The sequence below is a fragment of the Nicotiana tomentosiformis genome, chromosome 1 (genome assembly GCF_000390325.3).
Source record: "Nicotiana tomentosiformis chromosome 1, ASM39032v3, whole genome shotgun sequence".
Taxonomy (NCBI): Eukaryota; Viridiplantae; Streptophyta; class Magnoliopsida; order Solanales; family Solanaceae; genus Nicotiana; species Nicotiana tomentosiformis.
In genome coordinates this window covers 89,627,894-89,684,312 of record NC_090812.1, presented here as the reverse complement: position 1 = coordinate 89,684,312, position 56,419 = coordinate 89,627,894, and the positions used below count along the sequence as shown (strand labels likewise).

Below are 56,419 nucleotides of genomic sequence, written 5' to 3'. Positions count from 1 at the left end.
CATAACATACTTTCTCTTAATAAAGATTGATAATACTTTTGGCACATAGAAGTACTTTGGAAACTTGTGGTTTAAATTTGCCATGACATTTCTATGATTATAAGAATGTCGTTAAGATAAAATAAAAAAATTTACTTGAGCCAAGGATCTATCGGAAATAACATCTCTACCCTCACAAGGTAAAGGTAGTATGCGTACACTCTATCCTCATCAGACCCTATTTGTGGGATTTATATTGAATTTATTATTGTTATTGATAAAATAAAAAGTTTAATATTAAAAAAATTTAAATATGAAAACGTGTTTATTATTTTAGAACATAGTAAAAATAGAGTTTCATATAAAATAGAACGAAGTAAGTATATTATGAAACAAAGTAAGTTTCATAACACTCGGCACTTAAATCTCATTAGAAATATTATGAAATATCCTTTACCTAGAACAAGCTAGCAAAATTTTCTAAATATTTTGAAGTGTGACGGAGTATAGAATGGTAGAGCAAATTGAGACAATTTGCATCTGTTGAGTATTTGGTTTACTTGTTTCTTCCGTATGTATGGTCTATCAACAACAACAACAAACTCAGTATAATCTTATAAATGAGTTAATCATAATTAGAGTAAGTTATTTCCGAGAACTATACAAATAATTATAATTATAAGCTTTATAGCAACTAATTATAATATTTAATTTAAATCCTTATTTGCTTAATGAAAAAATGTGTTTTTATCTAAATATCAGAAAATAATTAATCATAATTAGAGTAAATTATTTCTTTAATCATGTAAGAGATTGATAGGAATTGTGAAATAAGAGAATAATAGATTAAACAAATTTATACTAGTATTAATTTAACAAACTATTCCTCGTTTAAGAATTATTAAACAATCCGTGTCCTGTTTAAAATTTCCATACTATCGGAATAATAACTATGGTTTTCTTTTTCTACCCATAAAATCCATAACGTCTCTCTGATAAATATTTTCTTTCTATACAAACTCAACGTTTCTATATTATTTTTTTAATAGCCCTACCATCTCTAACGTCTCTCTTTATAAAATCTCCATTTCTACATTTTCTTTAGCTCCATCTTTACTATTCCTCTAACACCAACTTCTCTCTCTCTTTCATATACAAAATCAGAAGCTTATGCTTCAATGGCAACAGCATCAGCATATAGAACGCCATTATTATCTGAATCAAGCAGTATAATAAGCACAAGCAGCAGCAGTGAATCAGAAGAAAGCCCAGCAACTTCCCAAAGATACAATGATTTCCAATTACTAAATCTCCAAATCAAGATTTCAAGAATACCAAACATTCCTTGTACAAATTTTCACTCTTACAAATCCTTAGCTGTTCTTTCAGGCCACGTTGGCACAGTTTCTTGTTTAGCTCTTTGTGGTGAATTCATCCTCAGTGCTTCTCAAGGTAAAGACATAATTGTTTGGCAACAGCCTGATTTAAGACAATTTACTAAATTTGGAACAGGAGATGGTTTTGTTAAAGCACTAGTTACTGTTGGTAATAAAGTTTTTACAGCACATCAAGATAGTAGAATTCGTGTTTGGAAAGTTTCAAGAAGATCTGAGAATGTTTTTAGGCTTATTGATACACTTCCTACTACAAAAGATTATCTTGGAAAATTTATGAAACAGAGTAATTATGTTCAAACTAGAAGACATCACAAGAAATTATGGATTGAACATGCTGACAGTATTTCTTGTTTAGCTGTTTGTAATGGGTACATTTATTCTGGTTCTTGGGATAAGACTTTAAAAGTGTGGAGAATTTCTGATTTGAAGTGTTTGGAATCAATTAAAGCACATGATGATGCTATAAATGGATTGGTTTGTAGTAGTAAAAATGGGGTTGTGTTTTCAGCTTCTGCAGATGGAAAGATTAAAGCTTGGGGTAAAGAAGGGAAAAGTTGTGGGGGTACACATTCACTTAAGGGAATCTTGGAGGGTCATAAAGATGTTTCTTTAAACTCTGTGGTTGTTTCTGAAGATGGGAATTTTGTATATGGAGGGGGGTCAGATGGATATTTGATGGGGTGGGTGGGTAACAAGAATCTTGATAGTTGGAAATTAGTATGTGAAGTAAAAGCACATGGAATGGCAGTATTGTGTATGTGTTTAATGAAAGGGGAATTCTTGTGTAGTGGATCAGCTGATAAGAGTATTTGTATTTGGAAAAGGGAAATAAATGAAGGGTTATTTAGAGTTGGAGTTATAAAAGGACATGAAGGTCCAGTTAAGTGTTTACAAGCTTCACCAGTTAGTGTTGGGGGTGGATTTATGTTGTATAGTGGAAGTCTTGATAAAAGCCTTAGAGTTTGGTGGATTCCAAATTATTCTGATGAGAAAAAGGAGACAACTTTGATTCAAGGTACACACAAATAAGATCCTAAAGTGAATATTTTGCTCAAGTTTTTTGAAGTTTTTGACAGTGAAAGCACTGATGCCCTCTTTTGTTTTTTTACAGTGTGTACAGTGCTTTGAATTGAGTGGTTACTACTTACATTTTACAAGTTCTTTTTGGTAGTTTATACTGTGTATTTGAAAGGGTCCATTTTCTTGTTGTTTTGAGTTTTTAGTGAAAGATTAGATGGAACTTTTTCACAGTTAGTGTTTGTGTGAATTGTGAAGTCTAGGAACATGGAGCAAAGAGTAGAGAAAAATTGTGTTATTTTCATTTTTTGGTTCTTAATCATCATATGTTTTTTCCCCCTACTTCTCTTGAATGCAATTAGGTCAACAGAGTGATACACATGAATAAAATGAGAACATTTCTTTTGTCTATTTAATTCGTCAGCAAATCATCTTATTATCTACTTGTTCAACAACCATCCCTCCCTCATAAATAAATATTACTAATAAATATTTTTTAATTAAAGAACAAGAAGGAAAATAAAGCCAAAGGAATAGGGGGTGAAATGGACTATGGATAAGTAGTTACTCTGCAATCTTTATCTGCTTAAGTGAAAGTTTTGCTCCATCTATTCAGTTCCTACTGAAAATCACATCAATGGAAACATAACAAGCAAAGATCCTAAGCCGTTTGTGCATAAATACCATTCTAATATTTTTAAATATTTGAATATTGTCCAAAGACATATAAGGAGATAAACGGCCTCCCACCCAACTAATGTGGGATACTAAGACTCCCTCGCATGCCTATGACTAGACATCTCCGCCCAACATGAAATAACAATTGGATGAGCCTAGCTCTAATATCATAATATAAAACAAAGAACATTAGGTCAATTCACCCAAAAGCTAGCTCAAGAGGCGAGAATTGACCAGAGTCATATTAGGAGACAAATTACCTTCCACCCAACCGATATGGGACACTAACAGAGTGCTTGCAAATATTAAATTTCAATATTTAAATCTCAAGTAAAGTGAGATATTGAAATTGTTGTTTTTAGTGTGTAGTTCAAGTTAATTATTGATTTTTCACTAACAAATTTTTAACTTTCACAAAAACAAAATTTCAAAAAAAAAAAAAAACTATATCCAAAGACAACTAACTTTTTTCAGCTACTACGACTTTTTAAATAACGGGGATGACCGGGTTTACTAGCGCGTAACTCAGCTATTTCATTTGTTACCTACTACCTCCCACCAACAAAATTACTGGATTACTCTGTCTATCAAGTAACAGAGAATAAAATTTAAACCCTAATCTCCAAAGTTTGCATCAGTTTCATTGGATGCTTTTAAACTTTGACTTTAAATACTTTTATTTTTAATTACACTACAACTCAAATAACCTCCAAATATTTACTAGATGTTGGACCATGAAATATGGGAAGCTGCTTCAAATCATGTGAGATAATAGTATAATACCTACCCCACCATCATTAGACAAATGAATTTTTAGGATGTTCTTTAAGGGCCAATCCTAGATGTTTGTGTAAGTAGGAATGAACCTAAAGTTCTTACTAAATAATAGGGCTCTTTACTCTTTGTCTCTTTTATTAACCTATTCTATTATCAATTAATCTGCATCATGTTGTTATACGTCTTGTCTTTTTCTCTTTTAACCTTATTAATTAATTAAGCTTATAAGACAGGATAATCATGTAGCTATTACAATAAATAAACGTTTATTGGTAAGAGCTTCAAAATTATTGTTCAACTAACCCACCAATTATTATATATGTTTTTGGTAGCATTTACTACATTATTAAGGAGAATTTAAGATAACTAAGAAATTATCATCTCTTCACAATTACAGTATTTGATAAAGTGCTTCTGAGGCTTCCGTCTGGAAAGCAAGATTAAAATCCCGCTTTAGGAACCAAATATCTGTTAGTATCTAATAAATTCATCAAAACAATTTCACGTAAGATTTTAATGCTTTTTTTTTTATAACCAACATGAAGTTTTGCGACTTAAATAATACCCAATGATTTGTTTGAATAGTTGGTCAATCAGTGATGTACACTTTTTAGAACTCTTCTTATCTTAATTAAGCTTGGGTGGGTATGAGAAAGAAAAGGGTCACGCCTAAAAAGTATTGGGGATAGGTAGTTAGACGGGACATGTCATTGCCCCAGCTTACCGAGGGTATGACCCACGATAGAAAGACGTGGAGGTCGAGGATTAGGGTGGTAGGTTGACAGATAGTAGTGTGTTCCTTCTAGGCTTACCAGTAGTACTAGGACTATTTTTGTGTTATCTTATTCATGATTCTTTACTATTACATGTTGTGTCATTCGTGCCCGTTACCTTAACATATTGTTGTTACTATTGTTTGCTACTTTTGCCTTATCTCCGCTATTTCTTGAGCCGAGAGTCTATCGGAAACAACATCTTTATCTTTATAAGGTAGGGGTAACGTCTGTATACACATTCGTCGTCGTTGGTGAAATGGGGGGGGGGGGGGGGGGTGTTGAATTGCATCATGACTTCTTTCAGCTACTCTTGGTTGTATTTATGTCCATGTACTAAGTCACAAGCAAAGACCTGGTAAATTAACTTGACTCAAAAGGTGCAACCACTCTTCATTTGCTTCATGTGTCTGTGCCTTACACTGAAGATTATTTGCTCTGGATTGAAATTTGACTGCAAGTCATTTTCTATAGAAAATATTTATCATATTTGGTTGATGAGTAGAAAACATTTTACAAAAGAAAAAACAAAACAAAATTATTAATAATAATATTACAAATCGAAGAGTGTTTATATAATTTTAAAATTTAAAGATTAATAATAATGTCTTAAGAGTTAGTCGAAGGAATTATGTAATGTCAACAGAAGCATTTAGTGAGGATGAGTTCCTAACAACTCAACCAAGAATCTGATAAATGTCACTTTTTTTCTAACTTTTTAACTTTAGAACTCTTATTGGTATAATTTGCAAGAAATAAATCACTAAGGTAATATGAATGTGATTCTTTCGACCTTTTGGGTTTGAGCTTTGAAAGTAATTTCTTTTTTCTAACAAGAAGCACTTCCTCGAAAGAAGTGGCTCAAATCCGATAAACCGCACCAAACTTATAATTCGAGTCAAATCGGAAAAAACTCGATGTGGTTTGGTTTGATTTAGTTTGGTATTGGGAAAAAAATCCGACCATAATTGGTTTGGTTTGGTTTTAACTAAAAAAAGTCAAACCGAAACCAAACCAACCCGACTACAAAATTATACAATTTTTAAAAATATTTTATACATATAAATATTTATTGTAATATAATTTATAATTTTTTCTTAAACTTTTTCACAGTTTTATCTTTTAACGTATTTTTTTAAATTTGGACTTAACATTTTTGAATAGTAAATAAATTGTATAGCCCATAAATGTATGTAGTAACTCAAAAAAAATTCAAATCAATATTAATGCTAACAAAAGAAATTTAATTCAACACTAAGAATGACGATAGTGTTGGATATCTATTTTTAGTTTTACATTGGTTTATGATGAGAATGCATAACTTAGTGTATCTTTTTCTTTAGTGCTTGGTTATGTAATTAATAGTGCTTATTAGCAATACTTATTTTAGCATGACATATATAGTTTTTTTAGATTATGTTAATTTTCATTATGGCTTATTAATTAGTAATATTTGCTTTATATAATTTTATTATCTTTGTTATTGAATATTTTAGTATAATGCTATGATTTATCTCATATTATTGTGTTATTTTCTTGGAAAATATATTATATAGTTGTATCTTACTAGGACTTAAGAAATATTTGGAGCACAAGTTACATATTTTGTGCTATAAAGACTTTACCAGGAAAAAATTCGAAAATCCGAAAAAAACGAGATTGAAAAACCCGACTTTGTTGGTTTGATTTGGTTTATAGATTTTAAAATCCGACACCATTGATTTGATTTGGTAATTGAAAAATCCGAACCAACCCGACATATTACCCCTAACAACAACTATTTGTGACCATATCCATTTTGAGGCATGCAACAGTTGTTTGATTCCAAAATTACCAATAACCAACAATCTTTGATGGTACAAGCCATTTCTTTTTTCATTTCTTATAGATGCATCACCCTAAATGAGAAATCAAATCGATAATATCTTCTTCTTTTTTCGTATTTTCTTTTTCTTGGGGGAGCTAAAAAGGGTGAGAAGGAGCGGTCTGTGTACTGGACCACGAAAGACCTAAAAAGTTAAAAGTAACACTTCTTTAATTGAACTCAAAGAAAGGAATCCAAACACATTAGGAAGTTACCTAACCAAAACCATAGTTTAATGTTATATCCAAAAGGGGGACCAAGCCCTACTAAAGTTAAGAGTTTTTCGTCCGTAAGACTCATCTTTTAGAAATATTAAGGAATTCTTTTCCCCGTCTTGTGGGCAGGGTTTTGAAAATTGACTCTATTTTCTGTTCGGGAAATTTGCCATGACATAATATCCATTATAACAAATTTGTGGTTCATGACATTTGCCATGACATAATATCCATTATAACAAATTTGTGGATCATGACATTTGCCATGACATAATATCCATTATTAGGCTAAGGATTTCTTGCTATAAATAGAGGAGTTTCTCCTCATTTGTAGACACACCAACAAGACTTGTCTTCAATTCTTGTTTCTTCCTTTCTTCCTTTATTAAGAGTGTTTTGTACGAGAGTTAGTGTTGGGAAGCACTTGTGTGAACCCTTTCTTTGGAGTGATCTTGTGAGGTTATTCTCTTAGGGTATTTGTGATTAATTAGAGTGTTTACTCTAATTTTGTACTCTCTTTTGTACTCTTATTGTTATAGTAAATTGCTCCTCTCCGCTTGTGGACGTAGGTCACTTTGACCGAACCACGTTAAATTTGTGTCTTCTTTATCTACTTTAATTGTCGTTGTTATCAACTTCCATTGTCTTTGTTATTGCCATTATACTGTTGTTTAGCTATATTCCGCACTATCCGGGTTCCCGATCCTAACATAATTTGATTGATTCTTCGTTTTATTTGGCTTGACTAATCCGGATTTGCATTATGTAGAGCTTTAACGGAAACGTTTTCCTATCAGAAATTTGTCAATCCTCAGGGATCAAAGTTCAGAAATCTCATTCATTCCATCTCGATGATGATTAGTTCCTTATTTGGAAAAAAAGAAGAAGAAAGAAAGGTAACTCATTTCAAAAGACAACAATTAAACTTTGAAGGGATGCTACCATCCAGCACTATTTTAATTTAATTTACCAGTTCACCTAAAAATGTATAAGGGACCATCAAAAAGTGCAATTTACGAGAATAATAATACAATGAAACAATATAGAATGCACAGCCTTTTTGACTTCGAATCAATCCCAAATGTAAAGTAAGAAGCTTTAGAAATGCCGAACGAATGTCGCTGTAGACTTAATTTTTGCTTATACGTTTGCTCTTTGACTAGGTAATAGGATTAGTTAAATAATTCTTGTTACTGAATTTAACTTCATCATTATTTAATCTAGTAAGATGCTTTCCCCACTTATATTTTGAAAATAAAATTTGTCTAGTTATATAGACTATGGAGAAAATATTACTGTGTACAAACTTTTTATTTGAAAACCATTGGAAAAGTACAAAAAGTTCATGGTCTAAGAAGAATTGGTACCTCTATATTATTGTTTTAGGTCAAATAAAATGGAACAAAAAAATAATTATTTGAAACAGGGAATTGAAAAAATTGGCTTTGTTTATTTTGTTCTTTTCTGTGTTTTCATTGGAACTTCTAACACAATAACTTATAAATGAAGAAACAAATTACTCCTAAATCCTAATAGAGGTTGTCAAAAATTAGCTACCTTAAACATGACTAAAATTAGGGGTACATGGGTCGGGTTGGTTCGGATTTTCAAATTACCAAACCAAACCAATTGTATCGGGTTATTAAATCTAAATACCATACCAAATCAATAAAATTCGGATTTTTTAATCTCGATTTTTCTCGAATTTTTTGGGGTTTTGGGTTTTTTTTTTTTCATAAAGTCTTCATAGCACAGAACGTAAAATATGTTCTCCTAGTATTTCTTTAATCCTAGTAAGACAAAACTATATAAGTTGTTTTTCAATAAAATGACATAAATATGAGATGAGTCATGACATTGTACTAAAATATTCAACAATAAAGATAATAAAATCTCATAAAATAAATATTGTTAATAAGCCATAACGAAAACAAACATAATTTAAAATTATGACTAATAAGTACTATTATTTACATGACTAACCACTAAAAGAAAAATAAGTTATGTATTTTATCTAAACCATAGAAAAACTAAAAAATAGATATTCAACACTATTTTCATTCATAGTACAATTGGATTGAATGTCTTTTATTAGCATTAGTATTGATTTGATTTTGGTTTAGGATTTATTTGAGTTCGAGTCACCCCAAGAGCAAGGTGGAGTTCTTGGAGGGAGGGAGCCGAGGGTCTATCGGAAACAGCCTCTCTACCCTAGGGTAGGGGTAAGGTCTGCGTACACACTACCCTCCCCAGACCCCACTAGCGGAATTATACTGGCTTGTTGTTGTATTTATTTGAGTTACTAATATTTATGGACTATAAAACTTATTGGAGCATCCAAAAATTATAAGTCCAAGCTTGAAATAATACGTTAAAAGATAAAACTATGAAAAAACTTAAGAAATATTTATAAACTACACTACCATAAATATTTTTATGTATTAAATATATTTAAAACTTCTATACATACAATGTCGGGTTGGTTTGGTTTCGGTTTGACTTTTTTTATTTAAAACCAAACCAAACCAAATATGTCGGTTTTTGTTTTCCAACACCAAACCAAATAAAATCAAACCATAATCAATTTTTTTTCTCGATTTGATTCGGATTATCGGGTTGGTGCAATTTGTCGTTTTCGTTTGTATACCCCTAACTAGAATTGTGTAAGACCAGCTGAGGAAGTTCAATGTGTGTTGGTCAAAGATTCTTTCTGCTCTTTCTTCTTTCCCTTTTCCCACCAGAAGCACTTTTAACCCAAAAAAGACATTTAATACTAGACTAAACAACTTAATCCGACTCAAATTTGTGAAACTTTTCATCTTTGAGCAACTTTGCCCTACGTCAAATCTTTTGGTATAATATTATCCTACCGTTAGGAAATAGTCTCAGTTTTTGTCGTTGGCCCCTAACAGAACTCTAATCTGAGAGCAATTTTAAAATAGTCATGTTGAGGGGTAAATTTGGACATCTTTTTCTCAAAAAATTGAACACGGCGAGTCTACCTATTTCACGCTAGAGCTCTATTGATGGCAAAGGAATACGAGATGACTTGGCAACGGTAAAGACATGAATGAGCCAAAAGAATAACGTACGATAAAATTGAGCAATTTAGAATAGTACATAGGCAAATTCCGGAAAGTTTCTTGCAACTGCTTTTCATAGAATTCATATGCGAGAACTAACCAAATCACAAAGGCTTTAACTGCCCTTCACTGGTTTCTTCATGTGGGTGAAAAGCTTTGACTTAAAAGATACAAAATGAGGTCTGAGTAATCGCATTCTTTTGTTTTGGTAAATATGAGTAAACGCATTCTAGGAACAAGTTCAGTCAATTAAAATAATATAGTTTCCTTGGAAGATATCGCGATTAGGATGACTTCAAAACGTATTTTTAATAATGTTCTTCTGATTTAATGTTTTCGATATTCTAATATATGACGATAAGATAGCAGTATAAATAATGGGCAGCTAAGGTAGAGGAAAAGAGTTAGGTCATTTTGACATGATTGGATAAGAAAAACTGTGCAAAAGTCAAAATTCTTAATTATATATCTATATATATGTTGTAGATAGTGAGAGTGGTTGAGATTGAAAGTAGCTCACAATTTGTTTATGTAATTGGTATAGTAAACAATCAAGTAATATGTGTTCTGTGAAACGTTGACAAACAGTTATAAATGGAGTTTTAATTGTAGTATTATGCCGGTAATATCCAAATAATTTGACTTATTTTGTTGGTGAGATGTAATGACAAAATATATCGAATTAAGATAATCCACCTCTTATAAAAGAACGCCACAACCCTAATACTTCTCACAGAATACTGCAAATAATTCTTCAAATTCCACAGAACGCAGCAAAGATCTAAAACTGCTTCATTAAACTAATCATTCTATGTACCATTTCATTGGACTGATTTCGAAGGATGCTACACTATTTAGTTTAGCATTTAAGTTATATACTCGGCTTTTTTAATTTTCAGACTATTAGTATGTTTTAACCATTTTTTACTTGGTTACCAAATAGTAATATTACCCAATAATTGACATAATTGTGTAAAACAACTTGCTTGCCATCATCAGTAAGTTCTCTTATATGCCATGAAAATATCATTATCAGTATCACATAAGAGTTTCTATCATATCAATGTTAAAGAAATGCTTACCATTGAATGTTTGGACCCACGAAATGAATTGGTGTAATTTGATCATTGGCGAAGATTCAAGGGTTACCTGAGCCGCATTTTTGACATAATCTTGACATGCCAAGGTATTTTCCAGATAGAGCTATGCTTTCTATATAAAAAACCACTGTATAAAGTAAGGAAGACTCGAAAATCGAATATAAAGAAATATCACGACCTCATCCTCATTACAGAATAGTCAATTTTTCCTAATATAATGAATCAAAGATCAAAAAAGGAAGACGAGGAAAGGAACAGCTCCAAACACAACTGGTAACAAAATTTCCATACATTTACCACACGCCCTGGATGCCAATGGATGATGCTTCATTTCCCTGATGGCCATGTAAATGAAAACACAATGCTGACTATCTAACACAATGGAGCACATAGCAGTGCAGATGCCTGAGGTGTGGCAATGTCCAATGACTTAAGAATGTCCTCTGTCCCGCTCGGTTACCTGATTGGATTAAGACGTGTTGCCTATACTTGTTTATAGAATAGAACGTAAGCTTGATCGTGCAGCACTCTATTAATGGTAACAGCAGTAACAGAGGCATCATCAAATCGCAACCACTTCCCACTCTGGTTGCGACAATCGGCAGTATAATGCCCCTTAGAAGCTTCCCTCCCATGATGGGTTATTGTGGAAACAAGTTGATATTGTCGACCCTGCATGTAAAAAAAACAACAAAAAACAAAAGTTTCACCTCATGTCAATCCATGGAAATCATGCCATAGTAGAAGAATGTGTTGCTTCCTAGATAATTCGTACAAAAAGGTGATGATTTTTCATTTTTGGAACACAAGGGGACGTCAATATGCTCTGTTGACAAGGTTTCTGACTTATGATGCATTTCCCCACTTTAGTAAATGACGACACTTAATTCCCCATGTGATTTAGCAGTATGATCTATCCAAGTTTGCTCTATAGATATCTATGACTTCTAAAACCCACAAGGGTGTAATGTATATTCACATTTAACACTTAACTGTTTTAAATGCCTACTATCGTCTTTGCATAGTAGTCGATATATAAAATTAGTTCATTGAAGGTGAGGTATTTAGACTATAAGGGTAAATACCTTTCCCTCCTTCCCATGAGTGAGACTTTTTCAGATAGACCAAACTTTCGATCAATTTAGTCTCAATTACCAAAGATCTTGAAATTGCAATTTGAACAATTGAAATCATTTCTATCTACAATGACCTTCAAAATATTCCTTAAAAAACACTATAAAATCGCAACCAGAATTATAAAATCAAAAATTAAATTGTTTCCCCCTGAATGGGATAGAGAGTTAACAAAGAACTTCATTAAATTTGAATATTACCTCAGTAGTCGAATTAGCAAGCAAATCACGGCTTATCACTAGTTCAGGAGGGAATTGCACCGGTTTAAGCAGTTTAGTACTTCCGTGGCTTCCATAACCGAACCGCTTCAGGTGTAAAATCATCATCTTAGGAAGAGTCTGTATGCTGATGGATTTTCTGGCACTACCTGATCCAAACTGCAAGGAAATAAGCTATGTTAGAGGTCAAAACCCAGCTAGTATCCTGCCTTTGATCAGCGATCACAACAACTACGCCTCAATCCTAAACAAGTTGGGATCGGCCATATGAATCTTCATTTCTTTCTTTAAGCTCAACTTATATCATCATTAATACTAAAATAAAATAAAAGTGAAAAATAAGATAAATATATTATATATTATATAAATAACAACAACAACATACCCAGTGTAATACCACAAGTGGGGTCTAGGGAGAGTAATGTGTACATGGTCTTTATCCCACCTTGTGCAGGTAAAGAGGTTATTTCCGATATACCCTCGGCTCAAGGAAAGCAAAGTCAATAATATAGGAAAGAAATTACGGTAGTGAAGAAGTCATGAAAAAAACAAACCAGTAACAGCAAGATAATACGAAAATCGAAGCAGGAAGAAAAATCAGGTCTTTCATAATAATAATAATAAAAGTTCTCTACCAAGTCTAAAACTCATTCCCAACTAGTAGGTATCACCTATATAGATCTTTCTCTTCCATTATGTCCTATCTTTAGCCAAGTCTGGATTGATTCCAAGGATTTGTAGGTCTTTCGAGACAACTTCCTTCCATGTGATTTTAGGTCTACCGTCCCCTTCCATGTGATTTTAGGTCTACCGTCCCCTTTTGAAACCCTCCTTCACCATACTTCCACACCTTTCATTTTATCCTCAATGCGTGTTACTTGCATCTTCTACCGAATGTGATCATTTTTAATCTGATCAGAGATCACTAAACCAGCAATAACTTGTGAATAATCAACCAAGAGGAAAACGAAGTTAATCCTGATGACAGGTAGAAGGCTGATTCCACTCCTAAAAGTTGGAGGAGAGCAGCTGTGCAACTAAGGCATCAGATCTTATAAGGTTGAAAGATGCAAAGAAAGATATATTTGCAGTTAGAACTTGTTGTCAAAATATGAATGTAGCCGGGAGAACTGGAAAGAAATGGCCATGGAAAATCCTGTAGCAAAATATGATTGAACCTGTAAAACTAGTTTTGGATGGATTATTATGCGTGAAGCTTGTCTAACATAGGAAAATTTGATGTTACCTATGAGGATTGCACAATGAAAATTCACAACACTTGTTTTTTAATTTTCGAGTTGCGAGGGACATATGGTAAAGATTTTTAATAACCATTTTAGGGTTTCAGTTGGTGATGCAAAGAACTTTAAGAGTAGCTTTTTGGAGCTGGCATGGGAAAAAGGCTTCAAAACAACAGCAGAATACATGTCTCACAGTCCCAGTCTTCACTTCCTGGACTCTCTAGAAGGAAAGGAACCTCAGATGATTTAAAGGAAAAATTAATCGTCTTTACAGATTGAAAGGCTTTTTATCAAACAACCTTATACTTTTATTGTAATTTTCCATTTTGTAGGTGACGTACATGAATATTTGGATTTCATAGGCTCCCCAAAAGATATAAGAGGGACAGCTCGACTCCTTACTGTAACTCATAACACTTCCTTAGTGCTAAATTTGTGAATAATACATTATCAAAGTAAAAAACAAAACAGGTTGGTGGCACAAACAAAGTCATCAACAGCAAAGTTTCTTAGGGAACGTGTACACTAGAGGCCTCTGAATTGTGACCCATCTAAGATTCAATGCAGTTTTATGCACTAGGTCAACATATTCAATACTTGACATTAGATACTGGACCATTCCCCAACTAAGAGCAGACAGTAAAAACCATAATGTCCAAAAGGTAGCGGAACAATTTACCTTTCCTACTGTTGTTCTATATTCCTCGAGTGTCTCAGGAGCAGCAAATAGACGGAGAGCATCTTGAATGGTACGAACAGCCTCATGTGAAATATCAAGATGGAGCACGAAAAATGGTTGAACAGTGGCAGAGGCTTTGTTCCCTATTATAAAGTAGATTCAAAATCTTAAACTCAATCCAAATTCAAAAATAGTTGAGACTTGAGAGAACCTCAAAGGTCAGACAAAGTTGTCTTTCCTACGAAAAATAGATAAAAGACATACTAGCATGAGCACAACATCTAGTTGCTTCACAAACGAGCTATTGCATTTATGTCAGATTGGGAGCTTGTAATATAGCAAATTTACAGTTTCTGAAACTAACAGATAATACTGTAGGCTGGTTGCTGGGAAAAAGATAATTTCCTATGATACAGCCAGAAATCACCTTCCTCTGTCGCATTCTATGCGTCCTTTGACAAATTTACAATAAAGGCAGAATTATTTTTTTGGTCATGCAAATAGAAAGTTAATGATCAATCTATAGGTCATGCGCAATCTTTCTGCTAAAATAAAATCATGAAAAGTAGCAAACAAGAAATTTCTGGGATTTAGAGAGAAACCGAAGCTTCTTACCACTTCTCAAAAGCTGCTTAATTTTGTGTAAAACCTTTTTGTGTCTCAGAGGGGATATTTAACTTAAACTGAACAGTTATCACAGTTGGACCAGGATTCACATGGGCAATCCAAAATGAGAAAATTTATAGAAATAATCAATTCCCAATTCTTAGATTTGACTAGTCCTTTTTTCAAAATCAGGTAATACCCCTAGATTTGACTAGTCTTATGCTCTTCATAAGCAGCAGATGATCTTTATATAATAAGCAAATCTCAATACTTATAAAAAGCACACTACCTCTTGCTTTAACAACACTCCGCAACTGCCCTCCAAAAATTGCACTTAATTTTGAAGGAACAAAGTCCTGAGTTCTTGTGACTGCAGATTTGTTCTTTGGGCCAACAGTTTCCCATCCCTCATCTTCTTCTGACGAAACAAGTAATGAATTTTTCCCACTTGAATCTGATTGCCCTTCAAGCTTTAGTAATTCACCATGCATTTGATCCATTACAAAACTCAGAAACTCCTGCGCATCTTCTTGTCTGGAAAATTGTTAATAAAGGGAGTTTTGAGATACTTTACAAAGAGTTGACACATTTCTCCAATTTACACTAATCTAGAAATGGTAACCTCAAGGTCTGTCACAACAAGTACATTGAAGAAAACCCCAGAAAGAAGACATCTATAACTACTAAACAAGTGTAAATAAGTACAGACCTTGGCCTGCCGGAAATGGCTTTAGGCACATCAGGAGTAAATTTCTTCAGAACTGCTTCAAATATTGCTGGGCTGAAGGGCGTACCGACTTCAATACTGGTGGCATCTTTCTTCATTAAATTCGTAGAACCAGGTACAGTAAACTGAGAAAGAAACCCCACAAATGCAGCTAATATTGGATATTCAACCTTGGAAATACTGTGTATCCTTGGACTTAGTAAAAGCTCAACAAATGGTGAACATGACAAAAGAGCTTGTAATGTAGCATTAAGGAAGCATAAGTTCCCTGGGTTGATTAAACCCCGAGGTAGCAAGCCTGCAACATCAAGAGGGCCACCAGATACCTCCAGAGGGGCCTGTCCTGAATATGCGCGTTTTGCTGAAATGTTAGTGGGCCCATTCGAATTTCCTTTACTTAATAGTGCACCACCATCTCGTCCAGCTGTACTAGACAACTTGTTAATGCTTTTACACTCATCTTCCGACACACATAAATTACTAAACTCGATATTGTGTACCATTGCAGATCCTTCATGTCCATTGGCAAAGTAATCGTTCTGGACATCTCCATTCTGTTTGATTTCTCTGAGTAAGTTATCTGTCTTTGGTTTCTCATGCCCATCTTTCTGCTCCTTGAGAGTAGTAGAGGAATCTGAGCCTACTTTCTCTTTGGAAGAACCAGGTTGAGAATTGAATATATTGCTGAAACTTCCAAAAGATAATTCAGGCACCAATTTTGAGGAATTAACTAGCACCTTTTCTTCCACGTGCTTATTCCCATCACAACCAGATGGAGGGTTCAGCAATGACTTTGTTTCATCTTCAGTAAATGAACCAAATAAAAATACCTGTAACACCAAGACAAAGGAAACAATGTTGGCTCGAGGGAAAAAAAAGGTAGAATCACAGGTAGTCAGTAATTCCTGCAAATAACTAAAGTATCACAGAACATGTTGCACAACTGTCGAGTAAATCTACAGAAGCTTAAGAAGATAGACTGCAATTTAGTCATTTTCCATCTCCATCATACCACCATACCAATTACTTTATCAAATATCCCCCCATCATTCAGACACATCTAAAGCTCTTAACTATTCATACAAAGTTAACATGTCCAAACCACACTTAACACAATCCGAATTAGCCTTCACAAGACTTGTGTAACCACTAATGTATTGACTTAATGCACCTAGCTAAATGCAGGATATCACTGCTCAAACCACTTCTTCTATTAGGATCAACGAATGTCTATTTAACATTGTATAGAAGGTTAGCTTAGTTAGTTATTTGTTTAAAGTTGTGCCCAAAAAAATTTGTTGACTTGATTATTAACTTGAATTCTTGTAAGACTTTATTCCATGTCTTAGTAATATAAAAGTGATCAAGTAAAAATAGAACAGGCAGGAATGAACCCTGGTCTTTCATACTACATGGTAAATAGAATATACCAGCGAAACGCAAGTCGCCACAGTAATTGGTCACTACCACAAGCCTGAGATATCCCCAAGTGATCTTATGTAACTTAGCACTGGACCACTTCCTACTAGACAAGTATCCATAAAGCCAAGCATGTGGAGAAAAAGGGAAATTTTTGCGACTCTTTTACTTTGCAGCAAGAAGCCATTCAACCATTAACTAAAATCTTTCTCTAACAGCATATCCATCTGACAGAAAAATAGATTTCTTTTTCACTTCCTAGGTCATCCACAACAACCACATACCATTAAAACCAGACTAGCAATCAATAACATTTTTAAAAAAAATCCGCAACTCAAAGAACATATTCCCAAAAAATAATGCAAACCGTCACAAACAAATTGCTTACAGCCAATAATAACCAGACAATGACACGCCTATGAACCATCCCAAACTTCTAAAGAATTGATTTTTATCCATAACTCAAAATAACCAAACATCATAATTCCACTCAATCACCATATATCAGAAACAAAGTGCAGTCTTTACCTTACTCAGTCATCCACAATATGACGGCCACAAACCACAATATTACAACCACAACTCAAAAACCAATTTTGTCCATAATTCAGAACATTCTAGAATTACCAAAATACCACCAAAAGCAAAAGAGAAACATCAAGAATAAACAATACGCACCTTAGAATCACTCATGCTGTGCAGAAAAATGTAGGCTGAAACTCAAAAACCACTAAAGTAGACAACTTTATAGGGAACTTATGAAAAATCAGCCTTGTTGCTGCAGACATGAAATAGGAAGAAACAAAGAAGGAGAAACAGAGCATTTAATATTAGCTGAAGTGGATCCGATTATGAACGGGAGAAGCATCGAACAATTCTAACAAACGCAGAATTATGAGACCAACAAGGACAAGGATTGGAATATATAGGGATTTTTGGGACTATTGGGATTTTGGAGTGTGTTGTTTTTCGTCTGTCCGACTGTCCCTAGTTTTGTGTGTGTGTGAAACTGTGAATGTTTTTTAGGTCAGTGGCTTAGGTTGTAGGTTTCTTTTTGGGGGAAAAGAGGGTGCCGATCTCCTAATATACGTCCGCTTTTTATACTGAGCAAATTCCAGTTTCTGTATACAGTATATATATACCGACCTCGAATTTTTAGTTATTACACACACTTGGTGCGCTATGACTTTCTTCAAAATTCTGTGGGTCATTTGGTTTAGAATTTAAATTATGTAAAAATTGGTAATGCAAGAATTTATAATGAATTTATTAGTATTGTATTTGGTTATTTTATTAAATATTATTACACATTAACAAAATAAAGTATTGGTTATTACATAAAAGATTATTTTTATCATTTAGTTGTTTTAGTCATGTATTAGTAATCCTCATATTTTTACATCACATTTTATCCTCCATAAAATAAAATTACATTATCGCATAATTTACTGAGTAATAGTTACGCGTAAAAAGTAAATGAAACTAATAAACATTACACGAATAATGTTGGATTTTACGTGGGAAGAGAGAATTAACCAAACATTGTATTAACAACGTTAACTTTTAATTGGCGACTCTTTTTTCCACTTCTCCCAACTAAAAGTCAAATGCTTGAACTATTGCCAACTGAACTTCAAAGGTTACAATTTCTGGTTATGTCAATAGTTGTGCATCTCTTAGATTAGATAATATTTCACTTATTAGCATATACGCGGTTCGTAACTCTAAATTTTAACTTCTCTTGTCCCTAAAAAGAAGATATTTTCCAAGACCAAGATTTCAAAAAAAAAAAAAGGACTTGTTGCAATAATAAAGCTTCTCTATTAAAAAGAATAAAGTTTGTTCTTGTTGCATGTTTTCACAATGAAAACTTCATACGCTTTCTTTTTTGCAATCCATAATTCCAATCCAAGAAAAAGTAATAATACATCCATATTCAGATGAAAACCCCTGAAAATATTTCTATTTGGTATATTAACATGCATCCAACTTATCGAGTGTTCACTTACCTTTTTATTTTATCTTTGAAAAGGTTTAATTGAGTCCATCCAAGTTATAAGGATTTCCTTGCTGAAAACTTAAAAGTCCATCAACCCCACAATACAGTGTTTGCTTTCACAATTACTTTTATATTTCAGCAGCTAACTAAATTTAGCTAACAGAGAAAATGAAGTAGTATATCCTACCAAAGCTTTGACATTAACTCACCTACACAATACATGTACATTACCATGACAAACATATATTCCTCCCACCATCTACAATATCAAGCACTGTATAAGATCCTGAAAGAAGCCCGACGATGCAATGAATCCCACAGCACTCTTTCTTCGTTATTGATGTCAAATAAAAAGTAGTAATTAAATATGATATTTAGCTACATCAAGAAAAAGCTGTAATTTATACACATCCTTGGTCCACCATACCATTGGCAATCGTTAGGAAAGCAGAGATCACTGCTCCATGGACCAACGCCCTGCAAATATCACAACAACCTATTGAATTGAGCTAGCACGTTTGAACAAGATAATATCCACACGAGCAACGTCTATCACAAAAAAACAAAAGGATAATCAAACATTTCAAGGGAAAAAAACAACAATTTTGTTAAGAAAAGAACTGAAGAGCATTTTAGAAAGAATATTTCATGCTTTATGTAGAAAGAAAAAACAAAAACACAAAAAGACATTATTCATAATAACAAAGCACAGGAACAATTTCCTTCAAACTTTTCAATATAATTGTTGTAAGCGCAACAACAACCCATTAATATCCCATAAGTGGGGTCTGGAAAGGGTAGTGTGTACGCAGACCTTACCCCTACCCCGAGGGAGTAGAGAGGTTGTTTCCGATAGACCCTCGGCTCAAGAAGTCGGAAAGAGACAATTGTTGTAAGCGCCTATTTACTAAATCCATAAGAATGCACATAAAGCCCACTTTTTTGTGGTGTTAGTTTTAGGCAAAAACTTACTCTGGACTTTCCTTTTGATAACCAAAATCTGTTGCCGCTTTTAGGGCTCTCTGGTATGTCTGTTTCATAGCCTCCTGCAGCAAGCAAGAGATCCATCCTCACTGTTACTAGGGATGACATTTGCATTAAAATGGAAAACAGACAAAAGAAACACCTGCAACTATACAAAACCTCATCTAGAGACAACTAGTGTTGGTTTACAGAATATTTACGGACAACAAGCATATGATAAAATGCTACATGAAGATGATTAACAAGAGGATATTCTTTCACAACTGACTCCAGCACACGTTAATTTTTGTTGGCTAGAGCACGAGTAGGAAAAGCATAATAATTTGCTTTGATTGGCACTTGCTCCAACTAAATATATTTGAATTATCAGAAACAAACTGATGAGTTTTATCATAATGACACTTCTAACCCTCTAAGCCCCCGCACCCCCCACACACACACAAAAAAAAAAAAAACTCCAGTTCTGCATCAAGATTTAAGTGCTGACCTGTAATTTAGACTCAAAATCCTCTGGAGACCAGTTTAAATTACACTCTTTCAGCTCAAGTTCCCCTGCAACAACCTGTGATTGATAGTTAGAAATTTTATCCAACCAAGAAAATGGACACAATGAAGTTGCAGAAATGTCAGTCCACAACAGAAGAAAATATGGGAAACCTCGCCGTGTTATTATGAGCATCTCAAGATATAAAACATATGGCGATACAAATTGGTGCTTCATGCTTGTTGCACTAACTTTCAGCTAAACTTCTGTCTAACGCAAGCTTCACAAAATTACTTCACAAGCTCTATCTCATAATAGGGATGTCAAAAATGAGACACCACAAAGGAAAAGTTAATCAAGTAAAAAGAAGACGGTGGGAGAAATTGGACATAAATCTTTTGTCAAGCATTAAATAGTACATCAGAAGTGTGAGATGCCCTCGCAGGAAGCCAGTTAACTGCAGGACAGACTCCAAAATCATTTCTTGTGTAAAAGTAAAATTGGGATCGAATGAAGAGAATGTTGCTTCCTTCTCTCATTCCCATCATGAGTTGAACAAAATTGAACCATTTTCTTCACAGTTACCAAGACTTTCATCCTTAACTTTCTAATATAATCCATCAACAAGTCGAAATAAGAGTTTGAAATTACCTACTTTAGCATTATATCTTACCCACATTGGAAGACCCAAGTCAGTATTACCGTCACATAGAAGCATAAGCTTACTTTGAACTAAAGCAAAAAAAGATAGTAGAAATACATAATGACTTCCGACGCAAATTCAGGTAGTGTTTGCTACTTTTCGACAAATGAGTTACTTATAATGAACATGCTAGTGAGGAAAGTAGATCCTACCCCTCCTACACCAGCAGCCATAGAAGGAGCAACTAGGACGTTAGCCTTTCTCAAAACATCAACTGCCTCAGCGGTACATGGCATAATGGAGCCTAAAAATGAACAGAAATACAGTTAAAAGTGTTAAAAGAAAGACACGCCACTTACCCACTCACTATATGGTTAGGAATCCGGGACAATAATAACAAACAAGTGAGAATGATAACAGGAGGTTGACCAATACCTTCTACAAGTATATGACAACCAGAGTTAACCAAGTTAATGGCGTCAGATTGATTAATTTCATTCTGTGAGGCACATGGGAATGCAACATCACACCTTTCACTCCAAGGCTTAGCTTCATCATAGTACTTTGAGCGAGCATAAGTCTTTGAGTAATCTCTGCAAAAGTACTTGTTAATATGCCATTTATTCAAAACCTCAAAGGTATTTGTCTACACAACTATTGTGGAGAAAAAAACAAACCTTAAGCTTCTCTGTTGAGTTTTGATTTCTCTCAGGAAAGATATCTTTAAGAAATCAAACCCATCTTCATCCACCAGATAACCCTTTGAGTCTGTAAAATCATAATTGGAAAATTTAATAATTTAAGTATCATATTGTACCTGCACCATATTAGTGGCGCAATGAGCTATCACTCTCACCTTCTGGAAGAGAATATCTATAACAAGCATAAACTGAATGCTCAGGAATTCCTAAATGATAAGCTCTAAACCAAGCCATAATGTTCAATTGAAAGAAGGTAGGTCGCAGGCTGTATTGGTTGATATTGGAATACAGATTTTTGAGAGAATACCTCTCAGTTCACCATTCAAGCTGAAAAAGAGTTCAAAAGTAATCAGAAAGTTTACCAGATACGGTGATGGGAACGGCCCCATAAGCAATGAGCTTCTCTAGGACATGCATTGCAATCTTTCCAGAACCACTAACTGCACACCTGAACATAAAGGACGTTATAAGTATTACTTCTGATAACACCAGCAAACAGGGGCGTATGCAGGATTTTATACAAGCGGTGTCGATATTTTAAGAAGTGAACAAATAAACAAATTACTATAACGAGGCAAAGTGGTGGAACTAAGTAGAGGAAAGGGGGTTTAACTGAATCCCCTTTGTTAGAATATTATATTGCATAATTAGGATAAAACGGATATTTTTTGTTATATATAAACAATTGAACTCCCTTGACATTAGAAAAAAATTCTAGTAAAGTAGGAAAGGGGTTCAAAAGTTGCTATAGATCATATGTTTAAATCTCAATTGTGACGTTCTAACAGTAAATATTTGTATGCCAAGATTCCAAATAATAAATCATTAACACTAGTCCCAAAAGATATCTAGAAAATAAATTTAAATTACTTCAGAGGAAAAAAAGAAACTAATGGAGAATCGTTCATATTCTTTCTCAGTATAGCCTCAGGTTGGGGGTGGTGTCATTTTGAGGGTTTTATTTGTCAAAAATGGATTAAGCGCCTATGCGGGGGATCGAACTAGTGACTTCCTACACGGCAAGGAGCCGGCACAACCACCAGACTGAAACAACTTCGTCTCTCAATCAGTGTCATCTTCATATATATGATATGTTTCTCTTCTTTTTTTTTCAATCCTTCTTCAACTATAAATTTGTAAAAAATTTCAGCGAAGCGGTGTCGGGTGACACCGCTTGTAGCAACGTAGATCCACCCCTGCCAGCAAATACCAAGAGCAAACAGCTTTTCTCTCTCTACTTATTGATACCTGCCTTCCTTCTCAAAAAAAAAAAAAAATTATTGATACCTGCCTATGCAAATAGTTTCGAAGCTCATAATATAAACGCCTTGGAGGGGTCAGGCTATAATGACCTAATTACATGCCACCTATATTGTGGGACGGTATAAATATCTACATGCTACCCACTCATGTCTTCTGACAAAGAGATCTCCATGAATTTCTAACAGGCTTGCCATTTTTCAGCTATGCCAATAATGTAGGTGGATGCTCATAGTAGCAAACAGATCCAGTGACATTGCCATTCATGAGGATCAGTAAAAGAAGCCCCAAACATTAGGCTATTTTTCTCTTATATTTCTGATTTCACACATAAGGAGATCCATCAATTGGAAAGGATGGTACCTTAATCCTTTTAGCTCTTTGTTCATGTCTGCAAGCATAAGCTGTGCAAAGAAAACCTAAAGTTTGCAACAGAAATTAGTTGGCAGGAATGAGACAGGTATTTGACAAATTAAACCAACAGAAGAAGAAGAAGAAAGAGACTCCACCAATCCGTAGCCAGTAGCCTCAGTTCGAAGACTAGAGCCTGACCAATTTACTCTAGGTCCTGTAAAACTTCCCTGCACAACGTGGAATGTGTATATTCATAAAATTAAAAAGAAAAGAGAGAGGAGAAAGGAAAGGAGAATACTTATAATCATATGGATGATATACAATACATTCAAAGGTAAAAGGTCGAAAATAAACTTCTTGCTCAAAAGCATTAAATCTGGTGGTTCACCCATGAAGAACTGTTAATTATCTAGTCTTTACATCTCTAACTACACCAAGTGCTTCAGGATTATGCTTCATCAATATGATTGGCACAGCTTTTAAACGGGTGTTACCATGACCCCGTAGTCAGTTAGAGACGTGTGTAAAAACAACAAAAAAGAGCATAAAATGAACAAAGTAATATTTGACAGATGGCAATGTTTTATCTAAAGAGTAGGAACCCCTAAAGGAAAGGACTAAAACCCCTATATATGATTGTTATCAATATCTTGACTTATTACAAGGACAACCAAACAACTTCCATATACATACTTGTAAACAAATACTTACTCGGACCATTTTACATGACAGGGTTTGATTAGAGCAAGGAGTTTAATAAGTTAGATCTACCTGTTTATATCGATCAGTACATCAAATCGTTGTTTGAAAATTCTTATATGTGAATTATCATTGCTGGAAGTGAGTCAAACATTTTGAGACATACCTAAATGGAAAAGTGAATCACAAGAATCGGCACAACAGTAGTAATAATTATATTTGCAAGTGTAAAGGAAGCCCTAAAACCATACAATTGAAAAACTCGCTTAACAGCTTCTCATAACTTGCCCAAACTACCGAAGAAGCTCGAAAAGGATACCAACAAGTGCCTTGTGGTTGTGGACTTACGAGGGAAATGCATGCACATTAGAATTTTCAATTAACTAGCTGATAGAGATGCTCCTCATTAGATCAACAGCAAAGCCAATTAGTGGCTTTTAGTTGAAAATAGCAGAGCCTTCTCCATGAATTATTAGTCCTTCAGCCCAATGAGATCGTAAGAGGGAGACAGGCATACTTTCAGGAATTTATCTTTAGTTTTACAGCTTTGTACATAACATAATGCTAACTTACTAAAAATAAATAAATGACATAATGCTATGTACAGAATCCCCTCTTGTCCTCCTCACTTCATCTTCAACAGAAAATGGCAATAATAACACAGTTCAGAAATCCATCAGATGGCATTCTCTCTTCTTCTACTGTTTCTCTTTTTTGAGTTAAAATATCAAGATCATTTAGCTTAGATTTGTATTCTGCTGTCAACCTATGAAATTCAGCAAATCTCATATAATATGTGAATTATTAGCCTCTTGATTCCCGTAATACGTCGAAGGATGTTAGCTTGTCTGGTCTTGATACAATTCTTATCCATGGTCACATTAGAACAAAAGAAGCGGAAAGAACAGAATAAGATGATCTGAAATATCAGAAAATTAACCATCTTCACCTGTGAATGACCAGCCAGTCGCCGATATTGTCCATGCAGAAAGCCCATTTCCCGAGTACCAACACCCATCTCCTCTGAAGGAAGATCCTACATGATTAGATAATAATCAAACTACAGAAACAAGATATGATTTGACAGGTAATCAAAGTAAAATAGACATAGAAGTTAGTCTTTAGCTACCTTTTCAGGACCCAAATAACGATACAATTCATTCATAAAACTCTGGCAAAATCGCATGACCTACAGTGAAGTAGGCAGGAAGTAGAAGAAAGATTAACGCTTGAAAATAAATTCGTGATTAGAAATCAGCATGGTTAAACATAAACATACCTCACTATCACTTTTGCCTTTGGGATCAAAATCACTTCCACCTGAAGAACCCCCAAGTCGGTAAGGCGACAAGGCATTTTTCAAAGTCTACCAAATGAGAACAAATCAAAAATATTATGAGAAGCAGCAAACTTTCTCAATTGAACTGCACATCATTGCTTGTACTCTTTAGAGAAATTATACACACATTACGAGTGTTTGCATGTAAACTAAGAGAGTAAGATAATTAGCAGAAGATCACCTGTCCAAAGCTAAGAAATTTGGCAATACTCAAGTTCATTGATGGATGGAAACGGAGACCACCCCTGCATGGACCTAGAGTCTGATTAAAATGAACCCGAAACCCACGGTTCACATGCGTCTCACCCCTATCATCAACCCACGGCACTCGAAAAATAATTGTGCGCTCAGGTTCTAATAACCGCTCCATAGTGCTTACATAACTAACATAGGAAAATATTCTCTTATCAGAGTTGTAATAAAAGTTGTAATGATTACTTTTTCATACATATGGTTTATTCTCAAGACAACTTACCTTGAGTTTTTTGAAATGACTCTTTCTAAAGCATGAACCGCTTCTTGAACAGATTGTATGAACTCTAGTTCATGAGGATCCCTTTTTAATGCAGCTTCAATGATCGATCCAGCCGTTTTTGACATAAGAGCTTTTTTAGGAATTTCAACAGCAATGAAAAAGTCAGAAAAGAATCTGTCTCTAGGAACAAAATCCCACATCTACAAGAATTACTTGTGAAATGACAATCTGATACAACAAATTGACTTCAGAGGTTATTGTCTCAGTTTTACAAAGCAGAGCACAAAAGAATTAAGCAAAGATATCCCTGTGATTCTAAAACACTAGTCACAAATTTACAAATTTACAAATTACAACTCTATCCCTCAATATGGAATAGAAGATCAAACCAATTTTCGGCTCACCATCCCCATACTTGAGATCACCCAATTACTTCCAACATAAGAGTCAGTTTAGTATGTCAATTAATTTATTTTCCCACTGACTAGTCATACAAACCCATGCAAGCATACTGGATAAAATTAACCTGTTCTAGAGACTTTTGAACTTCGCAAAAGTGAAAAGCATAATCTTCCAAAGGGATATAACAAGAAAAAGATCCAGGGAAAGACTTAAGTTGGACGATTTACAAGTTTTTGCTTAGATATTAACAAAATAGCTGCTCTTACCACTGACATCAAACTCATATATTTCAATTTAAGTGGGGGTAGGATTGAAATTTATGAACTCTCAAGGAAAAAAGAAGAAGAATTTGAAACCTAATTCACAACAGATACGGTTTCTACATATGGCGGAAAATTAAACTATGTGTACTTGATTACCTTCTAAGGCCATCATCAATATAGAGCAAGAGGAGGTATGAAGGAAAGAGTTATCACGTTCTTGAAAATGGTTGACAAATTAAATAATTACTGCTTTAGAAGTTTCATACTATTTTTAAAATAAAAACAAAAGTGTAAAGGATAAGGTGGAATAGAGCCAACAAAAGAAATTGAAAAGGGAAATTACCTTTAACATATATAGGTTTATCAACAACAATCTTATCTTTGGATGCCATTTGGAGACGAAGAGCTTCTTTGTGAAGTAAACTATTATTATGCTCCTCCAGAGCACTCATCTGCATGTTTCGACTGCCTTCATTTCCATAAGGATTCCTCCTATGCTTCCTACCATATTCTCTGCAAACAGAGCAGAATATCCTTGCTGTGCCATCTTTCACATCAACATATGCCCACTTATATGTATCTGCCCACTCCTCTCTCCATCTTTTAACGACCTTCTTTTTCTTTTTCACTGGTTGAGTCTTCAACAAGTCCTGATTCACACCGGAAGCTTGATGAATCATCATCTGCTTGGTCTCGTCATGCTCTTCGCCCGCAGATTCTTGTGGTGGAACATTAATCAAAGTATTATTACTAAATGAAGGGTCATCATCCCCAGGCCCTATTTCCAAATCAATTTCTTCTCCTATCTCTCTCACTACAAGATGATGCCTCTGAGCCTGATGGATTAAGTTCATGTCATCCATTGTAGAATTCATCCCACCCCCACCAGTTGGAAGTAGCATTCAGCATGACAATTTACACACAGTATGATTCAGTCAGCTCGGCTGTGAACACAATACACACTAATAAATCTACTTGATTAAATTTCAAAATGCTCCAACAGCATTAAGCATAAAAAGTTGAACAGTGAATCACAAATCCAAGAGCATTATGAATTTTCTTCTCTGTGTTCAGGGTCAGAATTCTGGAGCCTAAGTGTGTGCCTACTGTGTATCTCTAATTACTGACACATCACGCTCTGCAGTCCCCAATAGGTAAAATAAGAAAGAAAACAAGGGTACGAGGAAGAAAGAGAAACCAATTAGCTTGAGATTATCAACAACATTTTATAAACCTTCCGCACGACCTACCAACGATATTTTATGAATGCACTAGCAAGTCCTAGAAAGTCAAATACAGAGTAAAATATAATCAAAATTCATTACAGAGCAATCATTATGTACTCTTAATTCATGAAATGGAATTTGTATTGCAGAAATCCCACTTCTAAAAGTTACCTAAAACCTTCTGACTGGAGACAAAGTGTCATCGTGAGTAATATGAGAAACTAAATTAAAATTGGACAGGGAACCATAAGGAGGGAGCAGTTAAATAGAAAATCATCACTTAAATACAATATACTAGATGCCTTATGTTGCTGAAGACAATGCACTACAAACAAAATTGTTTAAGCAGATGCAACATTTTACTCTGAATGTAACTCATCTTAACTCATGTTCTAGAAAAACATTAATAATTATAGGAAAACAGTTATGATCACCATCACTCAACACAGAAGTCACTTGCCAATTATTTTAGTTCTATTACAAGAAAAATTATTTGGTCAATACAAGAAAAATATGGTGTAAGTGGGGAAAAGGCAAGCTCGTCAGAGGTAAATGCGTATCTCCTAACCATAATTTCAAGGCAATTCGAGATGCAAACTTCAACCTATATAAACTTGGACCTAAAACCCTTCGGCGTCATGGGCAGTGGCGGAGCAAAGTGGAGTGAATTGAAAAATTATATGCACAAATAGGACAAAAATGATTTTTTTAGATTATATATAAATTGTTGAATCCTCTTGATATAAGGAAAAAGTTTAGTGATGTGGCGAAGGGGTTTAACAATTGCTTTAGATCACAGGTTCAAATCCTATATGTAACATTCTATTGTTTTTCTGGATCCCCTTTACAGAATTCCTGGTTCTGCCACTGGTCACAGACAATAAATCACACTATAAACCTTCTAGGCCCTCTATTGAAATATCTTTAAGCTTTCTACTAGTCAATTCAGTTTGATTATCTTTTTAAAGAAAAGAAAACGAGAGTCTAAAGCTTCACATGAATGCCATGCATGGAACTTGAATAGCAATTAAATTAAAAAAATACACAATCTATAAGATGTCCACAAAAGATATATTTTTCAGCCACCATCACCAAACACAGATGAAAACTTCCAAATCCAAAATGCAATATTCACAAACGAAAAAAGCAATCATTTGAATAATTGAATTAAAACAGAAATTTTGGGACCACAATTGGGAGTGCCAAACTTCTAAGTCCTTTTGAGCAAAGATTAACAATAAAAAAGATTCTAACTTTTCAAGAACCGCGCTCAAATTGGCTCAATCAGATTCTTGTTTCAAACTCACTGGAGTATAATTCTGAAATCTTCCTCTTCTACAGGAGCTGTTTTGTGCCCCAGCTGCTAGTGGCTAAATGGTAATTCCAACTGTAGAATGCTATAAATGGGTTAAACTGAATTTTTTGAAAGAGAGTCACGGGGTAGTAGACTATAGGGGCTATTGAATTTGCTATAGAGTTGTCAATTTGGCGAGTTCAGTGACTCGCTCTGCATTTGGGATTTTGGGGAAGGAAAGGGGGTAAATATTGAGGAGGACTAATTTGGATTCTTTTTGGGGGAGCAGAAAAGCAATGGCCATGGGCAATTCTTTATATTTTTTTTACTAATTTTTGTTCTATTAATTAATTGATTTTAATGCTTACTCTCTTTTTCAAGCTAATAATAATTGGGTCCACTTTCATAAAATAGAAACTATATACGTATTTCTTTTATCAACAACAAAAATTCATTATCTAGTAATCTACTATTTATTCTATTTGTATTTAAATGATATCAACTTCTTCACGGAATTAGTTGAAGTTTATTAAATTTGATAACATATCTGGTAATCTACTATTTGATGCCTTCCAAGTGATTCACTTACTTAAGCAGTTTAAGTACCCATTCATGTTGTAGATCTTCTAATGAGCTAGTGTTTTATAGAAGTTAATAATATATAGTATGATTTACGAAACGATACAAGCCAATATAACGGCAATAAAATTAAAGTATATTAAGATAATTAACTCACCTCTTGTGCGAACTAAATAAAATACTTAGTTGGTTACCTTAGTATCAAATTATTACTTGCGTGTGACGGCGACAATGTGTAGCCTAGTTGAATAAGTTGAAATCAAACCATTGTATGATACCAATAGTGCTAGTTTTGACCTAATTTATCGTATTGAGATCAGACTATCGTGAGCCAAACTTTCACAATGCAAATGCAATATGACAGGTAGTAATAAGAAAGTTAAAGATTATATAAAATTTGAGAGATAGAGTGTATTTTAATATGAATTGTAAACGCGTAGTTAATATTTATTATGCATAGGTAAAAACATATATGACTATGATAAAATGCTAGCATGATAATGATTTTTAAGTTGTAATAATTTTGCATTTGATTATGTAACTACACATTGAGTTGGTAGATTCACCTCTATTTCCGCTTATGTGTTTAAACAATACATGTGTTACTTTAGGGGTAGAGAGTTGACTTCAAGTTGATAGGTAGTTAGTATGATCCTACAAATATTTTGTGGGTGAGCGCAATGCGCGATTATGATTTTTTTCCCAATAAAGTCATAGTTTAATATATATGTGGGTAAAACTTGAGAAGTCTATTGCACTACTATATGTATGGTAAGCAACCCGAAAGAATGAAAATTGTTTTGTTTTATTTTTCGATATCTCTTAAATATTGGACTACATACATGTCAGCAGGCTTTGGCTGGGTACAAGAAGCAAAGAAGAATCCCCAATTATTACTTATCTCACTCAACTCAACTACATATTTATATCATCTTTTTTCGCTTTTTGTTAATAAATTGCGGAATTATGAAATGACTTCCCTCAAACTATTTAAGTCAATTACGTGGAATCCTGCTTCAATTGTTATCTTCTGTGGAGAGGATACACATGCGACATATTCATCCAAACAACCAGCATATCATATAAATGTTACTATTACATGTTAAGTAAATTAAAAAAGAACTTTATACATGCAGGTAAATGGTAATTAATACCTCTCAAAAGAACTTTATACATGCAGGTAAATGGTAATTAATACCTCTCAAAAGAATTACAAACAGTAAGTAATACACCATCACCACTCAGAGCCTTACCATCTTAACAACCTACTCTATTTGTATGCCGATCCATTTATTAGCCCCCCCCCCCCCCTCTAAAAATGGAATTGTTGCATGAAATGGATAAAAAAGAAAAAGAAAAAGAAAAAAAAGTTGTTGAGATGAAGACTGTTGAGAATAGTTGAAGAAGAAAACTTATAATTTTATCAACAAAAAAAAATACCAAAAATGATACTGCTACAATCTTAACTGTAAGGTCCTTTTCTACTGCCTTCTTCTCAATAACTTCACTACGACATGTTATGTGTCGTACTACTATTGCATCACATACATGAAAGGATAGAATAGAAAGTAGTAGTAAGATCTGCCCGCTTTTATCAAAGTGTCACGAGCCAAATTTTTCAGCGTAGGATGTCGTGATGACACCCAGTTTTAGAGACTAGGTAAGCCTAACATTACTGAAATAATAGCAATATCTAACTAACATCTGTCAATTTCGAAAATAGAAATCTCTATACAAAACTTGCAATCCCAAAATAGGTAGTACAAGTTATAAGCTCTACTGAGATTGCTATAAAGTTTACAAATACAACTGTTTTCAAATAAAGATAAAACAGTGCAAGTATAATATCAGAAGGTGACTCTGAGGCCTGCGAACGAAACAGTAGGTTTACCTTGAGTCTCCACAGCAAGATCTGTATAGCTAGCTAGCAATTGACTGACTCTGAAATACCTGGATCTGCACAAAAAATGTGCAGAAGCGTAGTATGAGTACACCACAGCGGTACCCAGTAAGTATCAAGACTAACCTCAGTGGAATAGTGACGAGGGACAGTCAAGACACCTACTGGAATAGATAACCTGGACAAGTATAAGTGTAGGACTAACAGAGTACGATATCTCTACAAAACTACGCATAGTGACAAGTATAATGCGGTACTTGCAATAAGAAATAGAAACAACAATTAGCAGCGGAACACGACAAGCAACAACACAGTAGGGTAAGCAACTCTGCAAGAATAACCACTTCACACCGGGTTTACCCACTAATCTCCACGAAGTACCAAACCTCAAAATATTCACAATTCACGAGTCCCAATTCCTGAACCCTAATCACTTGGCATCTTGTGTCCTCATTACAACTGATAACTACACGGACAACTCACGTGCCAATAGAGCAATTCTTACATAGAAGGCAAGTAGAAGTGGGTATGTATGAATGATCAATAATATCAGAATTTATCTTCTTAAACCAATAAGGGTGATTAGTTATGTGTATGCTTGTGCAGGTGTTCTATTACAGTTCAGGACAACTAGTAAGAGTAAAAACAATGAATGACACATAAGAACGATCACCACAAAATGTACACGGTATAACTCATACAGGGTAGGCACGCTACTACACAAATATCAACAACAACAATGCCTTCGGGCCATCATAAGCCATCACAATTCAATCCCCGACATAGCCCACCTTGTTTCGCCACATGCGCAATAATAAAGTAAATGCTCGCCTTGTCTCGCCGCATGCGCATAGTAATGTTCCCACCTTGTCTCGCCACATGTGCAAACAGATAGATATAGTCCATCTTGTCACGCCGCATGTGCAACATCAATCGTAATAATTAGCAAAGCGAAAACCTCGTGCAAACACCTGAACAAATCCCTCAACAATATCACGCGCTATAAACACAACAACATAATAGAATAACCTTCACAACATGTGCCCACATTCTACAACATTTCATCTAAACAATGTACATACCACAACCGTGCATAGCCCTCGGCTTAATAAAACTGAGTACAACAGTAACAACAACAACAATAACACGAGAGTACGACAAGTAAATCAACTCAGGGGCTTTGGAACACAAGAAAGCGGTAAAACGAGCTCACAAAGAATAAGCACAATAGAAATACTAGTCACAATAAGAATAGCTCAACAAGGGAGAGATATTGTGTTGCAATGATCCCACATAAGTACAATTCAACGATAAAAGGGATAACATGAGTAAATGACTCCAACTAGGGGTAAGTCAACAGTGATAAGGGATAACAAATCTTCACCTAGGGTGGAGCAAATAAGGAAGAGATTCAGCAAAATTCAATTAAGGATAAGCAGATTATGGAAAAGATGATAATAACTTCAATCAAGAATTAACAATTACGGAAAGGATAGCATGGGAATAAAAGAGGCAACAACTCCAGTTAAGGCACCTAAGAGCTTAATCGATAATAAGTGTAAAACACGGAGCAATTTAATTCCAAATAGGATACGTAATGGTAAATTTAGTAAATGGGGGATTTAACATAGCAAAGAAACATCATATCTAATGAACATAAGAACCTAAGAGCCCTAAACGGTCAAATTTTCGCAAATAAGCTTGAGCACATACTCGTCACCTCGCGTACATGGCTTTCACAAGACACAATTAGCACAAAATACTCAAATCCTAAGTGATAGTCCCCCCCCCCCCATACACACACAAATTTAGGTAAGATACTTACCTCAAACCAAGCTAAATCAGTCAATAAGAATGCCTTTCCCTCGACTTTTCGACTCTGAATGGCCCAAATCTAGCCAAAAGCAATTTCATACTATAAATATAACTATAAGAAACTAATCTAATTAATGAAATCAAGACTTAACAAGAAATTAGAAAATTGTCCAAAAAGTCGACCCAGACCCATATCTCGGAATCGGGTAAAAGTCACAAAAATCCAAAATCTCGCTCAACCACGAGTCCAACCATACCAAAATTAGTTAAATCCGGCCACAACTCGACCTTCAAATCCTCAAATTATAGTTTATGAAGTTTCTACAATTTTTCCCAAATTTCTATCTCAAAGTACTAATTAAATGATGAAAACAATGATATATTCATGTATATTAACCAAATCCGAGTTAGAATCACTTACCCCGATGAATTTCTTGAAACCCCCACGAAAAATCGCCTCAAACCGAGCTCCCAGAGTCCAAATGTGAAAAACTACTCTAACCATTGTTTATATAGTACACAATCTGACCTCCCATTTTGCCGACCGCACATTTTCTTGTGCGGTCGCACATCCCAGGTTCTGCGGCCGCAATTTTAAATTGTGTGGCCGCACTTCAACGGTGACTGCACTACTAGGTTTTAGTAAATTGACCATAACTTTCTGTACAAATATCCAAATGATGAATGATTTAACTTTATAAAAACTATATTCAAAGGGCTACAACTTTCAATTTTGGATTATCTCCAAATTCTTTATAGATTAAAAGATATAAGCTTCTGAAGTTAGGCCATTGAACCTGCATATTTTTCTCCTTTTTGCGGCCGCAAGAGGATTTCTGCGGTCCGCAATTTTCCTCTAAAGTCCGCACTTTTCCTCTAAGGTCCGCACCTGAGGCTTTGCCTCAGCACTCCAAAATGTGCCCCCCGCACTCCAACCTTCAAAAGTTCCAGAACATCATCAGAGTGCCGAAATGCCCAAATTTGTTCAAAACTCACCCGAAACACACCCGAGGCCCGCGGGACCTCAAACAAATATACCAACAAGTCCTAAAACATAACGCGAATCTGCTCGAAGACTTAAACCACATCAAACAATGTCGAAACTATGAATCGTATCACAAATCGAACTAATGAATTTCCAAATCTTCCAACTTCCAAACCTCTTGTCGAGACATATCAAATTAACTCGGAATGATGTCAAATTTTGCATGCAAGTTCCAAATGACATAACGGAGCTAATCCAACTCTCGGGATTGCATTCCGACCCCTATATCACCAAAGTCAAAACTCCGGTCAACTATTACCACTTAAGCTTCCAAAACTAGAATCCTTCTTCCAAATTGACCTCGAATCATCCGATAACTGAACTCGGCCACACACGCAAGTCATAACACATAACATGAAGCTGCTCGAGACCTTAGGTCATCGAATGGGACATTAATTCTCAAAATGACCGGCTGGGTCATTACATCCTCCCCCTCTTAAACAAACGTTCGTCCTTGAACATGCCGAGAATCGTCTAGAAGTCATCAAATCACTAAATGCATTCATCCTACATGCACCCGCGAGTGATCCCACATCACCCCAATCCACATAGGCCTGACGACACTAGTTCAGCTGAAGATTATTTCTTCCACCCACAATGATAACCTTAGAACCACATTTCTTACCACTCGATCATTCCCAAAAGACTCGATTCCTACATCCACACCCAGTATCAGTCTCAACCAGCTGCAATAACTTATGCCTACACCCACAAGGTACAACCACACAACGTGACACATCACACATATACCCATAACAAACATCTCTGATCACAATAGTTGCTCGTAATCAAATCCAGCACCGGTAATTAGCCTCATATACGCTGGAACCTCGTTCTAAACCTCCACAATACCGACAACGATGCAAGAAACATGAAGACCTCATAACTATTCACCTGAATCAACAAGTCACATCTAAGGCCACTTGGGCACACACCTCGCAAGCTAAAACCCAATAAGCACAGTACAAATATGACTGAATATACAAGGACACGCATGAAGGAACTATCAAACTAGCCCGATAGACACAGCTCCCTATAAGTACCATACTACAAATCAATTTCACAAGGGAGAACCAAAACATATGAGCTAATCACAAGGATCTCATCGTGATATAACTTCCACCGCGGCACACAACCATGTTCAAATACATCAAATCACATGAAACTGTGAGGGTCTTACCCTCAACTCTGAATCACAAGTAGAATACACATCATACCAACCGAAATCTTCCACTAATTCAATTCTGCCAACAATATCACAACACATACTGAACTCTCACACCGGTAGAGCATCTAAGTTACAAGTCGTAACCCATCACCCAGAATTCACATCAAAACTACTGAAATGAGGAACAAAAAATTACTTCTAGTCCCATAGCGCTCAATAATGAATTTAAAACAACACGATAGACACAGGCTACCACTAGGGGTGTTCATGATTCGTTTTGGGTCGGTTTTTTTCTAAAAAGAAACCAAACCAAGTAAGTCGGTTTTTCAAATATTGAAACCAAAACCAAACCAATTAAGTTGGTTTTTTAATGATTCGGTTTTTGTCGGTTTTTGTCGATTTTTCGGTTATTTATCGGGTTTTTTCTTAAATATGAGACATACACTACCAAACGTATATTCCGGTGACTACATTTTCAACGTAATACTATCAAATCAATTGCTCTTTGAGAAATCTATCATTTACCAAGATATATTGATGATAACTGAATCAAATAGTGATGAATAATTTAAGTACTCAATTAAAAATTGATTATTTTTAACACGAAATAAATTCTTGTACTTAGCAAAAGAAAATTACCAATCAAACTAGAATGTAAAAGCAAAGAATTAGATTATTATAATAGCAAAGAACTAGACTAAAAATATAAATGACTAATATGTACAATAAAATTTTAGAAACTTTATATAAAAATATACTTATATATATATATATATAAAAAATATATTTAAATAGCTACTTTTATAGTCGGTTTGGTTTGATTTTTTCGGTTATTTTTCTATTAAAACCAAAACCAAACCAAATTTGATCGGTTTTTAAAATTCAAAACCAAAACCAAACCAAACCTAAAAAGTATCGATTTTTTTGGTCGGTTTGGTTCGGTTTTCGGTTTGGTTTGATTTTTTGGATTTTTATGAACACCCCTAGCTACCACTAACTGAAATAATAGCAATATCTAACTAACATCTGACAATTTCGAAATAGAAATCTTTATACAAAACTTACAATCCCAAAATCAGTAGTACAAGTCATAATCTCTATTGAGGTTGCTAGAAAGTTTACAAATACAATTGTTTTCAAATAAAGATAAAACAGTGCAAGTACAATATCAGAAGGTGACTCTGAGGCCTGCGAATGAAGTAACATGTTTACCTTGAGTCTCCACAGCAAGATCCGTATAGCTAGCTAGCAATCGACTGACTCTGAAATACCTGGATCTGCACAAAAAATGTACAGAAGTGTAATATGAGTACACCACATCGGTACTCAGTAAGTATCAAGACTAACCTTAGTGGAGTAGTGACGAGGGACAGTAAAGACACATACTGGACTAGATAACCTGGACAAATATAAGTGTATGACTAACAGAGTACGATATATCTACAAAACTACGCATAGTGACAAGTATAATGCGGTACTTGCAATAAGAAATAGAAACAACAATTAGCAGCGGAACACGATAAGCACTAATACAGTAGGGTAAGCAACTCTGCAAGAATAACCACTTCACACCGGGTTTATCCACTAATCTCCACGAAGTACCAAACCTCAAAATATTCACAATTTACGGGTCCCAATTCTTGAACCCTAACCACTTAGCATCGTGTGCCCTCACTACAACTGGTAACTGCATGGACAACTCACGTGCTAATAGAACAATTTTCACATAGAAGGCAAGTAGACGTGGGTTTGTATGAATGATCAATAACATCAAAATTCTTCTTCTTAAACCGATAATGGTGATTAGTTATGTGTATGCTTGTGTAGGATACGTAAGGGTGAACTTAGTAAATAGGGATTTAACATAGCAAAGAAACTTCATATCTAATGAACATAAGAACTTAAGAGCCATAAACGGACAAATTTCTGCAAATAAGCCCAAGCACGTACTCGTCACCTCGCGTACACGGCCTTCATAAGATACAATTAGCACCAAAGACTCAAATCCTAAGAGATAGTTCCCCCACACAAAGTTAGGCAAGATACTTACCTGTCACGATCCAAAACCACGTGACCGGCACCTGGGACACTACTCGACCTGAGCGAACCAAACCATGTAATGCACCCAAATCATATGCATGAAAACCAATTTAACTACGGAAGCTCCTTGAAAATCATATACATTTTCAAGTTAAATGATAAAATATTTTCCAATTCAAAATCACACATGACGTCTTTCATGATAATAACCATGAGACTAAGTAAAATAAATATACTTTCATGTTTGTCGTGTGCAACCCCGTTATTACAACCTTTCACAACTATCTATGGAGCCTCTATTCCAAGAATAGAACCAACGGTTGGAGTAATTCCAACAAAATAAAATAAAAGCTTCATAATACCTCGGAAAGAGAGTCATCCTAGCCTAACCGCATGCCACGTATCATACATCATCCTGAAACATATAACGTAAACAGGGCCCTGGAGGGCCCCCCCTAAGGGTTAAGTACACCACAACGGTACTCAATAAGTGTCATAGACTCTCTCTAATTTAAGTTCTTGGGACAAACTTTATAAAAATAATGAACCAATATTTGATATAAAACGATAAGAAATTTTATAAATTCACGACCCTTGTTATTTTAAATAACAACCAAGTGAAATATAACCCACAATATAAACTTTTAAAGCATTTACGTCAATCAAAGATTACAAAATCATTCCATTTGCTTTAAGTCATCTAAATCACTTTCGGCTCCTTAGGCCTAAACATAAGAAAATCATCCTTACCTTTCACTGGGAGTATTATACCATCACCGACACAAGAAGGTCAACTAGGTTATGTACCTAGCGGCAAGTATCATATACCCTACTTGCTCAGGTCATCTCATCGTAGTGCCGTACGAATCGACTCAGTCATGCTAATAATAGCGCAAAATAGTACCCTCTCGAGGGAGATCACTCTGTCATAGTCTATACCACAAAGTGTCCATCTACGCCTACACTGGCACGTGTAGTTTCATGACAACGAATACGATATATCTGAAGTAAATCTCGGTGAACACAAGTAACTCCCAAAATATTTGATACTTCAAAAATAGATTCACAACATAGTAGCTTCAAATGATTTATTTTTATCAACTCATAGCATTTATAGAAAATCTAAATCATTTAAACAAAAATTAAATAAACAACCTTTTACATGCTACAACCTTCAACAATTTAACATCAATCTTTAAAAGATACCACAAGTGCTATTATGTTCGTCAATTTCCAAAAGAAGTACTTTTCATGAAAACTTATCTTTAGCACTCAAATATGTATACTCTTGTCAATACGTAAGTTTTGATAAAAACTTATAACATTTACCTTGAGTGACATTCTGCCAACAAGGTTTAAAATAAAATTTTATAAAATGACATGACACTACATATGCAACATAATGTTCTAGTACATGGAGATACCCGTACTTGTTTGTCCCCACAAGCACGAAAGCGCATTTGCAAATAACTTAAATATTAACTCGAAACATGCTTTTAGAGAAAGTCTCTCAAGAAGAGTAAGTTTTAATGAACTTACCTCGCTTTCGCTTTATTAACATTCACAAGTTTTCAATCCTCCTCCATCATTCCAATGTTGATTAAAATGCTCAACATCACCAACAAGTCGATATCTACAATTAGACATCCTAATTACATCAAAATATAACCTAAGATATTGATCAACATCCATATATGGCTCACAAGTTGGCTACAATCCCCCCAACAACTCAAATCGCCAAATAGTTTTACATGCTAGACCATTCAACTTCATTTTTATGTTTTAATACCCATTCAAAGTCATTAATGATACTACATCAATTGTCCATTGCAACCAAGTTACTATTTATCGTCTTCCATAATCAACACTTGCAAAATATACAATTCGGATGATTACTTAGTTGATCACTTCCATCTTTTGCTAACAAATAATTCCATAGGTTCATTGTATTCATAAATTTCATCGTCAAAATTACCATTCATCTTCTCTCTTATTTTCTCAAAAGTACTATTCATGCCATGAACTAGAGTTTTATAATACAATCTTTCAATCATTAAAACTTGTAACAAATGCTTCAAGTACTTCTAACTACTCATAATAAACGAGTTTGAAGCATTGGAATTACCTCTAGTAGATAAATCTTGAAAAATCACAACTTTGGTGATTTTTGTGTTCTTGAGGATTTGATGAAGAAATCTAGTATTTGGATGTAAGAATGATGTTAGAACTCATGTATATTGAGTAATAATGAACCCAAAACATCATTAACAACTTACCTTGGTTTATTGGACTTGATTTGAGCTCAAAATCACCCCTTCACCTCAATAACCCTAACCCTCAAATACTCAAAATACTCCCATCCCCCAACCTTGTATTTATAGGCCCAGATTTCTGGGTTTCGGATGCGGACCTGGATGCTTCGCATCCTCACTTCACTCCTCTTTGAAGCTCGGATGCGTACCTGTACGCTATGGCAGCATTTCACTGCCAGCCATCTTTCGGACGCGGCCTTGTATGCTTCGCATCCGAAGGCTCCTCCGCCAGCCTTTGGTAATTTGGTCATAACTTCTTGTAGGAATGTCCAAGTAATAAACGGTTTGAAGCGATAGAAATTAAACTCGTAGATCTTTCATATGATAGGTTTTACATCACATAACAAATTATATATATGTAGATATATGCATCCAAAATTTGATCTTATGCGTACTCATTTGGAACTTTAGTCTATCATGTAATTTCTAACTTGACTTAGACTTAGGGCTCTCCTTAGACCCCACATCACTTATAATATGCCTCGTACACTTATTATCATATCCAATTGATATCTATCAAATTAATAGTCCTCTTTTGCATACAAAATAATATAATTAGCGCACATCAACTTTCTTAATAACGCTTTAGTACTTCAAAATTTTTCGGGGTGCTACATTCTCCCCCACTTAAGGACATTCGTCCTCGAATATTTTACAAGTCACTTCTAAGAATAGAGTTACCATCCTTTTACCTCCAACCATTATGCATAGGCACTTATGACTACATGGGTCTTACACTTTCTTTCTAAAATCTCAACTTACTTACGACTCTCAAAATTTGGCTATATTTATAAATTCTTAAAAGTTTCGGTAGAGTTTCACCTATAACTAGGACTATCCAAAAACTTTAAACTATCCAAAACAAGCCCCCTCACGGGCACCAATAATAATATAGCTCAACAACTAGAATTATAGAATATGATGAACTCATTAGGCCCCACACGACCTTACATATACCATAAGTGCATCAAATATATACTTTTATACTTTGAGTATTTACATACCTGCATACTGCTGAATATTAATAATAGTCACTCGACATAGTACCCATATCACTACTGAACATATTTGTAGTCCTTCATCTTGAAGACGACAACTTGTACCTGAAAAGTATCTTCAAGTAAACTAAAATCTCTCTATGATTGGAACTTTTACAAATTTCATAATGTTGAATGGCACATTTCCATGCTGCCTAAATTCTCAACTTCCTCGAATCTATGGCTCATGCTTGGTGAGAGCAAAATTATATTACCCACTTGGTACTTGTAAACTTATCCATTCCGACTCATAGTCTCGAAATTTTCTTATAACCAATACTTTCAAATTAGTCTGTTGCCCTTTTTGAGTCTTGTCTCGAGGAAAAGTTTTCCAACTTAAGACTTTTAATATTCTCTAATCATCAAAACTATTTTGGAATGTTCTTTTATTCCTTCCAAAGATTAATAAGATATTTGTCTCAGATTTATCCATCATATAATAATTTCATACCCCCACTTTCGCTCATACCTTTAGAGCTCATGTTAGATTCATAATTTGATAACTATTGTTACCAACAAGTTTGCTCTAAAAATAATTCAACTCACTTCTTTTGAGTTCATGACACTAGTTTGTCACCTACTCGCGGACATCCGTCTTCTAGTTTTATTTCTTAACTTTTACCAATTTTTTGACACCGTTGAGTATCTTGTGATATTTTTCTACCAGAAATTTGAGATTGCATTTATTTTCATGCACACCATAGACATGCTACCGTAGACCGTAAACTTTCAACAGTCAAGAGTCATCGTTACCACGATGGTACTTGCACCCTTTTAATATTAGTGCTCTTCTTTAAACCCGTGCTTTTTACTGACATACTTATATTTTTGTATAGAAGTCTCTTCTCATTTAAGAATAAGCATTGCATTACCTCTTTCTATTTTATTCCGTGCAAAGTGTGCACATATTAAAATGACTCCTTTATTCCATACAATTCCACGTATAATTCAAAGAACTTCCTCATTCTCCACAATACTTGAATTTAATTCAAATCGCACATGTCCCCAAGTTGTAGGAATACATTCAAGTTGCGTATTAAATCCTTGACTATCAGACATAACTTTTAACATCCCTGATGCAGAACATCGTAACTATTGCTCATAATGAGTTTGTAATTGTCGTACAAGCACTTTATGAAAATTGTACCCTTCTGATCATAAAAGTTACTGATAATACCTCATTCATCTTGTTTTTAGTAACTATAACCTTTCGTTATTTATTTATTTATTTTTTATAAACCATCACTTTAAAGGTGGCATCTGCTTACTTAGACGCTCCCCAACTTTGGAGCAAATAAAATTTGAAACTCTTACCTACTACTCAAAGAGTTAACTAAAATTTCGAATAAATTTTCTCGGACCATTTACATGCTCACCTGCTTTTATATCCTTTATTTTGTCAAAAGCTTTCTGACGGGCTCCCCCAATTATAAATCTTTATTTTACCGCTTCAATCTTTCATTGTACATTGTCTTTTGTTTCATCATTATACCGATATACTCATTATTCTGACAATATGATATATTGGTTATCCTCGTAGGAACTTTCTTTGCTCATTTTCGTATCCAAGTATCACGTCGCTACTAGCTGCAACATATATTGCTAAGGGCCATTATTTTCCGCCCTTGTGACATCTTTATAGCTAGCACTTCACTCTTTCATGTTCACTCTACCGTTGAAATCTCTTCTAATATTTCACCCTTCAATCCATGCTCTAATACAATTCTAGCAAGTACGACTACCTTGCGCCTCTCATCTTATGCTTAAATATGTTGAACAAGTGTGACTCCCTTAGGCTAAATCCACGTATCATTATATAACTTTTCACATCATATACCATCTTTACAATGCTACATGTAAGAATTACACTTCCTATCTTAATGCCACCATCATGTTCTCAAACTTTATTTTGATGATATCCCACCAAGTAGGCTAATACTTATGATAAAGATGACATGCGTGTAGGGTCTTATTACTTCATGTCTTCATCACAATGTGAACTCTTTTGGTCGTAGCTAATACCATGTATTTATATCAACACGTTTCATATGATAAATATATACTTGCATATTTTTCCATTATTCATGGTATTGTTGACCTCATCCATACATATTCATGTAGGGATTTATGACACATTATCATGTAGTCTTAGAATTCTTGTAACTTCTCAATCTCCAAATCCGTACCATAACCGTTTGCAATCACTGTTTTGAGCCGTACGTCGTACACCTTATATGTGTAACTTTCCAACAACTTTAACTTAGCCCATGAGCCATTTCTATATTTATTCTTCTTGAATCATAATGATCTGTTCACTCACAAGTTAATTGCTCTTTCAATATCGGGCACATATAGAGTTGCTTTGAGATCATTCTTGGAAATTTTAATTTTTTTTAATCATTTCAACATAACAAAATAAGACATACCTCGACTAGAAAAACTCAAGAGTATCATTCGACGTTATTTTATTTTTCTTCTCTAACTACCTATATTGTTTCTTATACCCTCCAAGATTATGCCTTTTGCGCATCTCATGCCTTAATATTTTCACGCTTACCTATTTAAGTTCACATACTTTATCCTCGCATACCTTGGTATGCATAATTAGAGATTGACTTTTATTTGTATCACGTTCATCATCTGGAGGAACTCAAGGTTGTCATGCCCATCTTTTACATGTGGAATGCTTCGTCTATCCTCAACTCGTACTTACACGTGGCACTTCATTTCTTAGGTGTAACTTATATTACGTATGACACAATCATGACGATAACCTATCATGCTCAGAGGAAACCCGATGTCTAGTATAATTAAGGTTCATGTCCCTCATCCTGTAACATTCCCTTTTCGAATGATCAAGAAAGTCTTTTTCTTTTTCTTTTGGGAATGTGTCTTTGGTCGTTATTCACATTATCTTAACTATGCCAAACTTCTTATGAGTCATACTATGTTTACCATAAACTCGACTGATTCACATTCATTTATCAATTAGATCCATATCACTTCTCTATATCTTGTCATGATAATTTAAGATGTAACATCTTTATTTATAATTTTTTTTTTGTACCTTTACTAAACTCGTTAATGGTGATTACCATAGTAAACAGTCTCTCCAACATCTTGAGCAATGATCTTGAATTGAAATCTAGGGCCTAACATATGTGCCCTTATTCGCATCCTTTAGTAAAATTCTTTATAAGTCAGGACACCATCCTGACAATACTAGTTGACATCATCACCTTATTTTCTTCCATGATTTCTCAGTATTCGACTGGTAATTATTATTCACCAAAGTCATACGTGTTGACTGTATCAGTCCCAATCTATTCTCAACTTATCCTTCCATTTTGAACAAATCTGAAACTTTCTGGCTATTAGACCAAACATCTCGTATTATATCTTGAACATTGAGCTTTATTCTCGTCACTTCAATATCTTCCTCAACAGGAAATCAATATGTTCGAGAATCAGTACTCTCATTTCAGGCACAAACGCACGATATAGAGTATGAAAAAATGAAATTCCCTAGATGTCATTGTAGCCTCCCCGATATAAGTGTGGCAGGCAACACACCGATAATAGGGACTCTACTTGACACGGCTCCAGAGACTTCCTAGGACTCAACTTAGAAACTTGTGCTCTGATGCCAAGTGTAACGACCAAACCAGTCGTTTTGAGCATTTGCACTTTTCTCGGTAGTTTACGGGCATGAGTAGATCTGTATGATGCATTATGACTTAAGTGAATCGTCGGTTTTGATTTTCAGGTTATTTGGAATCGAATTGGAAGAATGGATTTCATTGTTGAAGCTTTAAATTAAGGGAGTTGATCAAGTTTTAATTTTTTGTGAATTTGAACCCGGAACGGAGTTTTGATGGTTATGTTAGCTCCGTTGGGTAATTTTGGACTTAGGAGCGCGTCCGAATTGTGATTTGGAGGTCCGTAGTGGAATTTAGCTTGAAATGGCGAAAGTTGGAATTTTGAAAAGTTTGACAAGGAGTAGACTTTTTAATATCAAGGTCGGATTCTGATTTCGGAAGTTGGAGCATGTCCGTAGTGTCAAATGTGACTAGTGTGCAAAATTAATCGGACGTGATTTGATAGGTTTCGGCTTCGGTTGTGGAAGTTTGAAGTTTCAAACTTTATTGATTTCGAGTTGAGGTGTGATTCGTCATTTTGATATTGTTATATGTGATTTGAGGCCTTGAGTAGGTCTGTGTTATGTTATTGGACTTGTTGATATATTCGGACGAGGGTCCCGAGTGGCTCAGGTGAGTTTCGGACGAGGTTCGGATCATTTAATTACATTTTGGATTTTTTGCTGAAGATTTTCTGGTTCTGGTATGACCGCACCTGCGGAGTGTATAGCGCAGGTGCGGATCCGCAAAAGCGGCAGTGCCATCGCAGAAGCGAGAAAGGGAGTTGGGCATGAGGATCTCACGCGCAGGTGCTTGGACGCACCTGCGCAACCGCAGATGCGGTTCAAGTGCGCAGAAGCGGCTTAAGGACCGCAGGTGTGAGGTTTTTCTGAGTGAGGCTGTTTCGCAGAAGCTAAGTCTTTACCGTAGAAGCAGTGGTCGCATATGCGACGATATGTCTGCAAATGCGGATTCGCTGGGCAGAATATTATAAGTTCGAGGGTTGGTCATTTTTATCACATATTGAGCTATGGACTTCGGAATTGAGCAATATTTGGAGCAAATTTCATCATAAGGATTGGGGTAAGTGTTCTCTACTCGGTTTTGATTACATTTCATGAATCTATCTTCATTTCTAGCAATTGGTTGATTAAAGAGGAAAATAGGGGGTTTTGGCCTAAAGTTTCATAATATGAATTTTTGAGTTTTGAACATTGAATTGGAGTCGGAATTGAGTGAAACTAGTATGGTTGGATTTGTAATTGAATGGGTTATTGGAGTTGTAGATTTTGTCAGGTTTCGAGGTTCGGGCCCGGGTTTAGATTTTGGTCGATTTTGGGCTTTTGATTCAAGATTTGATCTTTTTCAATCGGGATTGGTTCCTTTAGCATTAATTGATCTATTTGAGTTGTTTTTGGTTAGTTTTGAGCTGTTCGGAGGTTGGAACGCGCGGGGTGGCATTTTGGAGCATCGCTTGGCTTGTTCGGTGTTGGAATTGGCTTATTCGAGGTAAGTAACTCTTCTAATCTTGGAGCTGAGGGTATGAAACCCTGAAATACGTGTTATGTAATTTGTGTTGAGGTGACGCACATGCTAGGTAACGGGCGTGTGGGCATGCACCATGTGAATTGGGACTCCGTTATTTCCATGGCACTGTATAATGGCCCTATTTTTGTTGATATTCATGTTTTCACCATATGATAAAGTAATTGAGCTGTCAATCATGCTAGATATCATGTTTAGGCTTTATGCCGATACTATTGAGACCCATAATGGTCGTTTCTTGTTGTCATCTCACTGATTTTATTGATATTTCGTACTCAGTCATATTCATGTATTCATATCATATCACAGTCTCAGTTGTTATTTATTGATACATCATATCATAGTTGACAAGCTAGTTTCATGACATTGTGAGCCCGTGAGTGAGACTGGAGAGATTGATAGCTGAGTGAGGCCGAGAGCCTGATTATGAGTGACAGTTATATCAACACTGCTGCACGTCGTAGCATGCTATATTGATTTATGCCTGGATCTGGCTTATGATAGCGCTTGGGTTGTAGGAGCCCCTCCGGAGTCTGTACACACCCTAGTGAGCGCAGATGATATTATTGAGGGATGGATTTCCCTGGACATGGATTTGTCCGAAGTACTTGATACCTGGAGATGGATTTCTTCATACGGTTGGATTGCCCCTTTTCCTCGGTACTGGGTGTCTTATAGTTGATGTTGTATATATTCTTGGATGGATTTCCCTGGGCCGTATGGGCCATATACAGTACCGAGTGGTTGAGCATGATGAGTGAAAAGTTTGAGACAGTGAGATTTAGTACTTTGAGAGTGTGATTATATGATTCATCTCTAATATACATGCCATTGGTATGCACACATGACATACATGCATAAAGATGCATTATTTCTCATGTTGTACGGTATCACGTCATTCATGAATTTTTACACACATTGATATGTGGGCATAAAGAGGTATTTCACACTTTCTATCTGGAAAGAAAATGAATCATCTAATTTATTGTGGAAAGGATTTTTGGAAAAATTTACGGGTTTGAAATTATCTCATATTTTACGATGATTTCGGTAAAGGATTTAAGTTTTCACTCATATTCTTGAAAAGTGGAACTATTTTCGAAAAACTGTGAAAAAAAGGTGAGCATTTTTATCGTTGAGTTACTTTCTTATTTATATGCCCTACATTGTTATGAACTGCTATTGGTTATTGGTGTTGGACCCAACCTATGTTCCAGCTCGTCACTGCTTTCAACCTAAGGTTAGGTTTGTTACTTACTCAGTACATGGGGTCGGTTGTACTGATACTACACTTCTACACATTGCGTGCAGATGTTGGCTGTTGTTGTTGATGTGCTCGATAGTTGCCGAATTTGAAGATGTACCTGCGTTCCTATTGTAGCTGCCTCTTGTTCATGGTAGCCTTAGATTTATAAAAACTCTGTTTATGTACTTTTCAAACAGAACATGTATTTTACTTCATATCAGCTTTGTAAATTCTATTCTTAGAAGCTCATGATTTGTACTACCAATTCTTGAGAAAATGTTAGTTTCATATAATTTCTTTGAATAATTGTCTTATTAATATTATTGGAATTGAATAGTTGTTAATTGGCTTACCTAGTGGATTGGGTTAGGTGCCATCACGACTAGTTGGATTTTGGGTTGTGATAGATTGGTATCAAAGCTCTAGGTTCATAGGTTCTACAAGTCATGAGCAAATATCTAGTAAAGTCTTGCGGATCAGTATGATGACGTCCATACCTATCTTCAAGAGGCTACAAGACATCTAGGATATACTTCCCATCTTTCTTTCATTATCATGTGGCATTGATTCAGCTTGAAGCATAATCCTTCGAATTCCTTCCACGCATTCATATGCGCATGTGAGCGCTCGGTATCGGTTGTGCGCCGGCGGCTTGTGATTCCATGGTTGAGGTGCGAGATGTGATTTTGGCGTGCTGATGATGGGCCAGTTTGGAGGACTTGAGACCGGGTTTTGACGCTAGCTTGAGCACAGAGATTTCGATTGTGTGAGCATGTGCTTTTGGGACTCATAGGTTCGTTGGTGTCCCTATTAGTGGAATTTGTGATTGGATGACTATGTGGTGAGTATGATGTAACTGCGAGATGTGTTTTGATTGTTCGAATGTGATGAGAAGAGTTTAATTGAGATGTAGAAAGGTCTATTGGGGTGTCTGATTTTTGTCTTGATTTGGTGTATGATCTCGAGTTATGGGTGTATGGAGGGATCTCTCATTTGGTTAGTTGTGGAGTGAAGTAGATTCTCATGTCTTGTTGACGAGTTCAGAATCGAGAAGATTAAGTGATTGTGTAATAGTCGTGATTGTGGAAGGTAGTAGAGAGGTGTCAGTTTAAGGCAAAGCAGGTGAGTTATCCCCTGCGACGTGTCCTGAGGTTATGTGATCCCTATGATGTTTTGTGGAGAGTTCTCCTTTACTAGTAAATTATATGTAGTGCAATTTGAGTTTGGATCACTTGTGGAAGTTGGTCTGACTATCACGAGGATGAATGCGAGATTTGTAGATGATTTGAGGTATTATATGGTTTGTGTTGCATGAGCGGATGAAGGATTTAATGGAATCTCACTGTGTATTATGGTAGTAATAGAGTATGGGTATCATGATGTTATCGAGTGTTTTATCCTATGGCTTTGAGCCAAGTGGGGGAGTCTGCTATTGACGAGTTGACTGTACAATTATGTGTTGTATTGATTTCGGTTTGAGGTATACTTGTGAATCAGTTATGACTTGCAGAGGTGGAGTTTGAGAATGATTTGAGTAATGGAAAGTTTTGGATATAGGTTGTATTATGCTTTATGGGTATATGAGAAACATTGGATGCTTGAGTTGTTATTTGTAAAGGATGTAGCGTATATGGGGTAGGGATTCACTTGGTTGCTTAGAATAGTGGATTACTTCCTTGGGTGTTGTTGTGCTAATGGGGCACAGGTTGTTCGGTTCATTTGATCAATTTAATTGAGACCTGAGTAGAGTGGAAGACTCTCAAGGATGGTTCTAATGGATGCAAGATTTAAATGTGGCAATTAAGAATTTTGCAGATTTGTGTATGGCTAAAATCGGAGGGTTACACTGGATGGTGTCGAGACTTGTAGTATTTCTACATCATTGTGTATTCTATATTTCAGTATCAGGAAGGTAAGATGAACAGCTCAAAATTCACAGAAGGTCTCTTCAGAGTGGGTATCTCGATTGTGGTACTTTTGTGGTGCTTAAGAGAGCATTCAACGGCTTATGAGCCTTAGGGCAGTGTGGCTTTATGCTAGGGTCTCGTGTGGTGAGTCTTGGGTTGAGGATTGAAGTATTATGGCAAGGAGGAGTATCAATTTGAAGGTAATTTAGAAGGAACTCGGATAATTAGGACAGTTTTGTAACGGGTTGGATCAGCATAGTAACGAATGCGATTGGCTCTTTTGGAGCTTATGATGTAGTGAGTTTCTATAGGTGTTTTGTGGCGATACTTTTGGGTTTAGATGGCCTGCATAGCCTGGTTGAGTTAGAGGGGTTCAATCCTGACGGTTTGGTTTTTTTGTGCAAATGGGATTCGGAGAGTTCTTGATGGTTTCTGCCACGGTTAGAGATGTATATTTCCTATTGGCGTGAGGAGCATGTGATGTATAGTGATTTTCTCCTAGATGGGATCAAATAAAAAGTTCTTGGCTAATTAAGTATGCATTTGCTTGTGACTCGGAGTGGATTACGAAGCTCTCATATTTGTCGTATAATGGCATGATATGTGCGGTGTTGTGTAGGATTGAGAATTTCATGTGTAAGGTCACAGTTCAATTTTGAAGGGAAGGTCATGAGTCCTTAGGTAGCATGGACAGTTTCAGACGACTAGGTAAATGATATTTCTATCTGGTATGGCTTGATGAGGGTATACGTTTCAGAAGAGGCAATGTGTTTTGATTTATGGATACTTCATTGGTATTACGACACTCTCTTGTTTGATTGACTGCTGATGTTCAAATTTTGCTTTGTGGCACAGTAGTATTTTAGAAGTATTTCTCGTGGGATGATCGTGTATGAGAGATGTGTTAGACATTATGGCGGTGGAAATGAAATCATATATGGTGATTCGTATGTTTTATGGATTTGGAGGCTGGGAGTTCTCAGGAGTAGATTATTTCATGGTTGTGGACTGTGAGTTGTGGCCAAAGCTAGCCAGATGATAGTATGCGTTATGATTCAGTCATTATGGATTTTTGGAGGATTATTTATCTATTTGTGGGTGACCAGAGTCGATATGGGGATCCATTGGTAGGCCCAATTAGGATGTGCATTCTACACCGAGCCCGATTGGTTGGTTCCATACTGCTATAATTTAGGGATGTGCCATTCGGTTGTTGTTGAGATTATTTGTGTTCTGATATGATTTGTGAGTTACTCTTCTATGCTATGAGGAGTTGTGATTCATTGATTATATGCACATATGGTGCGGTTCTATTTGGGCTTTATAACGGAATTTGAACGAGATGAGTATTTGGGTATTGCGTGATTGATTGCGCGTTGTCTATGTTCCTTCCGGATTGTGGTATTATGTTATTTTCTCTCTGTGGTTACGGTGATGCACTTTGGGTACTTGATGTCAAATTTCGTGTGGTTATTGATTTTGAGCATGGTGGCTGAGGTATTTCATATGGACCAGTGTTTGGATGGGGTCACGCATTGTAGCGGAGTTATGTTGAGATATGATCCCTTGTATTTGAATCGTGTGTTTTTGTTTTACGGTGTGTGATAGGTTCTTAGCATTGCGTTGTGGTGGTACTTGTTGAGCTTGCGGGACAGTTCTCCCGTCTGAGTCAGTTTTCCATGATTTGAGTATATTTGAAATGTTGCTTTTTGGTGCACGGATTGCACGGGTTATGGCTTTAGATTGTATTGATGTGGCATGTCACTATAGTGGTCATGTTGGATGAGATGAGATCATTAGACATAGGATGGATACTATTGGAATTGATTACAGCATGTTTGGAAGGATAATATCGGAAGTCGGCTTAGAATTTGCTATAGTTCTTGTCGAATGAGAGGGAATTCTATGACTGGTTGATCTGATGAATGGTTATGAGTCCTGCGTGTTTCTTTCATCATCGGCAGTGTACGAAGGCTTTAGAATGAGGTTTTGTTTGATATGAGGTTTATTACCGGCATTGGGTTGATTTGAGCAGCTACTGTGATTAGAAATCATTGCTTCGAGCATTTGAGCTATGTGGTATTTGAATTTGAGTATTTGAGTTATGGTTACGGCTTTTGGTACAGCTTGTTCAGACTTATACAGTATGTAGATGCGAGATTCTGATCTTATAAAGAATTTCGAATGTTGGAAAAATTGGATTCTAAGGCTTATGGGCTAGGTTGAATTGAGAAATTTCAGTTATGTTGTATTATCAGACCTATATGGGATAGGGTGACATGGGATCACCCACCGGGTATGTGCATGGTAAGGTTACACGACAATTTGATGGCTTTTGGAACAACTCTGGGCACGTTCGAGGACAAACGTATGTTCAAGTGGGGGAGGATGTAATGACCCAACCGGTCATTTTGAGCATTTGCACTTCGCTCGGTAGTTTACGGGCATGAATAGCTCCGTATGATGCATTATGACTTATATGAATCGTCGATTTTGATTTTCAGGTTATTCGAAATCGAATTGGAAGAATGGATTTCATTGTTGAAGCTTTAAATTTGGGGAGTTGATCAAGTTTGATCTTTTTATGAATTTGAACCCGGAACGGAGTTTTGATGGTTCTGTTAGCTGAGTTGGGTGATTTTGGACTTAGGATCGCGTCCGGATTGTGATTCGGAGGTCCGTAGTGGAATTTAGCTTGAAATGGCGAAAGTTGGGATTTTGGAAAGTTTGACCGGGAGTGGACTTCTTGATATCGGGGTCGTATTCCAATTTTGGAAGTTGGAGCATGTCCGTAATGTCAAATATGACTGGTGTGCAAAATTTGAGGTTAATCAGACGTGATTTTATAGGTTTCGGCATCGGTTGTGGAAGTTTGAAGTTTCAAAGTTCATTGATTTCGAGTTGAGGTATGATTCGTAGTTTTGATGTTGTTATGTGTGATTTGAGGCCTCGAGTAGGTCTGTGTTATGTTATTAGATTTGTTGATATATTCTAACAGGGTCCCGAGTGGTTCGGGTGAGTTTCGGACGAGGTTCGGATCATTTAATTGCATTTTGGATTTTTTGCTGAAGATTTTCTAGTTCTGGTATGACCACACCTGCAGAGTGTATAGCGCAGGTGCGGAGCCGCAAAAGCGGCAGTGCCATCGCAGAAGCTAGAAAGGGAGCTGGGCGTGAGGATCGCAGGTGCGGGTGCTTGGACGCACCTGCGCAACCGCATATGCGGTTCAAGTGCGCAGAAGCGCGATCGCAAAGCGGCTTAAGGACCGCATGTGCGAGGTTTTGCTAAGTGAGGCTGTTTCGTATAAGCGAAGTCTTTACCGCAGAAGCGGTGGTCATAGATGCGATGATCTATCCGCAAATGCGGATTCGCTGGGCAGAATGTTATAAGTTCGAGGGTTGGTCATTTTTATCATATGTTGAGCTATGGACTTCAGAATGGAGCGATTTTTAGAGCAAATTTCATCATAAGGATTGAGGTAAGTGTTCTCTACTCGGTTTTGATTACATTTTATGAATCCATCTTCGTTTTTAGCAATTGATTGATGAATTAAAAGTGGAAAATTTGGGGTTTTGGCCTAAAGTTTCATAATATGGATTTTTGAGTTTTGAAATCGAATTGGAGTCAGAATTGAGTGACGCTAGTATGGTTGGACTTGTAATTGAATGGGTTGTTGGATTTTGTAAATTTTGTCGAGTTCTGAGGTGCGGGCCCGGGTTGGGCTTTTGGCCGATTTTAGGCTTTTGATTCAAGATTTGATATTTTTCGATCGGGATTGGTTCCTTTAGCATTGTTTGATCTATTTGAGTTGTTTTTGGTTAGTTTCGAGCCGTTTGGAGGTCGGAACATGCGGGATGGCATTTTGGACAATCGCTTGGCTTGGATGTGTTGGAATTGGCTTGTTCGAGGTAAGTAACTCTTCTAATCTTGGAGTTGAGGGTGTGAAACCCCGAAATACGTATTATGTGATTTGTGTTGAGGTGACGCACATGCTAGGTGACGGACGTGTGGACATGCACCATGTGAATTGGGACTCCGTTGTTTCCATCATTCCATGTATAGTGACCCTATTTTTGTTGATATATGTGTTTTCACCATGTGATAAAGTAATTAAGGTGTCAATCATGCTAGATATTATGTTTAGGCTTTATGACAATATTGTTGAGACGCATAGTGGTCGTTTCTTGCTGTCATCTTACTGATTTCATTGATATTTTGTACTCAGTCATATTCATGCATTCATATCATATCTCAGTCTCAGTTGTTATTTATTGATACATCATATCATAGTTGACGGGCTAGTTTCATGACATTGTGAGCCCGTGAGTGAGACTGGAGAGATTGATGACTGAGTGAGGCAGAGAGCCTGATTATGAGTGACAGTTATATCAACACTGTTGCACGCCGTAGCATGCTATATTGATTTATGCCTGGATCTGGCTTATGATAGCGCTTGGGTTGTAGGAGCCCCTCCGGAGTCTGTACACACCCTAGTGAGCGCGGATGATATTATTGAGGGATGGATTTCCCTCGACATGGATTTGTCCGAAGTACTTAATACCTGGAGATGGATTTCTCCACAGGGTTGGATTGCCCTTTTTCCTCGGTACTGGGTGACTTATAGTCAGTGTTGTATATGTTCTTGGATGGATTTCCCTGGGCCGTATGGGCCATATACAGTACCGAGTGGTTGAGCATGATGAGTGAAAAGTGTGAGACAGTAAGATTGAGTACTCTGAGAGTGTGACTATATGATTCATCTCTGAGATACATGGCATTGTCATGCACACATGACATACAGGCATAGACATGCAGTTTTCCTCATGTTATACGGTATCACGTCATTCATGAATTTTAACACACATTGATATGTGGGCATAAAGAGGTATTTCACACTTGCTATCTGAAAAGAAAACGAATCATCTAATTTATTGTGGAAAGAATTTTTGGAAAAATTTACGGCTTTCAAATTATCTCATATTTTACAACGATTTCGGTTAAGGATTTAAGTTTTCACTGATATTCTTGAAAAGTGGAACTATTCTTGGAAAACTGTGAAAAATAGGCTGAGCATTTTTATCATCGAGTTACTTTCTTATTTATATGCCCTACATTGTTATGAACTGCTATTGGTTATTGGCGTTGGAACCAATCTATGTTCCAGCCCGGCCAAGTGAAATGTAACCCACAATATAAACTTTTAAAACATTTACATCAATCAAAGATTTTGAAACAATCATAGAAAATCATTCCATTTGCTTTAAGTCATCGAAATCACTTTCGACTCCTTAGGCCTAAACATAAGAAAATCATCCTTACCTTTCATTGGGAGTACTATACCATCACCGACACAAGAAGGTCAACTAGGTTATGTACCTATCGGCAAGTATAATATACTCTAGTTGCTCAGGTCATCTCATCGTAGTGCCGTACGAATAGATTCACAACATAGTAGCTTCAAATGATTATTTGATACTTCAAAAATAGATTCACAACATAGTAGCTTCAAATAATTATTTTTATCAACTCATAGCATTTATAGAAAATCTAAATCATTTGAACAAAAATTAAATAAACAACCTTTTACATGCTACAACCTTCAACAATTTAACATCAATCTTTAAAAGATACCACAAGTGCTATTATGTTCGTCAATTTCCAAAAAAAGTACTTTCCATGAAAACTTATCTTTAGCACTCAAATATGTATACTCTTGTTAATACGTAAGTTTTGATAAAAACTTATAACATTTACCTTGAGTGACATTCTGCCAATAAGGTTTAAAATAAAATTTTATAAATCGACATGACACTACATATGCAACATAATGTTCTAGTACATGGAGACACCCGTACTTATTTGTCCCCACAAGTACGAAAGAACATTTGCAAACAACTTAAATATTAACTCGAAACATGCTTTTAGAGAAAGTCCCTCAAGAAGAGTACGTTTTAATCAACTTACCTCGCTTTCGCTTAATTAGCATTCACAAGCTTTCATTCATCCTCCATCACTCCATTGTTGATTAAAATGCTCAACATCACCAACAAGTCGATATCTACAATTAGATATCCTAATTACATCAAAATATAACCTAAGATATTGATCAACATCCATATATGGCTCACAAGTTGGCTACAAGCCTCCAACAACTCAAATCGCCAGATAGTTTTACATGCTAGACCATTCAACTTCATTCTTATGTTTTAATACCCATTCGGAGTCATTAATGATACTACATCAATTGTCCATTGCCACCAAGTTACTATTCATTGTCTTCCATAATCAACACTTGCAAAATATAGAGTTAGGGTGATTACTTAGTTGATCACTTCCATCTTTTGCTAACAAATAATTCCATAGGTTCATTGTATTCATAAATTTCATCGTCAAGATTACCATTAATCTTCTCTCTTATTTTCTCAAAAGTACTATTCATGCCATGAACGAGAGTTTTATAATCCAATCTTTCAACCATTAAAATTTATAACAAATGCTTCAAGTACTTCTAACTACTCATAATAAACGAGTTTGAAGTATTGGAATTACCTATAGTAGATAAATCTTGAAAAATCACAACTTTGGTGATTTTTGTGTTCTTGAGGATTTCATGAAGAAATCTAGTATTTGGATATAAGAATGATGTTAGAACTCATGTATATTGAGTAATAATCAACCCAAAACATCATTAACAACTTACCTTGGTTGATTGGACTTGATTTGAGCTCAAAATCGCCCTTTCACCTCAAGAACCCTAACCCCCAAATACTCAAAATACTCCCCTCCTCCGACCTTGTACTTATAGGCCCAGATTTATGGGTTTCGGATGTGGACCTGGATGTTTCGCATCCCCACTTTACTCCTCTTTGAAGGTCGAATGCGGACCTGGATGCTATGGCAGCATTTCACTGCCAGCCTCTCTTTCGGACGCGGCCTCGGATGCTTCGCATCCGTAGGCTCCTCCCCCAGCCTTTGGTAATTTGGTCATAACTTCTTGTAGGAATGTCCAAATGACAAATGGTTTGAAGCGATAGAAACTAGACTTGAAGATATTTCATCGTATAGGTTTTACATCACATAACAAATTATATATATGTAGATATATGCGTCCAAAATTTGGTCTTGTGCGTACTCATTTGGAACTTTAGTCTATCATG

The 56,419-nt window shown here is 35.7% G+C and overlaps 3 protein-coding genes across 8 annotated transcripts; 1 reads left to right on the top strand and 2 right to left on the bottom strand.

Moving 5' to 3' along the window:
• Nucleotides 1-1,017: 1,017 nt before the first annotated feature.
• On the top strand, nucleotides 1,018-2,802 carry LOC104099657 (protein JINGUBANG). Its single transcript, XM_009606713.4, has 2 exons — nucleotides 1,018-2,391; nucleotides 2,488-2,802. Exons 1-2 carry the CDS (start codon nucleotides 1,158-1,160, stop codon nucleotides 2,502-2,504), a joined length of 1,251 nt encoding a protein of 416 aa, XP_009605008.1. The 5' UTR covers nucleotides 1,018-1,157; the 3' UTR covers nucleotides 2,505-2,802.
• Nucleotides 2,803-11,015: 8,213 nt separating this feature from the next.
• Nucleotides 11,016-17,748, bottom strand: LOC104099656 (ubiquitin carboxyl-terminal hydrolase 24-like). Its single transcript, XM_009606712.4, has 6 exons — nucleotides 17,586-17,748; nucleotides 15,471-16,318; nucleotides 15,051-15,295; nucleotides 14,156-14,298; nucleotides 12,218-12,394; nucleotides 11,016-11,555 (listed from the first exon to the last, which is right to left on the bottom strand). The coding sequence occupies exons 1-6, from the start codon at nucleotides 17,598-17,600 to the stop codon at nucleotides 11,367-11,369; spliced, it is 1,617 nt and encodes a 538-aa protein (XP_009605007.1). The 5' UTR covers nucleotides 17,601-17,748; the 3' UTR covers nucleotides 11,016-11,366.
• A 1,267-nt stretch (nucleotides 17,749-19,015) lies between these two features.
• On the bottom strand, nucleotides 19,016-29,323 carry LOC104099655 (uncharacterized). 6 transcript variants are annotated; one of them, XR_011411525.1, is made up of 17 exons: nucleotides 28,991-29,317; nucleotides 26,854-27,454; nucleotides 25,846-25,975; nucleotides 25,552-25,753; nucleotides 25,311-25,397; nucleotides 25,161-25,220; nucleotides 24,981-25,067; nucleotides 23,488-23,559; nucleotides 23,342-23,397; nucleotides 22,081-22,166; nucleotides 21,695-21,785; nucleotides 21,453-21,610; nucleotides 21,230-21,321; nucleotides 20,378-20,452; nucleotides 19,879-19,952; nucleotides 19,334-19,402; nucleotides 19,016-19,192 (listed from the first exon to the last, which is right to left on the bottom strand). XR_011411525.1 is itself a non-coding variant. In XM_033656986.2 (17 exons), exons 2-17 carry the CDS (start codon nucleotides 27,410-27,412, stop codon nucleotides 19,134-19,136), a joined length of 1,938 nt encoding a protein of 645 aa, XP_033512877.1. In that variant the 5' UTR covers nucleotides 27,413-27,454; nucleotides 29,044-29,323; the 3' UTR covers nucleotides 19,016-19,133. The 6 variants fall into 6 exon arrangements, 4 of the variants coding, with proteins under 4 accessions (XP_033512877.1, XP_009605002.1, XP_009605006.1 ...); XM_033656986.2 differs by having other exon boundaries at nucleotides 19,334-19,383; nucleotides 29,044-29,323; XM_009606707.4 differs by having other exon boundaries at nucleotides 19,334-19,383.
• Nucleotides 29,324-56,419: the final 27,096 nt, after the last annotated feature.

Coding starts and splice junctions, on each gene's coding strand:
- LOC104099657 (XM_009606713.4), top strand. CDS start 1,158: ATGGCAACAGCATCAGCATATAGAACGCCATTATTATCTGAATCAAGC.
- LOC104099655 (XM_033656986.2), bottom strand. CDS start 27,412: ATGCTACTTCCAACTGGTGGGGGTGGGATGAATTCTACAATGGATGAC. Junction 25,068..25,160: donor GTTATTTGGGTCCTGAAAAG/GTAGCTAAAGAC, acceptor CTAATCATGTAG/GATCTTCCTTCAGAGGAGAT. Junction 20,453..21,229: donor TGGCTGCTGGTGTAGGAGGG/GTAGGATCTACT, acceptor TATCAATCACAG/GTTGTTGCAGGGGAACTTGA.
- LOC104099656 (XM_009606712.4), bottom strand. Junction 15,296..15,470: donor GCCATTTCCGGCAGGCCAAG/GTCTGTACTTAT, acceptor ACAATTTTCCAG/ACAAGAAGATGCGCAGGAGT. Junction 12,395..14,155: donor ATAGAACAACAGTAGGAAAG/GTAAATTGTTCC, acceptor ATTTCCTTGCAG/TTTGGATCAGGTAGTGCCAG.